Genomic DNA, 71,896 nt, shown 5'->3' on the forward strand with positions numbered 1-71,896 from the left:
CACACTTTTTTTCTTCTTTTTCTCCGTCTTCCTTCATATATCCGTGATAATTGTAGGCTGCTGGCTGTAGATGTCGCTTGCCGGGGTGTAGTACTGCTGTATTTCCTTCTTATTTAGATGTCGTGGAAGAAACATCGGACTTTGGAAAAGTACGAGGCGCCGGGATTTGAACCCGGGATCCGAACGTTTGTACTCTATGGCGCTAACCACTGCGCTGCCGTCGTCCGACACTAGTTGGTTTCGAGTGGTGAGATTTGCGTTCTCGTGTGCCGCCACGAGAGGAAATCTCAGTGTGGGTGTGCTTTCTGAACGAAGAACGCGGATTCGTTGTTCACACTTTTCGTTAGGAAAGTGAGGGTGCCCATTGATTATAGCCAACGTTAATGAACGAAGATAGGAGGAGGAAGCCTCCTACCAACGTGGCTCGTGGGTGACATTGTTTATTGGAAAAATAACTACCCGCTTTCTCCGTTATTTGTAAGAGTGCGCAATAAACCTAAGCATTGTTCTAAGGACCATCCATAAACCGAAAACACTTACAGGGTTAGAGATTCCTTCAAGCTATTAAGATTACGTCAAAGGATTCAATTTATAGTATATAGTATGTAGTAGATCAGTATATAGTATAAAGCTTCAGACGGCGCAAATAAGTAGTATAAATAATATTTGTGATAGATTTGGCATCAATTCCATGTTTCCTTTAATATTTGCCTTTAGAAAGTCCAATTCGTTTCACGATTATACAAATTACTAAAAAAATGTCTATATTAGTAATTTATTTATTTTGCATTAATCGTGACATGTTAGTTGCATTATGTTATATGTAAACTACCACAGAGAAAAAATGATAATCTTTCAGTTATTAGTTTTCTGATTTTAATGTCATTTTATGAGTACTTTAACACGAGGTACTTGTAAATGAAAACAACCAATTAGGTCTAAAAACATAAGCCTGTTACCAAGACTCTTATTAAATTGAACAAGCTTTTCAAAAATCGAACGTGTATATTAACGCGAACTTATTATTTGACTGATTTGACTGATTTGACTGACATCCGAAATTGGTGAGATCATATGAAATTTTGCTTTTCGCATCAAAGCCCCTGACAAGAGTGAAATGGGTAAACAAACAACGGAGAGGAAGATAGAGGAAGAGCGAAAGAGGAGCAGTAGCATCGAGGACGAACAGGCCGCGGTGTTCCAAGAGGAACGAGATCAGCTGCGTGCGGACGCAAAGAGACGGATTGAGGAGATCCAAATCCGAAACATGCGGGCGTATAACAGGAGACGCAAGAAGGCGACAGCATACAGGACGGGAGATCTAGTGGCAATCGAGAGGATGCAGAGGGGTCCCGGGCTAAAGCTGCATCCGAAGTTTCTTGGACCGTATCGGGTGATAAATGTCCTGCGAAATGGCCGATACATAGTGCAGCGAGAGGGGGAGCACGAAGGGCCACGTACAACTTCCACGGCAGCCGATCACATGAAATGGTGGAATGCTGACGATAGTGATGTAAGTGCGAGCGGCGCTGATGAGCACATCTGAGGGCAGATGTGATTGTCAGGAAAGGCCGATTGTAATATCGTAGAATAGCTTTGATTGGAGATCGGCTGAAAATAGAAAAACCGTGTACGTCGTGTTTCTGTGGTTCGTTTACATTTAAGAGTGCCTACGTGACTAAAGGCACGTAGTTGGTAGTTCTTACATAGGTATGAGGGAAACAATAGACAACGTTAGAAGAAGGACGGTTTCGCTATCCAAAGCGAATCGAAAAGTGTGCGTGTTGCGAGAATCAGAGTTGATCGAGACGTCGAAGCATAGAGTCGTTAGAATTGAGTTGCGAGTGTTGTCGAGTGTTAGAGTTGCTAGTGAGAGAGAGAGAGAGAGAGAGAGAGAGAGAGAGAGAGTTACCAAATAGTTGTCAAGTTATTTGTTGTAAATACGAGCGTTGCATTTAGTTTTCCTGTTAATCAAACATCGTTTCTCTGTCTAACTAATATCTGTATTTTCAATCCATTATTAATAAATTATAATTAATCGAACAAAATTACACCTTTAATATATTCCGATATTACATTACCGTGATGTAATATTTATCATGCTTATTTTGTACGTAAAACGAATCGTTGGAATATTCCCGAAGCTAACGAAGCATTTCCCAAAAGTTAAACCGAAGAGATTAACGCGAATAGTTAAGTGAAATTTTTCCATTAACTTGCTGACCAACCGGCAAATAAAAAATCATAAAAATTGTTTCAATGTGTTGAGGTCACGCATAACTTCTTTTTTCATTGACGATTACCAAACAGGTAAAATTTCGAAATTGTACGAAGGCCACGTGACCAGATCGTATTGGAATTTGAAGTGCATGGAAAAAGACAACTCGAAGTACAAACCTTGAGCTGTACTACTCGAAGTACAAACGTGAACTAATGGATGCAGAAAAGCAATTAACGCCAAACATCCGAACAGCATCTTGGAGCCCGTCATTGTTCTGAAATAAAAGAAGTGACGAATTAAAAAGACGCAGGACTAATAATAATAAAGGAAACTTAGTTCGTATTATAAATTGAATTTACATCAGAAAAGAAGCACGATCAAGCGAAACAGATCGTAGAAATGACAAATATCATCGATATACGTTTCAGTGTAATTTCACTTTTGAAAATTATTTAGTTTAATACGATCGTATTCATCGCTCCGAAACTTTCATTGTGCTGCAATTTGTGCTGCGTCTTTTTAATTTCTCTATCTTTCTGTGTTTTCGGAAAAATTACTTGAAAGATTAAGAATTGCTTGCCTTATTTTATTTTCGATTAGTTAGGATTTGATTATTCCAGGTAAGGTTTATTATTTATAACAGGTTTTATCACTTGTTTATTATTTAGGAGTTTGTTATTTTAGGATTAGTACCTTTTAGGATTTCTTATCCTTCGAGTTTCTGTTTCAGATATCTAGGTCTATTTCAAGATGTTTTATTACATTAGGATTATTTATTCGATTAAGATAATTTAAGAGTTTCACAATGTACAAAGAAATAATCGCGTGAAATTTAGATTTATGCTTTAAACGTATTAAACACGCGGTAATTTCAATGTCTATAGCCTCGAACGTGTTCTGATTAGTTGTGTCATTGTCTGTGACATTGAAATCACAAAAATCCATTGCAAGTGTGCTGTCATGCAATGTGGATGTAATTGGGTTTTTTGGATATTTCCTGTATCATCTGATTTGTACAGTACTATTTTAACGCAAGGACAGGAAAGTTATTATATATTTCCCGTCCATTATTTGAATCGTTGTGAAGTGTAACGAATTATATTCGATTCGAGGAGATGTTAATGAATTACCCATTTCATATGTAATTACATGGAAATAAAAATCATTGCAAAAATAATTGATCTAATGACAATGGAATTTCCAATATTTTTTTGTTTCGTCACGTCTTTTTCATAATATATCTTTTATAGGTACGTGATTTATTAATCGTTCGAATGGAAATAATTATTCGTATAATATTCAAATGATTCTAGCCATAAAATAAATTAAAACGATACCTGTAATGCAATCTGCGTATGACGTCAACCTCGATCTATGCTTATACAAGAAATTTTATCAATCAATGACTAGATATACAATAATCAAATATTATAAAATTTCCTGAAAACCTTTAGGTGTTAATATTAAGGTGTTAATATCTTTAATATTTGCAAGTTATTGTTTAGCGCTAAGTAGTTAGAATGTAACAAGTGGTGTACCAGAATTGAGATAATTAAGCCACACGAACAATCTTATCTAGATCTTTTTAATTTTTTAATTCTCTTTTGCCCTAATACTTCGTAAAATTAATCTTCATTAGCTACTACACTTCATAGAATAACAAGAAATAATTTTTCTTATATAACGTTTCATTCATAAAATCTATCATTAAAGTATATCTTCATAAAAATATCATTCCATACTAACGGTATATTTGGTGTCATACGAGATAACAGTTACCAGTGATGACATATGTAACTTTATAAAGATATCTCGTTTTATTATATATTAAAAGAATGTACTCATTGCTGCTATATTTCAGATGAAAAAAAGGTGGCAATGATTTTACAGTAAAATCGTTCGTTTACAACTGATTCATTTACATTTCATGATAATATTGTGCATTCTGAATATGCTATGATTTGGTTTAAAATAATAAATAGTCCATTCTTGCATACTATTGCTCCAGCTTTACTTGTATTTTCGATATTGGTATAAATAGAAAGACAATTAATGTCGTTCGAGTCTATTTTCGGATCATTTATATTACGTTTAATCCATATAGTTATTATATGAGACATAGTATCGTAAAATTTGGAAGAATAAAACGTTCGTACAGGAAGTACATTTTATAAGAACTCCAACAAATCTGCGTGTGCACCTAAAATACAAACTGATAGTGATTGTTCATAAGTTTATATACATTATCTAATGTCAATCGAAGGTATCAATTCTTTTTCTCCATAAGAGTACTTCTTCATTTATATGTGTTCAAAAATACATGTGTTCAACCGTGAAGCATATGTCACCTACAACGAAAAAGAGTTTTCCAATACTTAATATTTCCTTTATATACCTATGAAAGTCTATTCTTCGCGTAGTATGAAATTATGAATAAATCTGGAATATTGTTCAATCTGAAAAGAAAAATAACTTATTGACATCATTCATTGATACGAGATTCAGAATGTTTGTTTTGTCTTGCAGAAAAAGAAGGCAGCCCTCCCTTTCTTTTAATGTGAAATAGAAAGCGAAAATTTGAAAACAGATTTTTTGGAAATTTACTTGCAAATATCGTTTTCAATATCGTGATTTTCTTCCCAATGGTACTGTACTTTCAAATTTTCCAGTATCCCTCTAAAAACAAAAAGTCGAACCTCGTTATTATTAACGTAGGCATTACAAGGAAGAGAAGTATTAGAAAACAGCTCCTTTTTATTATGGATTTCTTTATAATCATGTAAATAAGAAATTCCGGAAATTTTTTCCTCAAGAATTTAATTCTTGTGCTTTGATTGATAATTATTACACTACATACTAACTTTTCGCATACTGTTCGCGTCTAACAATTTCCTAATAATAACTACTTCAAAATTACATATGTTCTTGCATGAATTCAAAAGTACGTATGATACAATTACAATTGATTCTAAAATAATAATTATTTAAAGATATTAAGATACTAATTAAACGTTTCACTATATTTCAAAATCTGGAACAACAAATTTTTATTTATAAAAAATGAAACTGTCTTTATATATTCTTTGTCATGATGCTATTTCTTATATAATATTTTTTACATATTATCCATCCACCGCATGATATCTCCTGAAAAATCAAAATATTAATGTTATATTATTACAATGCTTCTTAAATTTCAATTTTTGACAAATTTGAAATCCAATATATTTTGCACAATTATTATTTATCAAAAAATTCCAAGTTAGTAACTTTCTTTTCAAATGGCAAATAACATATACTTTGACTTACCTGTAAGTTTTTGTTCCTAATCATCATTTCCTCTTATAGAACATCATTATTGTTCTTATAATTACTACCAGTGTCATAGATATTGTAGTGGCTACAACTGAATTAATAGAAAATGATAAATAACTGTGTATAACACTAACACATAATTGTGTATAACAATGACAGATAACTTTTACTTACATATCTGTCGATAAGGGATTACTGTGATATCCTGTTGATGTTTCTTAAGGCACTTGATTAGGTGCGATACGGTATCATTCCTTATGGTATACTGTAGATAAGTATTTTAGAAAATAACAAGAATAAATCTAAATTATTCAGAGGTTCCAGTTTCGGCTTAGACATAAATACAGGACCATTTGCAAAGAAGAAAGGGTGCGTTTCTACAGCCTCGTTATAGTAACCATGAATACCAATCTCTGAATTACTGGTTACTAAACATAAATATCCTATAAAATTTAATATATTTCTTTAATTTTTAATACATACATGAGTTAGTAGTTCTAAATTATGAATCATCCTACCTGTGATATTACACTTTTCCTTATAATATCATCACTCAAGTGAACAACATTAAGATCATGTAAACCATGTCATCCTATCTTACTGTGAAGATACTTAGTTATGTTATCTAACATTATAAAAATATCATCAAATTCAAGTCCTTTTATTCACATCACATGGCCACGACGATCTGGTTCTTCGTTATATAATGTTCTAAAATTTGTCGTATATATAGGATGTACAAACCGTGATATCAAGGTATCAGTTCTTCCTTCCCAAGGGACAGTTTCATTAAAATTCTGATAGAATTAAAAATTAATTATTAATATTCTAACAATCATATATGTTAAATACGTTATAGTCAACGATATATACCTGAGCGAATGTAGGGGTGATTCCTTGATAATTATAAATGTCATCAGCCCACATCATTGTGCCACTTCTTTGTACTCCAGCCTCTAGATTAACAGCCTAAACAAACATACGAAATTTTATAGAAGCTGTACAAAATATAGTATATATGCGCAATATTGAAGCGTTCAAGGGGATATAAAGGTAATGTACATCACATACACGTGTACTCTCATGCAACAAAATACAATTAGATTTAATAGTATAAGCTCTTTTATTCATCATAATAGATTGGAAATTTAAGTGTCTTACGAGGGTGAGTAAAAAGTTACCCGCTCTGTCGGTGTAGAATTTATTTTAAGCAATTGTCAAAAAAGACATACATCATTTTTTGACATAATCACTCGATTTCTGTATACACTTTGTCCATTTGCCGAAGGACCTTTGTATTTTCTCATTAAAAAATGTTTTGGGCTGAGCTGCGAACCACGAATGCATCGTCGTCTTCACCTTTTCATCAGCTTTTTCGGCATCCATCTCGCACAAACTTTTTAAAATCCAAATCTGTCGTGTACTATTGCATAAGCAGAGCCGTGGCTGATTTGCAAATGATTTGCCACATTATCCACTGTCACTCGTCTATTCCATAGAGCATAAGTTCATGAGCACGTTCAATGTTGTCATCGGGGATGTGGACGGGCGTCCAGCTGTTTTTTCATAACACTTGTGCGATCTTCTTTGAACTTTTGTGCCCATTCAAACACACTTCGTGACAAAACACTTTCTCCATAATGTGCATTAAATCTTTGATAAATATAGGCATCAAACATAACCTCCGACCACAAGAAACGAATCACAGCATCCTGCACTGTTTTCCTGCAAATCACCATTGCAAAGCGCCATTACTCGCGCAACGGTCACAAACGAATTGACGTAACACAAAGAAACCTGCGCAGCAGCACTGAACAGATATTGACGTCATACGAAGAGTGCAGATGGATCAATACGGTCGACAGAAGTTTTAACTATCTGGAGTGCGGATAAATTTTTACTGAGAGTCGTATAGGAATCTATAATCTGTAAGTACACCTTTGGCTGAATGGAAATTTCTCTTACATATAGTCAAAAATGCTGAAACTGTGTATTGAATTGGAAAGTGATAAAAAATAAGTGAAGTTTCGAGGTTGCATGTGATTGCATGAGTACACAGGACGTTTTTAGCGAATAAAAAATAATTTTGAAAGACACGAGACTTATCTTGTATTTTATGCACTCTCTGTGTCCGAATTTCCAGAAGCTCTCTATCTTATGAAGTGTTTTAGATTAGCCGGAAAATTTTGTACGTACATACAAGAAGTATACGATCTAAGTGGAATATTCCATTATTCTCTTGATACAACAGAAACGAAATTTACAGAACTTCTCAGAAAGTTGGTTTATTATTACCAAATTAATAGAATTAATATACGTTTATCATCTTTACATACCTAAGTCGTGGAGGTTTATCGTGCGTAAAAAATTAGTGTCGTTTCAAAGTTACATTTCGTACATTTTAAGCCTATAATTTGTAACGTACAAAACAATGTAAATTTGAGCTGTTTCTTATCTCCACAATAAGAAAATCCAACTTTACGTTTTTTACACAATGATATTTATGGAACAGTAATATCATATTATTGCATCGCTTGGAGAATGAAGTCAAGGTACGATGTGACCCTAGTGTAAACGCTGGGATACCCAGCTGTGCCGCACTTATAAGCATAAGACACAATACCTATTAAATACGAGGTTAATTCATGTTGTATCAGCAGTGGCCCGCCACGGTCGGCCTGAAAGGATCGTTAAATTTTTAATCAAAGATACTGAAATATATCGGTCGAATTGCATTGAAATTATACTTATATACAGTAATAATCTTCTATTGATTTGTGTATTGAAATACTCCAATTTATAACGTACATGTTATATGTATTTTGAGCAAAACTAAGATTAGAAGGAAATTAGATTAAATACCATAACGAGGTGTGAGAAGTGGGCAAAACTATTAAATTGTGTTTATCTATTATTTTTAATGTTTAAGACGTCGATTTGATGTTAATTCGAATTGACGTGTCTTCAGATACCGTATAGTTTGTAGTAACTCTGTAACTTAATTACCGTACAAGAATCCTCTCCACCCTGAGCATGTTCGGCGCATATTATACCATCAGTGATATCAGGTGCATTAGGAAATTTGGAATAAGCTATTTTGCATTCGGCGTTCTCAATCACTGGCATTTGTACTTCCATTAATGCATTAGGTCGTGGTCGTCCTACGAAGAAAATGAGAAAGATATTTAAGACTGGAACTGTTTAATTTTATTATAAAATTGATATCACTTACTATATCTTAACGCTCCCCATCCAGCAACAAGGGGGTTATAGCCGACGAAGTTGCTCTTTCGTACAAATGGGATATACGTACCCTGAAAAATAAAAAAATAAATGAAAATGCAGGAAACGAATGACCAAAAGTATGAGAAAGAATTATACACGCTTTATGACACAATATATGTGTACAGTAAGAAATTTCAGGATATGATACTTCAGTAATACTCAATAGCATATATATATATATATATATATTTGAAGACTTACTCGAAAATGGCACCTCCTCCACCAATCTAAGAATGGCAATATTATGATTGTGTATGTTTTCTATTCCATCCATATGTGCACAATGTGCTGCGGTCAAAACATGCCTAGCTGATATCAGGGAACCTCCGCACTTCCATAGTGGTTTGTCTGGGTTTCGGGGATTACGAAAACCTAATGCAGCGATCCATGGCCAAGCGCCTAAAATGCAATAGTCATAGTTGTGAATATACATAATTTTTTCTCACATAACGAGTAACAACGATTATTACCTATTCGATATTCGATCATACAGCAGACGATAATTACATACGTACAAATACTCTGAAATAGAGATTTGATAAAGACAGAAATTAAATTTTTATTCCAGTGGAATACAAATTATTAAATAATTCTATATAATTTCTATTTGAACTATACTGAACTATAAAGTTCAAACGTGTAATTTCTGCCCTAACAGTTTTTGATCTCTATCCATATTATTACTCCTATATCAATTTTTTATTTCAAGCAAAAAGATACTCTTCCTAACATGAAGTAAAAGAAAGAAATAATTCAAGTTAATAAGTAAAGTTACTACCGATAAAATCATAGCATTATTATTTAGTCTAATTGAAATGTACATTGATGTGCTGTTTAATGTCTTTAAAGTTCATGCTTTGCAGTAAATGGCTTATTATTAATCGGAAAGAAAGACATAAAACGTACCAAGTTCAGCTGGTTTACCATCGACCACCCTGGTATGAGAGACGTTGCTAAAACCACAGTATGGTGGTCGCAAAGCCTTATACTTATACACAGTTTTTATTAAAATTTCTCTCTTCTCTTTGTTTGGATCGTTCGGACAGCAAACGATCGTAACATTGACCTGGTATCTGCACACTGATCGTCTATAAAAATCGGTGGCTGTACGGTACTGTATCTGCCATATTTCTTGCAGAGGTTTACATTTTCTGTAGTCAAGGCACCTGCCTTCTTGATTGTCCGGTGTGGTACATTCTGGATCAAACAATTTTAAAACATTTATACAGTTCAAAGATGCGTAAGAAAGCGACACCGATTACTCAACTTTCGAAGTAAAAAGCCGATCAAGTCCACCGGATTGCCCTACAGACACGTATTAATCCGTAAGAGTTAGTCATCATGTTGATAATAATTATCTAAAGAAACTTTTCACGTGAAAATATAAAATTTTAATTGATTAGATATTGTGTTAGCCATACTTAAGAAAGAAAATGAAAATGAATGAAATGAAAGAAAAGGACTACCTTCAACCTCATTTTTTAAATAAACACTTTGTCAGTTTTTCGGTAAATAAATTCTTAGGAATTCAGGACAGTTTTTAGTGAATCATTTTGTTTCGACCGTTCGCGGAGAGACGCGATCGCGAGATAGCACGTCAACGAGAGTTGTAAGTTCCCGTTACGATTAAATAATCGACGCCACGAACTGATCGATCCCCTTATTTCGATTATGATAATAAGGGTAGTTCATTGAAATTCCACAGAATTAACACAAATAAATTAATGTTTATTTCAACAACTTATTAACTAGAAAGATATAAATGGAACAAAAAAAATGTAACTGCGTTTTGGTTGATAAGTAATGCGCGACATACCACATGTGTTGACGGTTCGACTTCTCGAAAAGTTCTGAACGCCTTTCGATTTTTTTCGTTTTTTCTGGAAGGCGACCCCCACTACGTTCGGATCACGCCACATTCTTTTACTGCGAGGTAAAATACGGGCCACGAGTCGACGTTTCTGGAAGTCGCCCTGCTTAATGAACCATGCGCTTGCCACTACAATGTTTGTTTGCCGGGCAGACGCGACGATCCGTCTGCGACATTATAGTGCCGCGATCGATAGTTAAGAATATGACCTATGGTAAGCCGCATGGCGTAACATTCTCCCCCCGTTGAGAGGGTACCGATCAAACTAGCGAGGTGTGGTTGAAGTTCCCATCTTATTTCGGCTCGGTGGCTAGTTGTTCGGGTTTCTCGAGATCGGGTTGAATTGGCAGTGGGACAAGCCTTTTGACGCCCCGATCCAAAATGCTCTTTGCCGTCTGAACTGTAGCTGTCCGGATGACACCATCGGCGCCTGGATGAACCTTGATAACTCGGCCCAGAGGCCAATGCATGGAGGGAACGTTGTCCTCTCTGAGGATGACGATTGTGCCCTTTTGGATGCTGTGTCCACCCTTGCTCCATTTATTGCGGTTGGTTAGCTCGTTCAAATACTCCTTATGCCAGCGGTTCCAAAAATGTTGTTTAAGCTGTTGGATATGCTGCCATTTGGAGAGTCGGTTCGATGGAATGTCTCTGAAATCTCGATCACGTAAGCACATTAATGAATCGCCAATGAGGAAATGTCCGGGAGTGAGGGCTAGGAGATCATTTGGATCGGTGGAGATAGGAGTTAGCGGGCGGGAATTGAGGACTGCTTCTATTTCTATGATAAGAGTATTACGGTGTTAAGCTCATATGTTTCTGTTTCTCCACTCGCGCTGCGCCATAATATCCTTTGATATTTCCGATCCTCTGGTCGTACGAGGAATTGCCGATACATTTTCTCGATCTCGCCAGTGAGTACGTACTGATGAGCGCGGAATCTAATTAATATACAAAATAAATTGTGAATTGATTCGAGAATATAGGATTTCCCCATTTTCATGATTATCGTGATTTTTGTATAAATATATTTTTGAAGATACTAATAATTAGGTACTTATAAATTAGTATTATCAATTATTTTGCATTTATAATTCCGCCTCTAGTATAAGTGTTAATTGAAAACTAACTTTATGTTTCAAAAAGTACTAGCAAAGTCGTTGAGTAACAAGCCACTGATGCTAACACAAATAACATTGTCGTAATTAAATATTTCTAAATATTCATTTTTCATTTTGAACCTGTAGAAACAATTTATTATATATACTATTAGCTAAGTAATTGCATATTTAATTAAGTCGAAATATAAAACTTAGTTATTTTAATAATTTAAAAAATAAAAAACTGACAAACATTTCAATTTAATTTATGGTTGGAACAAAAGACATTTCATTAATTGAAATATTGCAACGCAGAGTACTTTCCAAAATACGCCGAGAGTATTCCTGATGGTGAAACGAGCGTTGCTTCATCGAACGCAGCTAAAGAAAACAACATCTATGTAGTTGGTGGTACGATGCCTGAAATAGAGGGCGATAAATTGTACAATACCTGTACTATTTGGGGTCCAGATGGAACTTTGATAGCAAAACACCGAAAGGTAAGTAATATATTCCTTTATGGCTTTGAATTTGAAAATATTGGGGCGAAGAAAGTGACTCTATCTAGGAATAATTTAGGAATATACATATGTACATACGTATACTATAACCAATTCTATAATTTACGGTTTATAAAATACGTTATGATACGGGAAACGCCCATTTTTGTTGTAATGTGTTTGTGTTGTATAAATTTTTCAAATACTTAAAATATTATTATACTTATTTTTTCTCCTTTTTAAACATTATTAAATGATAAGATTTTTTAATAAAAGAAAGTGATAAAAACGCTGTCAGTTATTAAATAAAAAATAATTAAAGTTTAGGAGTTGGTAACTTTGATATTAAATTACTAAAGTTGCAGCAATAGAATTAGCGACTACATTTTTATGTTATTAGGTACATCTATTCGACATCGACATTCCTAATAAGATTACTTTTCGAGAGAGTGATTCACTCAGTCCTGGTAACTCCCTAACGACGTTCGATGTGAAGGGCTGCAAAATAGGTATTGGCATTTGCTATGATATTAGATTCGAGGAAATGGCACGCATTTATCGGAACAAAGGTACAGTAACTTAATCGATCAATACTTAACTAGCAAAAAATTAAATATCTTTCTTAAATATATTCTATATAAAATTAATATAATCTGTAACTCTGTATAAAAAGAAGCTTAATTTAAAAAAACCAGTATATTTGCTGAAAATGAAACAAATAAAAGAATTAAAAGCACAATAAGAGGACTGTCCTCGCATATTCAGAAATGATGGAATGTGAACCGTGCAACTACGAAGTTAATTGGTATTCGGTGGCTTCATATTTCCTGCTTCTCTGGGTTAGGTTGCCAAATGCTGATATATCCAGCGGCATTCAATATGACCACTGGACCACTGCACTGGTCATTACTTCAGCGTTTCAGAGCGAATGATAATCAATTATACGTTGCCTGCATATCACCGGCTCGTGTTCCTTAAGCAAGTTACGTCGCATGGGGACATACACAGTTGACCAATCCCTGGGGAAAGATTCTTTACGATTTGGAAACTCAAGAGAATATGGCAGTCACCGATATAAAAAAAAAAAAAAAAAAAAAAAAAAAAAAAAACTGGCGAACCGTGTGTTACCACAACGAGACACGCGATGCTATTTGTCGCTTTAAATTGTGCCGCAACTCGTTTTTGAGATCTTTGCCAGGGGCGCGTTAAAACATGCTGAAAATATATTTCTGGCTTTTCTGGGGTTTAACTGAAATATGACAAATAACGTTGTAAAACATATGTACTTATGACTTACAGAGTAATTGAGTGTACAAAATATATAGTATACAAAATAGCCAGCGATTTAGGGCTTTAAAAGATCAAAAGGAAAGAAAAGAAAAGAAAAGAAAAGAAGAAAGATAATATGTTGTGGCAGTCTAAGTCGATCTAAGAAAATAGATAAAGGGAGGGAGGAGCAAAGCTAGTTAATCTGGAAAGAATCCAAGCGTCAATTTCAAGCATTTACAGAGAATCAAGCGGACTGGTTAAAGTCGTGAGTTGAGCAATTATCCCGCGTTAGGTTCAATCAGGTTAGTCCCACGCGAAATTGATCCAACCATGCGAAAACGAGTGTATTCTGATTTCTGTCGCAGATACTTCTGGCTAGTGCAGTACCTACACGGTGGTTGTTGAAATAGCCGCTTCTCATCTATTTTCCGCAGCACGGACATCATCCTTTGATCCCTTACAACTAACGAAGTTTTCGAAGATGTACGGCAGTTTGAGATTCTACTTGAAAATGATCATGAATGCGGTCTGTGTGCCGTCTGCTCTTCTTTTTGTCCTTCCGTTAAAGACTGGTAAGTTGATACTGATTAATTATGTGATCGAAACCCTATATAATGGCTACAAAAATGCCGCTAATATAATATTCCTTCTTTCTTGTATCTGTCTGCCTCTCAGGTCGTTTTACTAATTACAATAAGTAATTTCGACTTCTTTGCGCTCTCTTTTAACGCATTCGAGACCGAAAGAAATTCATATCAGTCAGTAGGCAAGGGTATAATATACATATTTTATATATAACTTATGTAGTAATGTATATATCATGATAATTTCATATTTTTTCAATATAGAATTATTATATATATATATATAAAAGAAAGATATATATACAAGATATATATACAAGAAAGAAGATACAAGAAAGAAGATACAAGAAAGAAGGAATATTATATTAGCGGCATTTTTGTAGCCATTATATATGGTTTCGATGGCATAATTAATCAGTATCAACTTACCAGTTTTTAACGGAAGGACAGAAAGAAGAGCAGACGGCACACAGACCGCAATCATGATCATTTTCAAGTAGAATCTCAAACTGCCGTACATCTTCGAAAACTTCGTTAGTCGTAAGGGATCAAAGGATGATGTCCGTGCTGCGGAAAATAGATGAGAAGCGGCTATTTCAACAACCACCGTGTAGGTACTGCACTAGCCAGAAGTATCTGCGAGAGAAATCAGAATACACTCGTTTTCGCATGGTTGGATCAATTTCGCGTGGGACTAACCTGATTGAACCTAACGCGGGATAATTGCTCAACTCACGACTTTAACCAGCCCGCTTGATTCTCTGTAAATGCTTGAAATTGACGCTTGGATTCTTTCCAGATTAACTAGCTTTGCCCCTCCCTCCCTTTATCTATTTTCTTAGATCGACTTAGACTGCCACAACATATTATCTTTCTTCTTTTCTTTTCTTTTCTTTTCTTTCCTTTTGATCTTTTAAAGCCCTAAATCGCTGGCTATTTTGTATACTATATATTTTGTACACTCAATTACTCTGTAAGTCATAAGTACATATGTTTTACAACGTTATTTGTCATATTTCAGTTAAACCCCAGAAAAGCCAGAAATATATTTTCAGCGTGTTTTAACGCGCCCTTGGCAAAGATCTCAAAAACGAGTTGCGGCACAATTTAAAGCGACAAATAGCATCGCGTGTCTCGTTGTGGTAACACACGGTTCGCCAGCTTTTTAAAAGCGCTCTCCGTCTGCTTTTTCCTCTCTTCCCTGTCTCTTCGTTTTTCCTTAACAAGCGAAACCATTTTCGCGAGGACGAGAGTACGGAAATGACGTACTGGCAATTTTGTTTTGTGATAATACAAGCAGCTCGGTTTCAGTGAATTAAACTTGACCCCAAGCTTCTACTTATCAACCTTCCTTTCCTTTATTTTCCCTTCTATATCGGTTTTGCGGTTTTCCACATTTCCATCACAATAAACCATGTTTTTTCTCGATTTTACATGTTAGACAATGATTCACGGCAAAAGCGTCGACTGTAAAAATATTTGTAGTTGCAATAGCAACAAGTATGTTTTCTCAAATAGAAAATATTGGGAGCGTACACGCTGGCAAAACAATTCATGAATAGCTCGTCCTCTGCTTGTTATTTGTTTCGATACTGTTAGCAAACAAATTCATGAAACATACTGGTATAGCGTAAAATGAACATAAAAGTTTTGCGTACACTTGAGAGCTGAACTTTGGTTGTTATACGTATATTATACATATACGCATACAGTTATGTATATGTATATATATATATATATAGAAAATTCCTTAGAACTTTGAGCTTAATAACATATTAAAATCATTAACATTAAGGAGGTGAACTTTACTTACCAATTACCAAAGTTTCTTCCGCCAAATAATACATAAAAATTGAATAAGATAATGTAACTAGTTTTAACTTTTTTTTGTGTTATAATTTGAATCACTCGATTTATCCGACTGAGGATGGTCGATCGCAATCTCAATTTATACGTATTTTCATCGCATGAAATAGATCACATGAGGGATTTTCAAAAGTCGATGGAATATTAATCGCGATTAATTATTTGTAGGTGTATTCTGTGCGGCTAAAGCAGTCACCTAATGAATTATTGAGTACCAGGAATGTTAGCGGTAAACAGGATTGCGGCTATGAATGATTCTCTAATGTCTATATTAGAGATGAATTTGATAATTTATCCTCATAATATGCAATCCGCTTTTAAGTGGAAATCATAATTAACAATTTCTGTTTGATTAAATATGAAGAGCAGATAAATCGATACGCTTAAATCAATATTAGAATTTCTTAACATTTTTATCAAATATTTTAGCACTGTAAAAGCGTCGTAGTAGAGAAATATTAGGTTGTTTTAAAAGTTTCTTTCGTTTTATAAGATAGTAATAGATGTACAACATTTTTCGTTTTATATTATTTTATTAAATTACGTGTGATCCACCTTTTTCCAATTTAATGTAAAATAATATAGAATAACATAAAACAAAATATGTTGTGCATCTGTCATTTCTTTATAAAACGAAAGAAACTTGGGACAACCTAATAGGAATTTACTTCTATTATCCATTATAAAAATGGATTGTTAATCCTCTAGGAGATACGAACAATATAATTGCAATTAATAAGGAATAAGCTAGCATAACTTAAACCAGCTTTTGCAGAAAGCTATTAGCTGAAGATGTTTATTAAACAATGACAACATGAATTTTCTTAAGTACCCCATTTGGTACTTAATCTACTTCGTAAGTACTGTGTGTCCTAGCCTTCAAAGGATGCAATTTTAACCAGAATGTTTCACATTACTTACCCGTATTATTTCCTTGTAATATAATTTATATTTACATTATCTACGTTACGTTACATTCTACGCGTTAATGTAATGTGATTTTTTTAATCAAAGTTATTCAAAATTTGTACTATCTCAATAAAAAATTAACAGCCTGCAAAAACTTCACAGAAGCATTAGTATCTTCGAAACTATTTAATTCAAATGGCTAATATTCTTTAACAATATGCACTCGACGACGTTTATCGAGAGAAGTATGTGGCGTAATAGTTAAACTTTCAATTCATATACATATATCGTTTATGAAAAAGTAGTCATTCTGCTTTTGTGATCTGTGACACACTATAAATTCTCATAAGCTAACTAACGCGTAATCTTCTGTAACGTATTAATATAATATAGGTATGTATATCTCGACTTTGAGCAACCAATTGGTGCTAAATAAGCTTTAGTACATACTTCTTACACGTAACAAAAGACCAGTTAACATCTCTGCTCTTAAAAGAAAAACGAAAGAAGCTCTGAAAAGCTGCAGAGTTCAGGTCGAATAACACCAGCTCAGATAAATGACCCTCTAACTTACCTTTGTCCTCATCGACGTCAGTGATTTTAAAGCTAGTTATAAAGTGCACTTCTCAGCCAGCGTCCACGGCAGTCAATATTATTTAACGGGTCTTAACGCGATGTAAAAAGGGAAAAAGGAGGAAAGAGGGAACAGGGAAGCAAAGAGAAGAAACGAATTTTTCATTTTCTCGAAACTGGATCAAGTTTCAGGCTGCTCGCCAAAGAGTCTGTAGCTATCGAGACAAGATTAGACAAACCACGCTTTAAAATTGCCACAGAACTATAATAATCCTCGAAATCAATACGATTCGTCGATCCATCGCCTGATTAAAAAATGAGATAGGATGAAGCTCACTAGTCGGCCTTTGAACTTTCAATAGCGCTTACGGCTCGTATACTCTAGTTTGAATGCTACAATGTAAGCCAAGTCAGCTGTAACTAGCGTTCGCGTGATTGTCGCTATCTATTATTCACGCGTTACACGTTCACCAGACAAACGCGTCTACCGGTTGACATTGTTTTCTGTCCTGAGTTTCAAAGCAATTATGTTGCTTCGTGTAATCAAATCTCGCCAAACTAACGATAAGTTCTTGTTTGATCTTACACAGTTATTAAAACTATACAAGTTAAACCAATCTAGCCTAAACAAGTAATGTCGTTATATATTCTTTTTTAAATCTATATATTGTTTAATAAATCCTGGTTAGGATATAGTAGCTGACAAAAATATTCGGACAAATATATTTGTAGAAACATTTTAGGAGTGTATTATGCATAGTGGCACTATTTAATACTGTACTGTGACTATCATGGTCGTGTTGGTATTATTCGAAACTAATCTGAAAATCTGTATGGAATTTGTAAGATATTTAGTACGAGTACTGTGCATCACTGATATGTACACAACCGAGACGAGATAACGAAGGTACTGCTCTCCATCGTTCATCGCTACGCGTTGCTAATAGCAACGTATAATGCATATATATCTCGCAAAGACCATAAAAGTACCCAATGGAACCACGTTTAATATTTGATAATAATGTCCCATTACAGTTTCGTCATTTTCAATTAATTAAACACGACCCTCTCTTTAAAAATTAGAAGATAAAATACGTAATACAAATCTACTCGAAATCTTTTAAACCTTACGGACGACCTTACGGACCTTACTTATGGTCTTTAAAAGCAGCAGGGATTAGCAGAATATTAACTGCGAATTTTTCTTGGACCGCAGCATGCAATATGAAATATGGTTATTAAAATGTACACTGAAAATTTCATATCCATAAGATACTCGTGCTTGTAGGACCTTGAAAATGAATTCTTAACCCAAATAGTCGACCGCGATACTCGAGAAATTTTGTGAAGCTGACGTCAATACCAATATGTACCGTCGTTGTGCTATTATTTCGTGATAAACCGTATTGATTGCACTTCCATTTCACGGAATTAATTTTTCCACACAAAAAGTGATAACGATAATCGAAAAAAGAAAAATATACTACCACATTTCGTATCAGCATACACAAGCGCACTCGATTTTACACGAGTATACAATTTGCAAATTCGACAGAACGATCGGATTTAATTATTTTTTCGATATTTCAGGCATCAAGTTCTATTTACATATCGAACGTTGAAATACGGCGAAATACAAAATGTACAAACCACTCTGGACATTAATTAACTTTAAACGTTATTGATTAATTAAAGAAACCAACCATTGTGTTGATTTTTACATTTTGAAAAATTGTTATCCACTTTTGCTTTGTTTAAAAATTGAAAAAAAATACTTTTATTGTAAGTCACGAGTATCTCTTTTATTTATTTAAACTTTAGATCAAATATTACAATTTATAAATATATCATTTATTTAGATATACTTGTAATATCTGTTTTATAAGTTTGTACAACCATTTATCTATTTATCTATTTTATTTGCACATAATCTTTATAGACTGATTTTGTAAAGAATAAAAAATTGTGATTCTATTTAAAAACGATCGTGTCAGACTCAAGTGATAAGCGATATATATTTCAGCGATATATATATATTCAGATTTCACCATCACATAAACGGTGCTATTGGAAACGTTTCACAATAGACGTCTTATAAGCGCCTGCGATGTCCGTCATATGTAAAGCTATACCACTGAATCACGGCCGCCATTTAGTGATTAAGGTCGATCACTTAGAGTTGTTAATCCGACATAATGGCGAGCAATACATCGAAGACATTATTGGAAACACAGTTACAGTTTAATTTCATTGAGCTTATTTGCAAATAAATGTGTACAATATATTTTAGAGGTTTTAAATATTATTGCTGACTAAACTTCGCGTCTGCGCATCATCTTTCTTTAACTTTTTTTGCATTTTCTTATCGACGCATGAAGACGAAATGCGTAAATTTTATTATTTATTTAAACATTACTATATTGTGCTCAAAGTAGCGGAATATCGTTCTATTATCAATATATGAAGAACTAAAAGAATTAAAAAAGAATTAAAAAAATATGTAGTTCAATCAATACTTCGTGTATTTTTCTATCTCCACAAGACAATATCCGGACCAGTTACGCTTACAGTATCAACAAAGATTTGTCCAGCCATACGGAATAAGTCGTACTCAGTAGTTTAAAAGTATTAACCGCACGAACTCCAGAAACACTTTTGAAGTAACTTTCGAACCAATAAATCCCCGAACTAAGAACTGTCATATTTCGTCTCTATTTATCGAATATTGTAAGAAAATGCAAAAAAAAGAAGTTAAATAGAAAAAGTACTTGGAAACTTAAAAGAAAAAATCTCGAAAAATCTCTTAATACTTTTTACTGTCGTCTTGAGACGCACCATGTGTTAAGCTTCTTCGTAGTTACAACTTTTACCGCAGGTGTAACGAACTGACAAATGCTTCGAATGGCGCGCGCGCGTCAACGCCTACACTTAAATTTTAAATAAATGTTTTTAAATAAATGTTTAAAATAATACATTAAATGTATTAACTTTCTTGCGCAATTTCATTTAATTTCTTACGATATGGAGGGTTTAATTACGTTTAAGATATCTATTTGAATCTTTTAAAGTCGAAGTTTTTTAAAAAATTACCTTAAACTTTATAAAATTAAATCGTTTTTCCACTTTGTTGTATCATAAAATAGTTATTTAAATTCAAACCTTACCGTCGTCTTGAAATATTCTATATTTTCCTCGTCTTAAAAAATCTCCCTACAGAAAGAATAAAGAAGAATAAAATCCCATACGTTAAATTTCACGTGATTGATGGAATACATAACGATAACGAGAACTAACTAGCGACAACAAGCAACCATTAGCAAGGACAACTGGCGACTATAACTGTCGTCTCTATGATGTATGGCGACTAAGGAGAACAGCCAGCAACTACGGATGACATGTAACAACCAACTGCCCCACTTCTAAAAGGCAACTAACTTGCAAACCCTTTGATGGTTTCTGTAGCGTGATATACCCCTTGAACGTGGTTAAAGAATGTGGTCGTCGCTGGACGGCGGTTTGACAGCAGAGCGATCTCGCCAATTCAAAGCTTGATATTACAAACTACCCAGAATCATTAGGCTCGTTATCGAGCATCTAGCTTTCAGAAGGTGCTTTATCATATGATATGACTTCACGATATTTTTATAGCAAGAAGAATGGCCAACCTCTAACAAAACAAATTTTTACTAAGTGCTGCATGTGAGCTGCAGGCCGGCCTACTAGGGAAATTTGACGAATGAATAAACTAAAATATATACGAATATATTCGTTATATCATAAAATGCCCGCATTATGTTCTCTAACACCATAGAGGAAACTAAATTTATATATTAAAAAATTGGAATACCTGTTATAAGAGAGTTAATTAAATTCTAACTTATCGATGACTCCATAAAAACCTTTATTTCCTAAAAATGTATATCTTCCAAATTCTCCTTAGAAAGTATCATAGAGAAAATATGAAACCTGAAAAGTACATCACGCTGATGCCTCGATCAACCCTCGTGCTTCGCAGTCCATGTGTCCGAGCGATGAATTCCCTCCAAACAAGGAAAAACCAAAGGGAGGTCTCCTTCGAAGGGCGTGAGAGGGTAAGGGAAGCAACGGGAACGATGATCACGCGATATACTGGCGGCGTACGTATAGAACGGCTGTTGCGAGAGTGTTCGCAAGAAACAAGAAGAAAAAAGGAATCGTAGGCCGACGCGACTATACGCTGTCGACGGACAAACAGCGATTGAGCCTAACTGAAACGAACTCTGTCGCAGTATGAGCACAGGCTACGTTCGCGGGAAAAAGTGGTAGGGATACATGGGAGGCAGACGTAGAGAGGACGGAGCTGCGAGCGTAATCGAAATCTCCGGAAAACTGGAGAGCCTGGGCAAGGGAGGTAACCAGAGTGCAGGACTAGTGCCTGTGAGCGCAAAACGGGTGTGGATACGGGAAGTCCTGCCTGGACAAGGAGGAGTTAAACCAAACCAACAAGTGTGAGGTTAGGACGGTGGAGCAGCCATATTAGGACGCGTGACAACAGCGCCGCTACACGGGCTACTCGAGGAACTACCCAGACGCAGCCATATTGGCGCGTGCGTCGAAGCGCGTTGCGCGGGCCACTTGAAAGTGACAGCGACTGGCAGAGTGGCAAGTGCTAACCGAGCGACATTTCCCGCCCAACGGGGAAACGGACGCATCCATGGCGAAAGAGAAGGAGGTAGAGGAAAACGCCAAGGGACGGAGGGAAACGGAACTGGCTGCGGAGCCGCCGCACGTTAGCACCAGGAGCATGACGAAGGCGATGCCGCCAAAGGAGGGACCCTCCCGCTTCACGCTGGACAAGGAGGGAATATGGACTGAGGAAGCAACAGAGGAGGAGGAAACCCCCGCCAGAGAAGCACCCCGAGCGAAGAGGAAGAAGGCCAACGAATCCCCCGAACTCCCCGCGGACCCGGCTGAAGAAATGAGATCAGCCACAACGGCGGACATAGGAGCCGAACTGATTCGCCGGGCCGCCGAGGTGGCTAGGGCTGCCGAGGCGCCCTGCGGCCACAAGGTCACGCAGGGGAAAACCCTGAAGGAGGCGGCGAGAACCATCACCGCGGGCGTGACAGAGTTAGTGAGGAGAACGGACCCTGTCACCGACGCACTCGCTATAGCGCAAGGACGCATAGCAACACTGGAGGCGGAGGTAGAGGCACTCCGAAAAGAGCCGGCCTCGCGCCCCACCGCGGATGAGAACAGCTACAGGGCGCGTCTCGCTGCAGTCGAGCACCAAGTAGAGGAGATGAGATCCTTGCTGCACCGACTGGAGGAACAACTGCAGGGAACAGAAAAAGGAGAAGGAAAGGAGGTCGTCCCTGCCGCGAACACGAGAGGGATGGAGCCTGTAGCCCCAAGCGCCCCAGCGCCCAAGGGAGGCCGAACGGCGGACACCGAATGGCAGACCGTCGGAAGGAAAAGAAGAGGAAAGAAGAAGGAGGCAGGGAGGAAGCAGCCGGCGAAGCTGATCCCCGAGACAGGGGCGGAGAGCCAGAGGAAAACTCCGTAGAGTGGATCGGCGAACACACGAAGAGGGGGAGGCAGGGGGGCCCTCCCGCGCGCACCGCGGACGTCAGCGGTAACAATCACCCTGACGGACAAATCGAGCCAATCCTACGCGGAGGTGCTGACTGCGGCCAAGGACAATGTCTCCCTGGCCGAGCTCGGCATCAACACGATGAGGATGCGGAAGACCATCACCGGAGGTGTCATCTTAGAGGACCCTGAGGACCAGGGAAGGGAGAAGGCCGCAGCGCTCGCAGCACAGCTGACGCGGGCTCTGGACCCGAACGAGGTCCGCGTGGCGACCCCCTTCCGAGCCGCGGAGGCAAGGGTGTCCCTGATAGACATAGCGGCCACCAAGGCGGAAATCCAGAACACCCTGGCAAGGGAGAGCGGCTGCAAGCCGGAGGACATCCGGCTGGGAGAAATCCGCCCCGCTCGGAACGGACTTGGCACCGTATGGATACGAGGTCCTGCCAGTGCAGTGAGGAAACTGGCCCAGGCTGGAAAGGTTGCCATAGGCTGGTCGATGGCGAAGGTCGAAGCCATCGAACGGAGACCGTTACAGTGCTACAGGTGCCTTGGGATAGGACACACGGGGATGACCTGCACCGCCAAGGAGGACAAGGGGCACCTGTGCTTCAGATGCGGCGAACCAGGGCACCAGGCGAGAGCATGCACTACTGCGAGCCCGAAATGCCTGCTCTGCGAGGCGCTTGGAACACCGTCGGTGCACAGGATGGGGGGACCGGCCTGCGCCCCCTCGAAGAAGGGAACGAAAGGAGCCGCCCGCGGATCCACGGCTGCAAGAGGCAGCGAGAAAGGCTCCCCGCCGCAAAGCGACCCTAAGCCCGCGAACAAGGAGGTAGGCACGGAGGAAGCCACGAACAAGGAAAGGCCACCAAGGAACTGAGAATGCGCATCCTCCAGACTAACCTGGGAAGGTCAAGGCGAGCACAAGACCTGCTCCACCAAACCATCCGGGAGAGCACGGTCGCCCTGGCGGTGGTGGCGGAACCATACAGAGTTCTGGATGGCCCGGAGTGGGTCGGAGACACGGACGGAATGGTTGCCGTCACCTGGACATCAACGCCCGGGGCGTTTGCCCACGGAGCCCTGCTGGAACGCGGCAACGGGTACACCGCGGTCGAGTGGGCAGGGATGATGGTGGTGGGGGTGTACGTGTCACCCAACAGCGGACGGGCAGCGTTCGAAGAATTCCTGGACGGAGTTGGCGACTGCGTCAGGCGACGACTCCCCCGACAAGTGCTCGTCCTGGGAGAGTTCAACGCGCACTCCACGGAATGGGGGAACGCCAGGACCAACGCGCGCGGCCGCACGCTATCAAACTGGGCCGCGGGACTTGGTCTTCTGCTAGTGAACAGGGGCTCGACCAGTACCTGCGTGACGTGCAGAGGGAGCTCCATTGTTGACATAACATGGGCCTCCCCCGAGGCATTCAGGCGGATCTCAGGCTGGAGAGTGGCCGAAGGGATCGAGACGCTGTCGGACCACCTCTACATGTTCATGGAGGTGGACGCACCTGGACCTGGAATGCCGACGACAAACGACGGGCGCGGCCCGCCGAGGTGGAGGCACGCGCGCCCACCACCCAGATGGAAAATAAAGGAGAGGAACGAAGACCTACTCCGGGCGGCTGCTATAGCAACAGCTTGGAGCTGGGAGGCCTCGACAGCGACGACCGAAGCAGACGTGGAAGAGGAGGCCGAGAACCTCCGCCAAGCCATGACAACAATCTGCGACGCATCCATGCCACGAGCCACACCAGGCACGGTGCGAAGCAGAGCAGTTTACTGGTGGAACCCCGGCATCGCGGAACTGAGGACGAGATGTGTCCGGGCCCGAAGACAGTACCTAAGGGCCCGCCGCTGGCGACGACGCGACGAAGAAGAAGTCTCCTTGCGCTACCGGACGTGCCGCGCGCTACGGCGCTCGCTAGAGAGGGAAATTAAAAAAGCGAAGGACCGTGCCTGGTCCGAACTGGTCGAGACAGTCGAGTCGGACCCATGGGGGAGGCCATACAGGACGGTGACACGGAAACTGCGCGCGAAGGGCCCCCTGATAACGGCGGAAATGGAACCTGCACTGCTGACGCGGATCACCGGAACGCTCTTTCCCCCACAAGAAAACAGAGCGGCGGAACGGCCACGGGAAACGACACGACCGCTGGAATGGAGGGACGACTGGGAAGTCACAGAGGAGGAGATATGGGAGGCAACCAGAAGAATGACCGCCCGCAATGTGGCACCGGGCCCGGACGGAATCCCTGGCCGGATCTGGGGGGAAGTGATGGGGGTCATGGCCCCCAGACTCCGGCACCTCTTCACAAGATGCCTGAGGGAGGGAGTCTACCCCCGGGCGTGGCGGACAGCGAGGCTGGTCCTGCTCCATAAGGAGGGCCGACCGACGACCTCGCCGTCAGCGTACCGGCCGATATGCCTACTGGACGAGGTCGGCAAACTACTCGAGAGGGTAGTCGCCGCCCGCTTGGAACGACACATAGCGGGCCAAGTGCCAGGTTTGCACGAAAGCCAGTACGGCTTCCGGAAGGGGCGCTCGACGATTGACGCGGTCAGACGCGTACGAGCGATTGCGGAGGACATGGTCTCCCGGAAAGGCGTGGCGCTGGCGATTTCCCTGGACATCGTCAACGTGTTCAACACCATGCCATGGGACAGGATAGTGACGGCCCTGGAGCACTTCGAGGTTCCCAGCTACCTCGTCCGATTGATCCGGGCCTACCTCGACGACAGGTGGGTGTGTTACGCCAGTAAGGAAGGAGAGGAAAAGCGATCCGTCGAGCGTGGCGTCCCGCAGGGCTCGGTGCTGGGCCCCATGCTATGGAACGTTGCGTACGACGAGGTACTACGATGCCCGCTACCCCCAGGCGCGGCCATAGTATGCTATGCGGACGACACCCTAATCCTGGTCGAGGGTCGTGGCTGGCACGAGACGCTGCGCATTGGCGGAATCGCAACGGCCTGTGCGATCCGTGCCGTGAACGAACTGGGCCTGAGAGTCTCCCCTGCGAAGTCGGAGACCACCTGGTTCTTTGACAGGAAGAGGCGAGGGACACCACCGCCCGGCCTATGCATAAACATGGCAGGTAAAACCGTCCGGGTGGGGTCACAGATGAAGTATCTGGGACTCACCATCGACAGCCAGTGGACGTTCGAGCCGCACTTCGACTCACTGATCCCGAAGGTGTCAGCGACTGCCAATGCCCTGTGCGGCCTACTACCGAACATCGGCGGGGCCGGAGACGCGGTGCGCCGACTCTACGAGGGCGTCGTTCGGTCACGAGTGATGTACGGGGCCCCAGTATGGGCGGACGACCTGATGGCAAGCCGTCGCAGCATCCTGCTCCTGAGAAGGCTGCACAGAGTGACCGTCATCAGAATCATTAGGGGATACCGGACGGTGTCTCACGCGTCGGCGTCCACCCTAGCCGCGTCCCCCCCGTGGGAGCTGCGGGCGCTGGCGCTCAAAAAGAGATACACCCGCCGGAGAGAATGGCACCCGGGAGAAGACCCCACCGAGCAGGCGGCTCCAAACGACACAGGAACCGCCGAGGAGGACACATGGAACCTGTGGCGATCCCAACTGATCAACGGGAGAAGCGAACACCGAGGCGCGGATGCGGTCCTACCAAACTGGGAGGCATGGAGGAGCCGCCACGGCCTCCCACTCACATTCAGGATGACACAAGTACTCCCCGGACACGGCGTGTTCGGCGAGTTCCTGAAGAGAATAAGGCGAGATACGACAGACATCTGCCACCACTGCGGAGAGGGCAGGGACACAGCGCAGCACACCCTGGAGCTCTGTCCGGCGTGGGAGCTGCCCCGCTACACCCTGCGGCACGCCATAGGAGAAACGTGGACCCCCTCAGCGATTGTGGAAGCGATGTTGAGAGGGTCACAGGAATACGAGGCCGTCCGCCTCTTCTGCGAACGAGTTATGCTCGCGAAGGAGTGAGCGGAAAGGGAGAGAAAGAAAAACTCTCAGCCCTGCAGGATAAGACGATGGAGAAGGATGGCAGACAGACGACCCAGAGCCGCCCCGCCACCACCCCAACGGACTACGACCAGAAGAAGTGACAGCACTAGGGGCAACGACCTCCCCCTAACGCCCACTCAATAGCCGGCTCGAACAAGAGAACGCGAGAAGGGGATGCAACTGAAGTTAATTCATAAGAGGTTCCTGGAACACCCCTGTCACGCGCATAAGATGGTCATCGTGGAGTTTTAGTCGGTAGGAGTCCGACACTACTCTGCTGTTACGCGATTATTGCAGCAGCGGAGTGTCCATGAGGATTTCTCCACGTACAAAAAAAAAAAAAAAAAAAAGGCTACGTTCGCGGGTCGATCGAACACGTTCTGCGCCTTTCCTCGGCACCAGCGTCAAAACCACCCTCGACGAGCGCAACGCACTGGTGCACCTGCAATATTAACCACTGGTCTTTCCTTTTTCGCGCGATATTATATCAGCACCTATGATACCATTTCAAAGACCGCAATCAAAATATTAAATACCGCATTAAAGCCATACAATAATTCGCAATATTCATTCGTAAACGTTATTGTATATGTGCTTAATTAATCGTTATTATGTTTCGAATGATTTACTATCTCATATTCCATAAGCAGATATATGGTTCATTTTCACCTCAAGTACGATATAATTTGTAACAAATATTTATAATTCACAATGTAAAATATTTATAATTCATTGGAAATATTATTCTATCACGGTATAGTGGTCAAATTTCACATAAATCACAAACATATGGTAGTCAGAAGCTATACTCACGACATGACAAATCATGATGATGTCATGAAAAATGGCGTCCGTCCATATATATTCAAACGCAACGAACAAGTTCGAACTTTTCGAGAATAAACGATTTGTTCGATAACATCTGTCGCGAGCTTCTCTTCCTTTAACGATAGCAATTGACAACTAAAGCTCGAGAGGCTCGTAAGGATGAACAGCGACGAGTATCTAGAAGCTATGTACTCACCTGGGCAAGGAGACTCCAACACCAAGGACGTTGGAAGTTTCGAGAAGCGAAGATGGAAACTGAAGTAGCACGTCAGGTCAACTCTGGCAAAAACTGCTAAAGAAAGAAAAGTCCAACTAATTTGTTTCCAACAATAAAATGAAATTAATTTGTTTCACAAATTATTAACTGGATATTATTCAAAAATTATTCAAAATTCGCTTGATTGATTCACGGCCCGGGACACTTGGGTCATACCATTTTGGTAATGGACGAAAATGGCAGAAGGAAGAACGACCGTTTTTTTCATATTTCTCTTTCCCCGGGAAACGAAAGAATACCCGAGCACCTTGTTTCATTTCTTCTCGACATCAATTTCAATCTTTTTAAACGAAATATAATCTGAACGATGAAAAGTTCATTCAAATAATGCTCCGCGCCAGACACTCACGAAAATTAAGAAGAAACACGGAAAATTCGCGAATAAAACGGATTTCTTTGTCCCAGTGAGATAATAAATCTCGTACACGTATTGGTTTTTAAAATCAATATATCCACCAATGTGCACTCGTTTAACAAGGGTGATGGAACGTGCCAAAAATCTCTCAAGAGGGTCTTGGCAACGGAAGAGTCGAAAATGTCACAATTATGAATGAAAAATTCGAATAGTTGCTGATTTTACAGTCGAAACCGATAAAGAACTCCAGATATTCCCCCAATTAATTTACAATAAATTCGCGAAAATGATCGATTGCTGACGTCATTGTATTCTAGAAAGATTGTAAAACGATAAGAATTTATTGAAAAAACTTATATTCGATGATAACACTTCTAATAAGAGTACTAAGAGGAGCGATTCTGTACTCACCTTCCTGCCTCGAAGTACCGAACGCAATTAACCGTCCGCCCAGGATGGAACCGTTCGGAACTTTTGTAAGTCACTGCACGGCCGCTGCTTATGGTGGAAATGTAATAGATATAAGTACAGAGCTCGTGAGCGAACTAAAAACGCGATAGAGAAGTAGAGAGAGGATGTTCCGTCCTTGTCTAATGACGCGCACTTGTACAGGAAATATGTAACAGCGGTATACGAGCAGCGTCAGTGTCCACTAGTGTGCATGCCTGATTAAACAAGGACAGGAAGTATCTATACATGGTGTTCTCTTTCTATTTCCATGTTGCATCCATCTTACTATACAGTACACACACTCAGCTATTCTATCATTATATTTGTGCGTTGCTTATGTGTGAACCAAACATTTCCATGACAACAAATCGTTTGTCTCTTGTTTGATGCTCGGTTTTCAACAGAGTTGAAAGAATTTTTTAAGAGAAACGCAATGGACGGGTTGTTTTTAAAGCAATAAACGGAAATTCTCGTATGCATTGAGAAACGATAGGCGATTTGAAAGTGTCACTATGAACGGTGATTTATCGATGCAAGGTAGTATGAATAAGATATTTTATAATCTGCGAAAAAAGGTAAGGAATATTCTAGATTTTAGATTTTAGAATTTCCACGTCACAGACGAGTGTGTTTTGTTATTTGATTTGTAATATTGCTGCAGTTCTCTTAATAGCTGTTCGTTTCATGCGATACTCGCACATAGTATCTATGACTTTTGCTTCTAACAATTTTTATAATTAGGCTGTATCAAATATTTTTAACGTTCGTGTTTCATGAAAAATCATGTGTAACTCGTTGAATTCGCAAATGTAACAAAAAATTACATGAAAAACCTTATATTATTGTAATGAAAAAATAATTATATTAGGAGGAGAGTCGTATTTCGGAACGTCATCGGAACATATTACACCTTGTATGTGATTATTTGGAACACAATGGGTGAGTATATTATAATTAAAATATATTCCTAGTTCCAATTCTTTTGAATAGTGTCAGTGACCAATCGAAATAGAAATCAGTGGACATCATGGAGAGAGAAGGCGAAACCAAATTTGAAAATTCGACATCGGTAATTCAGTAGTTAAGAATAACTCAATCGATTATGTAGATTAACTAGTTATAAACAAATATATGAAGTATAAATTCAAATTATTCTTATCCATCTAAAAATTGGAAATTAAAAAGCAGAAGACAAGAAATTATCTTCGAGGATTTATATAGTAAATACATTCTTTTGCCTGTCTTACCTAGAGATAAAACAGTTGTTTGATGGTTATCTTATAGTGTTCAGTCATTGCGAAAAATATTTTTAATTAGTTAAAAACTATAATTAATTAAAAACTACATTTTTTTATGTATATAGACGTTAGCGATGTATTATTCCGGGAAGCTCGTCTATCTCCCGAACATCGGGTTTGCGACAACATCGATTTGGAAATTATCGTTGCAGAGTATGAAAATTATTACAAGATGAAATTTCAAAAATATCCCATATTGTGTAAGAAAATAACTGGAAGGGAAATGACGAGGGAAGTGACAAATGCAAGCAAAACGTAAGAATTTAAATTATTTAACGATATTAAACGGTATTCAACGTATTCAACGTATCGTATTACAATATGATCCAGTGTTTGTAGAAGTATTGAGACAAAAGCCAAATCTGTTAGTAAACAAGCGAGAAGTGAGCCTGTGAAAGAGACGAATCTACAGCAGAAGATAACTGATGACAATACGAATCATATTAATCTCGCAATGACAGTGACGTCAATATTCCCCAATGAGAGTGATGGACGTTCATCAGAAGAGCTATTTAACGTTCCAATGGAACAATCCATGCAATCGAAGATATTGAAATGCATTGAAAAGCTTTATTCAGATAATCCGGAATTACGAAAGATTGCTGAGGACATCTCATGCGTAAGTTATTTTCGATTAATATACGTATCGTAAAGCTTTTAAACGATAAAATTCCCGTCGATAAACCGTCCAACGTATATCGACGATGACGTGATTTCAGTAACGCTTCAAATATCAAATTACGTAACACTTACTTAATATAGAGAAGACGCCATTTTATCTTTGTATCGTCACAGGAGATCATAGTAAACAAATTAAATGTACATTGGGATGACGTTATAGGCCTAGAGGAATGTAAAACCGCTGTTAAGGAGGCCGTTGTGTATCCCCTTAAGTATCCTATCTTTTTTGATGGCCCGTTTTCCCCCTGGAAAGGTATTTTGCTGTAAGGCCCACCTGGTACAGGTAAGATACTCGTATTCTTTTCATTTCTGTACGTGTTTACAAGAAATATACAAAACAGGGAAAACGAAGTTAGCGAAGGTAGTCGCGACAGAATGCCATTGCACCTTTTTTAACATAAATGCCAGCTCATTGGTCAGCAAATGGAGAGGCGATTCCGAGAAGTATATACGTGTAAGTTGCTTTGTCTATGTAAGTTTCTTTGTTCCTTTGTCTATGAAGGAGAGATTCTAGGTATAAAAAGATTTGATTTTATTTTTCGTCATTTATATATAAATAGAATAGTTGTTTGGAAAACGAAATGATATCATATTCGTGATGAGGCAATGAATTTAAGGAATTTCGAATATAATATTTAATGAATAATACATTTGTTAAACTGAACAGGTTTTATTTGAACTTGCCTATAGTCATTCGCCTACAATTATTTTTATCGACGAGATTGACTGGATCGCCACAAATAAAGGAGACTGTATATTGTCTGAACCTGCAAAGAGATTCAGATCAGAACTTCTTTCTAGATTGGATGGATTAGTGTCTAATGAGAATTCTAATGTAGTTCTTCTGGCTACAACTAATTCCCCTTGGTACGTATATCACGTTATTTCAATGTTTTCTAAGTAGAAAATATCGTAATATTTCTCCAAATTCCAAATATGTTATTGTGTTGTTTGAAGTATTCCTTCATTATTATTAGTATAATAGAACGATAATATTTATTGTAAATATGTTATTAGGATTTGATTGATTGGCATTGATGCAGCTTTACTCAGGCATCTCGAAAAGCAAATATACGTATCATTACCCAATGAAGTTGCTCGACTTGGTATATTCAAATTATACCTTAGCAACCACTTATTAGAAAATACAGATATTGTAAACCACATAGTAAAATGTACTGAAAGATATTCTTGTGCAGATATAAAATTGCTTTGTAAGCAAGCGTGGCTACTAGAAATAAGCCCGATATGGAGGAGACTTGAAAAGAAAGAAACACCTGTTACCACTTTGAAATATGAATTAAAAAGTTATGAAATATTAGCAAAATTGTTAAAAAAAATGTCACCTACAGTTATGCAAATAGATAAATATGATACGTGGAACAAATAAATACGCAATCGTAAGGACAGATATTGAAAAATATAAATAAATGGATTATCGTTCGAGAAATCATTCGCATGTGTGTGCATGTGTGTTCGCGCACGCGCTATAGGCTAAGTTTAAAATGTTCGGTTGTATTATATCCTTGTATTATATATGTCGGTGATGAAAGGAAAACCGGAGCCTTCCCTTTGCAATTTTGAGGAAGCCTTCTAATGCTTTAGCCTAGATTTTATCATAACTGTAATTAAGCAATTGTTATTTGTAATTGTTTGATATTTGTGAAAGCGAAAGTGGGTTCGAGGTGACAACTGGTCGCCGAACGTAGCCACGGTCACGGGATAAACGTTTTGCCTGACGAAGGTGTGGATCGGTTGTATTGTTCTCCCTAGAAATCACATAGAATTGTACTTTAGAGATGTCGATATAATGGGACACACGTTGTATTAGGAATCAATCTCCAGACAGAAACTGCCTAGTAACGGCGTTTGAATCTTTCTCGATGTTTCCAAAGAGTATACAACAAACTTTTGACAGAAATTGCCTAGCAACAACGATTGGAACCTTCTCGATGTTTCCAGCGAGCATATAACAAACAAATGCAGTCGTATAGCGAAAAAGATTTTCATCAGATATTCATTCGTGTGATCGCCTTGGAAAGTGATACATCGAGCAATTTACCGAGTGTCTTAGCAATCGTATTTTTTTGTGTTTAAAATTATTCTACGCATAGTAAAAAGTTATCCCGTTGACCGTGGATTCGTTTGAACCCAGGAACATTGTTAATAGCGTTAATTAAATTCATTATTCGTTAAATTTATTATTCGTAAAACATATTATTCGTTACTCTTATTATTCGTTAAACTTATTATTCTTTAATCTAATCATTAGTTAAACTTATCATTTGTTAATCTTATCATTCATTAAACTCAATATTCATAATATTTTGCAAAATCTTGTATATTCGCGTAAATATAATCTCTGTTTCGTAAAACAATGGCTAATTATTCGTTCCTCTTATTGTTCGTTAAACTTATTAATCTTTAATCTAATTATTAGTTAAACTTATCGTTTGTTAATCTTATTATTTATTAAACTCATTATTCATAATATTTTGTAAAATCTTGTTTATTCGCGTAAATATATTCTCTGTTTCATAAAACAATGGCTAATTCAAACGAAGGATCATTACGCGCCTTAAATCCTAATGATAACCCGACATATATATGTGAGTGTATTTTATCAAAAATATGTTTTTTATGTTTTCTTATCTTAGTAATTATTTTTAAAAAAGTCTTAAAGTCTTATATGAAAATAAAGCTGTTCTTTATTTCAAATAATTGAAGTAAATAAATACAATGAGTTTTATATTTTATTATATCTTATATTATTGTTATATTGTTATTGAAAAAATTGATATAATCAACAGTTCTTCCTGTTCTCTTGATTGTTTCTTGCTTGTTTCAAACCATGATAATAACCTACAAAAGAAATAACATAGTCCATTGAAAATTTAATATACAATAAAATACTTATATGAAATAATTACCTGTGTAATATACCATGTAACCACTAATATACCATGACATCAACATACTTGAAAGTGCGTCTGTATCATTATCTGGTAATCTAGTACATTTTATTAAAATTTCGTATTTTTTTTCCAAATAAAATGTTAAACTTATTCCAAATTACTTATTAATATTAGAAGTATTCAGCATTCCATTAGAATTTTTAAATTGTACTTACTTGGCCATTAATTGTGGTGGTAAAGGAGGTGCAGGTGGCATTATATCAGTCATCGAATTGAAAGATGGTCCCGGTATGAAGTGATGTTTATACGCATTTGCTTCTTCAGAGTCACAATCCATTTTTTCTACATTATATTTTTTCGAATTTACATTTGTAGAAAAATTAGTCTCACAAGTCTCATCGTTCTCTTCATTGAATTTATCTTCCAAAGCTTTCTTTTGTTGTGCTATTTGACTTTGCAAACCTTCTGATTCTAAAAGAGAACTCAACTCGACTTTCTCTGTATTACCATAGCCTAAACACAGAGTAAAAGAAATTTTTGTCATTTAATAGAATGACTGAGTGCCATTCGGTTACTGTCCTTACAGGCAATGTATTAGAATTTCCCGTGCATAAATGTATATGTATAAATGTTTGCCTTGATATATGTAGTAATAATCACTCGTCTAATGAGGAGAATTATATTCCAAGCAGCTCATAATGAACAATAAGTAACATGCATGTTTATGGTTCATGACCCTATATCCCACGGGTCTCCCCATAGACATTGACAGGTACTCCTGCCCAGTTAAGGACCTGCTGAATGACACTGTGATAGACTATGCGAAAGCCTTTACTTCATATATATATGTATTTTTAGTACATTTCTTAATTGACATAACCATTATGCTAAAGGTATTACCTACAAATTTTACAACACACGTGCTGTTGAGGTTATTCGGTGTGTAAACAGAGAAAACACGTGGATAAATTGTAAGGTAGAAAATATATTTAAATAGAAGTGTAATAAGTAAAAATACAATTTGAGCTGGTCCAGATCCGCACGCTAGCTGTGTTACCTAATAACTGAAAAACCCCGAAGCCAACGTCGCCTGTCTACTGTTTATGGCCTGACTTCGTCGCAGTCTTTTGTCTACACGCTGTCGATGGCTTCAGTGCTTGAGAAAACTAAAAAAGACCAGATGTAGAGTTTTCTTAGAAGTGAACTTCAACACCCTCCCTAAAACTCTACATCCCTACAAACAATTATCTCAAATTTACAAATTATCTCTTAATATTTTCTAACTCTTGTCGTAAATATCTGAAAATTAATTTGTCAATGCCTTCTCAAGTACATTTGCCAGCCGCCTTTCTCTTTTCCATACAAATTAATTTATTACACAAAAAAAAAAAAAAAACTAGAAGACTAAACAGATCATGTAGAGTTTTTCCTCTTTTTGTTTGAGAAGTAATAATCACTTCGACACCCTCCCTAAAAACTCTACATGTTTACAAACAATTACATCTTAATATCTTTTTTACTTTTCAAACCTAACTTTTTCCTTAAATATTCAAATCTCGGTTTTGGCAATGCCTTTGTACATATATCCGCCAATTGCTCTTCGCTTGTTACATACGTTATATCAATTTCGCCTCTATTGTATAAATCTCGCAAGAAATGATATCTTACGTCAATATGCTTACTTCTTTGATGGAATTCTGGATTCTTAATTAATTTCACGGCACTAGTATTGTCTACACATAGCATATACTTAAGGATCTCTAATTTACATTCAAGAAATATTTTCTTTAGCCACATAATTTCTTTCGCTCCTGAGGCTGCACTGACATATTCAGCTTCGGTCGTAGATAAAGCTATACATTGTTGTCGCTTACATTGCCATGTGATGGCCGCATTCGCATACTTACATACAACGCCTGATGTCGACTTTTTTTGTTCCTTTGTCGCCTGCATAGTCAGCGTCGCTAAAGGTTTCGAGACTGCCTGCTTTTGTATATAAGAGTCCCATGTCTGCGGTCCCTTTTATGTAGCGCAAAATTCGTTTGACTAATTTCCATTGATACTGGTTTGGATTCTCTAAGTGTCTCGCCGCTATATTTATTGCAAAACTAATATCTGGCCTACTTACGGTTTGTAAAAACATTAAGTTCCCTACGGCTTCTCTGTATGGTGCGTTACAATCATTATCGCCTATGTTACTTTCGTTCCAATTAGTCTCGATAGGTGTAGAAACACTGTTTGCCTCATTCATATTAAATTTTTCCAATATGTTTTCGATATACCTACTCTGATGAATGAATATTGAACCATCTTCTAATCTATTAATTTCAAGTCCAAGAAAACTCTTTACTTCTTTCGAACTCGTAATTTTGAATTCTTTATTTAAATCATCGAAGAATTTATCAATTAAAGATTCGTCTGAAGCTGCTACCAGTCCATCGTCTACGTATATGGTCATCAACATTAATTTGTCGTCTTCTGTATAAATATAAAAACAAGGATCTGCGTTACTCTGATAAAATTTTAAGTTCGAGATAAATTTTGTGAAACGTTCCGTCCAACATCTTGGAGACTGCTTTAAGCCATATAGGCTTTTTAGCAATTTACAAACCCGATTTGTACCATCATCATAACCTTTAGGTTGTTTCATATAAATATCTTCTTTCAGACTTCCATATAAGAATGCGGTTTTAATGTCGAACTGTCCGAGGTGTAAATTATTTTTGGCTGCAATACTGAGCATTAATCTAATTGTGTCAAACCGAGCAACGGGACTATATGTTTCCTTATAATCTATGCCTTCTTTCTGTGAACACCCTCTTATTACAAGTCGCGCTTTGTATCGTTCCGAGTTGTCCGGATTTAGCTTTATCGTTAAAACCCACCTATTGCTAAGTACCTTCTGATCTTTAGGTTTTTCTACAAGTATCCACGTCTTATTTTCATGGTGCGATTTCATTTCATCATTCATAGCTGTTTCCCATAACTCTTTCTTTTCGGATCTCATCGCTTCGTTAAAATCCACCGGTAATTTTTCCGCCACGTACGTTACTGGGTTACCATAAAAATCGGTTCGTTTGATCTTATCTCTATCTCTCAATTGTCTCACATTGTCGCTAGTTCCATGAGGTTGTTTTTCATGTTCACTCTCTGCACTTTCATACGTACATGCTCTATCGCTCTGCGCACTCACATCTTCGCGCTCGACAATTTTCGGTAAACTTAATTTTACGAATTTCGCATTTTCTAGTTCAGGCTTAAATATTACGTCACGGCTTAATATTACATTTTTTACTGTTGGCACGTACACTCGATACCCTCGTCCGTCATCTAAATAGCCTACCAAATATCCTTTGTTAGCCTTTTTGTCAAGTTTTGTCCTTTTCTCCGCAGGTATGTGAGCAAAGCACTCAGTACCGAAAACCCTAAACTTTTCTAAATTCGGCGGTTTCCCGTACCACAGTTCATATGGTGTTTTCTTATCTTGTCTTGTCGGCCCCGTCTTATTTATGACATGTACTGCTGTGTTCATGGCTTCGGCCCATAAGAACAGCGGTAGATTTGGTTTCGAATATAGCATCGACCGACCTGCCTCTACTATTGTTCTATTTTCCCTTTCTGCGACACCATTCTGTTCAGGAGTGTATGGGACGTTAATCGTGTGCCTAATTCCCTGACTTCTTAAAAATTCTTTGACTTCTTTATTTTGGAATTCTTTCCCTCCATCACTATGAATTTCTTTAATTTTATCCTTAAATTGATTTTCAACTTCTAGGCAAAAGGTTTTTAGTTTTTCAATTACTTCTGACTTACGTCGTAAGAAGTAAATCTTTGTGAATTTTGAAAAATCATCTTTAAATGTCAGAAAATACAGTTTCTTGCCTAATGACTCGACTTCCATAGGTCCACATACATCCATATAAATAATTTCGCGAGGTTTAGTCGCCCGATTGATTTTCTCGTGAAAACTCGATCTATGCTGTTTCCCGTACGCGCAACCTTCACAGAAAAAGTTATTATCCTCTACAACTTTCATATTTGAATTCTTTAAGAATTCTTTAACATGTCTGATGTTCTGATGACATAGCCGTTCGTGCCATAACTGCAATGTGTCCGCGTTTGACTCCGCTCTATTGCTAAAATTACAAACTGACGGTATGATAACTCGCATATCTACTTTATACAAATTTCCGATAACAGAACCTCTTGCTATTATTTTCTGATTTTGTAAAAATATGCAATTGGTTCCTTCCTTTGAAATACAAAAATCTATGCCCCTTCTTGCGACAGATCTAATCGAAAACAAATTTCTTTTCATACCTGGTACGTATAGAACATCGTTCATTGTACATGTTACCCATTTGCCGTCCACAAAAGTCTCTACTCTGATTTTTCCTTTGCCGCACGCATCCATGAACGGACCATCGCCGATCTCTATCTTCACCGTGTTATCGAATTCTTCGAAAACGCTGAACCATTCCCGTCGTCCTGTCATGTGATCCGTAGCTCCTGAGTCGATTATCCAAACATCAGCGTTTGCCGTTTGTATCGCTGAGGTACTTCCTAATAGACCAATTCCGCTGTGATCCCGATTTTGGTTTCTAGGTTCCTGGTTGTCTCTATTGTTGCTTCTTTTGTTATTTTTAAAACAGTTTTTGCTGGTGTGGCCTTTCCTTTTGCATATAAAGCATCTAAAGCAATCCTTCTTTAGATGACCAACTTTTCCACAGTTAAAGCAACTTGGTCCTTGTTTCTCGTATTCACGTTTACTTGACTGCTTCTGCTGTTCCCTTTTATAATTATTACCTTTTGTTACCAGTGCCACCGATGTTTCCTGGTCGTCTTTCTTCCATCTAATTTCTTCCGTCATCAGCCTGGTACTAAGCCTGTCTAAGGTCTTCTTTTCTTCTTCCACGGAATCCCACGCACTGTGAAAATGATCGAATTTGTTTGGTAACACCGATAAAATGCGTGTTATCAGCATTTTCTCGCCAATTTCACTCCCAAGGACTTTCATCTTCGCCGCTATGAGTTCCAACTTTGATAGGTTGTAAGAGACATTTTCAGATTCTTCCCATTTAAAATCGAAGAACTGCTTCTGGACCATATTTAAATTCTCATCCGACTTCATGTCATATACTGTATTCAGCTTTTTCCACATTTCATGTGCTGTCGTGCAACATAAAAGAAGATCCAACGGTTTCTTTCCTACTGAGGTCACGATTAATTTTCTCGCTAATCGATCTGCTTTCAAAAATCTTCCACGAGCGATTTCTTTCTCCGCGCTGTTACCTGGATGACACAAATTCTCTTCACACACGTTGATCAGGTCGTCATCTTCCTCCAAAAGTGTACGCATAACAAAACGCCACTGGAGCCAATTTTCTTCGCCGCGTAACATCTCGACCTTCGCACTTGCTGATTCCATTTTAGCACTATCCCTTATTTTACTAAGCACAACACTTTAACAATTTATTCATTTCACGTTGCTACCTTGCAATTTACAGCCCTGGGCCCATAACCTGTTGAGGTTATTCGGTGTGTAAACAGAGAAAACACGTGGATAAATTGTAAGGTAGAAAATATATTTAAATAGAAGTGTAATAAGTAAAAATACAATTTGAGCTGGTCCAGATCCGCACGCTAGCTGTGTTACCTAATAACTGAAAAACCCCGAAGCCAACGTCGCCTGTCTACTGTTTATGGCCTGACTTCGTCGCAGTCTTTTGTCTACACGCTGTCGATGGCTTCAGTGCTTGAGAAAACTAAAAAAGACCAGATGTAGAGTTTTCTTAGAAGTGGTAACCACTTCAACACGTGCCATTGTTTTCGTAAATTTTTGATATTATAGCTTCATAAGTTTCTCCATCCTCTGAGTATATTGCACGATAAGATGCTCCTATGATCCATTTCTATAGAGAGAAGATGTGTATACAAATAAATATAAGTAAATAGCAAAATAAAATAATTTGCTTCTTAATCAATATATTTAATAATATTCTGTATCAAATTTGTAATATTCTATCAAAATCACAACCTTGTGTAATTTACTTGCGTGTTTAGGCTGCTTAAGATTTTGTAGGTTTTCTTTCGGTTGAGAATTTCCAACATCCATTCCCATTCGCTTGATAACTTCTTCTTTTGCTAAATATATTGCTTTGTCATATGCTTCTATTAATGCACTATCATCTCAAACATTATCATTGGCTGTGTCTGTATCCTTTTGAGATAGCAAATTATACGTTATTAATATTGATACAAGTATTTTATTATCAAACTATTGCAAATTATCATATATGTCATTTTTCAAAAATTGACTAAAAGGTAGTGGATACTGTTAATTACTATTATGCTAAGATCTTGTACTAAAATAATGTTAAAACCATTACGTTTCCATTACCATACATACGTTTCCATTTCCTCGTATAAAAAGAACATTCATATCATCTGCCATTTTAAAATAACATCATTTAAATATTGAATTTGCTTCTGAAATATTAATTTGTCTCATTTCTTTAACTCTAACACATTGTAAACAATGATGACATTATACCAACTATAATACTAAAAATCTATTCCCCATTCATTCGAAAGATTGTTTTTTGAAGCAAGGTTAACATTGAATGTTCCCAAACTTCAATAACTGTATTTTACTTTCTTTACAATATCTAACAATATATTAGAATACTATAAAAAAATATTGTATGCACAAGAAACTGTTTATAGCGAAATAGCAAAAGAATTAATCACATATTATAACTAAAACGAGATTGTTAAGTAGATTATATTATACTGCATATGCGTTAGTGTTTCAGCTGGTAAATATAGTTTTTATATCTGAAGATAAATAAGATTTAATTCTATAAAATTGCATAATGAATTATACATATATCTATTACTATTCGTATTTCCCCTTAGTTGTATGTTGTCAATAGCATCAATCACGAACATATAAATAAATATAGAAGAAATCGTTCGGAAATGGAAAGGGAAAAATGAACATGGAAGACAAGAAAGTTTTCTTCATGTTTAGCGTATGCGTGATACGCTTTGAATGTCTCAGATAAAGATAAAGATACTCTGCTCATTTCTATTTGTTCCGCAGAACGAGAAATTTGTTGTCTTTCATATTGGTTTTTACGATTCAATTTTTGGGCAGTTTTCCCTAGCGAGTGTCGGTCCCTGTTTGATATAACCAGACCGTAATTTATACAGATATGTATTATAGATATATATTTGTAAAACTGAAATCAGATGAAATAAATGTTGCCTGAGGTTTTAAACGTTTAATAAAAACAATATTTCATTTGGAAAAAATGTAAGATATGTAAAATTACACATTGATCATTTTGCTGGTCTTGTATCATAAAACGTGTGGCCCGAAGAGCACGTGTCCGGTAGAGATACGTCACTTGTGTTAGGAATCGTTTTATAACCTATCACAGTAAAGGAACGTCCCAGTATAGCAGCCGAAGAATGCCGTGGAAGTTTTTGTACAAAGTACAATTGATCTACAATTGATATTTTCCGCAATACTTATCTGGTGTTCGGTCAGGGTGTCCCATACTCATGATATTTATAACAGTGGAATGGCGTTAGTAAATCAATTACAAAAATTTTCGAGATCAATTCTCGGTATTGCATCAAATTATTCAAAATATACAAGCAACACAACGTTGCCCTTTTTGCAGGCAACAAGAGGAATATCGACCACGCAACCACTTTCAGAAAAACAAGAGTAAGTGATACAAATTTTCTTGTGCTTTCCTTCTTTTTTTAATAGAATTTCAGTACTTGCCTTCCAATATAAAATTGGTGTCAAAATAATAATGCTAATAATAATGTCTAAGAAATTTTTCTCTTTGTAGGAGTATAACATCTAGAAAAATAACATAGTATTAATAGAATAGTATTAATAAGAACAACATTGACAGTGAACAACTAAAAATATAACACTGTTATAAATATATGATATACGAATTTTATTTATGTATTATTAAGACAAGTATATCTTATTTTTAAATTATTTCTATTATCATAAGTGATACATATAATTAAGGTATAATTAAGAGAAGATTAATTGAAGAAACACAAAAAATAAAGAAAATAATTATATTGAAATAATTTTTATCTTTCATAAATATTATTTTCAGAGTAAATATAACGTTTGTTAAAGCAAGTGGAGAGAGAATCAAAGCAAAAGGGAAAGTAGGAGATACTATATTAGACATAGTAGTAAATAATGAAATTGATTTAGGTGGATATGGTATGTTTTAAAGAAGCATAATTTACTTAATTTAAAATAAATAATTTTGAGGTAGAAAATATTTGAAAATTTTCATTTTTATCAAGTTTAATATTCTTATTATTTTTAACTTTTGGTACTTTATTATATAAGTATGTTGTAATCTTAAAATATAATTGATATAGGTGCTTGTGAAGGAACATTAACTTGTAGTACGTGCCGTTTAATATTTTCGAAAGAAGTTTATGATGCACTTCCTGACAAACCAACAGATGAAGAATTAGACATGTTGGATTTAGCATATGAATTAACAGATACGTTATAATCAGTAATATTAATAATCAGTATCAAATCATTCACATTATTAATTCTATTACCTTTTAATATTTTATAAAGTGAATTTTTCTATTTAAATTTATGTAAAAACAGGTTAGTATTGGGTATTTCGAAATCTGCATCTCAATGTAGAATTTCAAATCGCTATCTCTGAATACTACGAAACTGAAATTATAATAAATTTTCATAGTTTTTTATTTATGACCCTATAATCATTACAAATCTATGTTGGAATTAGCATATTTACAATGTTGATTTTCAAATGGATAAATAGAAATCTTATTGTGTATTAGTATTAATTTGTATAGCAATAAATATATTTATTGACATATTCAGTTATATAATATTTAATCTCAGGTCACGGCTAGGCTGTCAAATAGTAATGTCTAAGGAACTAGATGGAATTGAGGTAAGAGTTCCATCAACAATTAATGATGCAAGAGCATAACTGAAATTATCTATAGGTTTTTGAAAATTTGTATACAATGTTATACATCTCTTGTTAAAAAACCCTTGTTATAATTATTAAAATATTGGTATTAAAAAAATATAATAAAGAATCTTGTGTTTAAATGTGAAGCTTATATATATACATATGTTATAGTATAATTGCAATTTTGATATTTGTACATTGCCATTGTAAAAGGCCTATCCAATTATGAAGAAAATATATCTTTTATTTTTAATATACAGGGTGTTAATTTTAAAACGTTCATCTAAATTATTTTCGTTACTATTAAAGATAAGAAGAAATTACTAAGGAAGACTTAAATGGTTTTAAGATGTGTACTTGGTTATGATAAAAAAGACTCTTGTGGAATAAATTTTGCAACTTCTGAAGGATTAGATAAAAGCTTAGAACCTAAAAAATAATTTGAAATTAATTTCGTTTAGATATACTGTTTGATTTCTTAGCTATGGGCAAGTTTAAAAGATCATCAAACTCATGGTCAACAAAACAACAGAAATGTACATGCAATGCTTTTTCGTTTCACAACAAGTTATCTGACACTATCATCATTTTCGTGGCACATGCAACATTATCGATTCAGTATAGTAATGTTTTGGATTAAAACAAATGTCTCGACATTGGAGCAAAATATTTCAACCTTTAAGGACTAAAATTAAAACTTATGAGTTTGTTTATAATTTTAATAGATTTTATTAATATTGTGTTTACTGGTTTATTAATTACAAGAAAGTTTGTAAAAGACTGAAGTTTTACGTAAAAAGTGCAAATATTCTTTCAACAAAATTAGTCAAATCACATCATTATTTATACATATTGTATATAAATAAAATATGCGGAGATATTACTTTACCCTAGAATTAAAATTCAATAATATTGAAGAATCTTATTTATTCAGATTTTGTACATTATCGCTTCTAACCTCGGATAATAGAACAACAAATTAAATATTTTTAAACAAAAAACTTTGTTCCTTTGTTTGATTTCCCTTGCTCGCGTTTCTTAACTACTTAGATATAAAATACTTACGTTTTCGAAAATTCATACTTCACAAGCTACTAAACGCTTTATCTGTTCAGAATAATTTATTGTTTTCTTAACTAGGTACATACCAAATACATCTATTAAGTTGGTATTTCTCATAATTACCAGTACATAAAGCTAAAACACTTTTGTACTATGCTTGTTATACATGGATCTAACAAATAATTTAACTTGTGTATTGTCGTTTGTATATTTTGTTACGTGTAAAATATTCTATTTCTACACTACTTACAAGTTCGATAAAGTGTACATTACACATCGTGAAATTTACATATTTTCACTTGGTTACCCTGCCCAATTCGAATATAATTCAGAACGTATGTGCTATATTTATATATTCTGCATTTGTTTTGTATATTATGTACACTGATCTGATCTTTGTAAACGCGAGTTTTACGATATTAATGAGAAATTTGCCAATTTAATGGAAGTTGTTAATTTTTTCTGGCACGTTTCACGTTAGCAGACATGTTTCTTAAGTTACAGTCGAAAAGTGTTTTTATGTAAAAGAATAGGAATGATCAAGTTATTTTAAGATGACAAGATATTTCACGTCTTCTATTTAAATATAGCGTTAAATTTTAATTCCGTCAATTCGTATATACTCATACATCGAATTTCCTTTTCTCATGTCATTTCTTTTCTTTCATTTCACATTTAATTACAAAGATAAAGTGTAAGTACGTTCCTCATAAAATTAATATCAAATGTTGCAAAATATACAAAAGTAAACTAAGAAGAGGGGTACATATTATTACACAAACTGTCGTTCATATTGCATATGTACATATGCAGTATAAAAACAATACTTTTTAGTTTTTAATCTCTTGTTTAAATAATCCTAATATCTAAATTTGTATCGGTCATTGATTCGATATAACTGCGTTTATTGGAAGTAATTAAGCTATAGCCTGCGCACAAGAGAAGAAGGAACAAACACCTATAGTATACACGCTTAAATAACAAAATTAAGTCAGTTTACGTTCAATGTGAACTTGATCAAAGTTCCAGTCTCGAATTATAGAGTTTCTTACTATCAGTTTACAAAATTCGATATTACGATTATGTACCGTATTTGAAAAACATAAAATACTTTGTTCAATTTTAAATAAAACTAATATTTACCAAAGCGAATACGAAAAAAATGTTATCATCAAACTCAATTTTCAATTATCAAACTTAATCCAGCACAAATACAAATGTTATTCGTGCTTTTTTACTTTTACTACTTTTCAACTCTCTATAGTTCGAGATTTGAGTTCCGCTAACTTTGTTTCTACTGCGCATGCGCAACAGGAAAACTTGAATTACACGTAATAGTCAAAAATTCGAAAATCTTATCCTTTCGTGGCAGCGAAAGTAACCTAGGACTAGAGGTTCCATAACATTAATAATAATAAGGCAATAATATTAATATTAATAATAATGTAATCGAGTACTACTAACAATATTAATAATAATAATAATAGTATGGTAATGGCAAGATACACGCGGGTATAAATTAATCATGCCTTTCGTAATATCTACGACGTCTTCGGGATATTCTTTAGAAATTACTTTATTTCTGGTCAATATTCATTAACGAGCAACTTTTCTCTCTGTTTCTTATCACGATTTTTTTCACTTCATCACAATTGTACCGTTAGAAATTATTCAAAACATTGTTAAAATGTCCATGAAATATATGCAATTGCCGTATTGAATAAGCGAGTAATGAAGTTGCTGTTTCACTGAATAAAAGTGAAATCTCCAATGCGTGTGCTCAAGTATATAAGTTACAAAAAGATTGGTACATCAATGCCTATTATTCTTAATCAATATTCATCATTTAACAATTAGGACCGAATTTTTACAAACCAACTCTAAACCACGACCCAATTTACAAATAAAAAGATCGATGTGTAAATTAACTATCAACTATTAATCTCCAATCCTATGTGAAGATATAATGTTCGGACCAAATTTCTAAACTAACGTGGACAATTCATGCGGACTATTGGTGGTTGCTGCGCTACTTAGATCCAATGTGGCAGCCGGAAGACCAGGACTGACGCTGCCGGTTGCTTCCCGTGGCAAATGCTGCGATCTATTTAGCTTATTTCCAGGACTCGGTGGCGATCTATCTGCTGGTGTATCCGGTGGCGTAACCACGTTTCTGTGTCCGCTCACGTTCAGATGATTGTGCGTCGCCGCGATCGGAGCTGGCGATGAGAGCAACAAGGGCGGTGGAGACATTGACACGTGTCGATGATGATGATGGTGATGATAGTGTTGGTACTGTGCAGCTCGGCCGTGCGTTGCGTGGCTGGTATTTAGTTGGTTCGTCACGGGCCCGACTTTCGTTGGGCAGCCAGCATGGTGGATGGTTAACGGGCCACGTAGTTGTTGTTGCTGTTGTAGCTGGTGTTGGTTCTGGTGCTGTTGCAGCTGCTGCTGACGCTGCAGCTGTACCGCCGCTTCGCACTGTTCGCGCGCTAACGCCTTCACGGCATTCGTCTTCTCCTACGAAATAAGAATGATAGGTTAGGTTGTAGTCAGGGGCCATAACAGATTAAAAAAGTTATAATATAAGAATTTACATTTTAGTTGAAATGATTCTAGTTACGAATAAGTATTAAAGACGATTCAAATCTTTTTCGTTACCGATAACCATGGTGAAAACTCTTTTGGATTATTTTCAGCCATTGTCAATCTTATTGTCAATACTACATGCTTGAAGTAGAAGGAGGGGTACAGAGAAAAAGACTTTTTCTCAGCAAATATAATCGTTACTCAATTATTTTGTTCAACAGTTTTACAAATCTCCCAAAAATAAACGAGAATACGAAAATACACTGAATATCGTGTGTATGGTTATTTATAAAATCCCCTTGAAATAGTTGCGATCGCGGATCACATAAACAAACGAACCTGTCATTCTACAGAGTATCTTTTTTGGTGAAATTATGCAAACGTAAATGTAACTTCGGTAGAACTCCTCGAGAACTTGTAAGCTTATATCACTCTGACCCAACCAGTCCACTCTAAAGTGTATAATTTATAAAAGGGGATTATATTAATACGCGGAGGATGTGGTAGGTGGTAAGTTTTGCATATGAATGTTTGTTGATACAACGAATGGTTAAATGGAGGTTTTCATGAATGTGATAAGGACTAAATCGAATGTTTTAACACTTATAACTAGAATGCGTATTTTTATACAAGTTTGTAGTTTTACGAACATAATCAAAGAAATAAAATTTTAATCGAGATTTATTTTCTTATATACGTATATTTTAGCGCATTTTATGCATTTTGCGCCATTTGCGTACTTTTCAATTTCGCACGAATAAAATAAAGATCAGCAATATAATTATAACGCTTCTTAAAAATGTGAAAAATCCTGGTTTCCTAAAAGCTTGCAATTGATTTCAGAAAAATTTTTATGAACTCTACCAGATAAATTATGGTAACTCTGAAAACAAAATTTCACGATAAAATGATTTCCGAGTAAAATACACATAAAAGATGATTTAGACGTGTTTGAACGTGTTCGTTTTCTTTTTTAATAGCGATATGTTCTTACCCTCTGCCACACGAAGACGTTATGGACCATTGCGCATCCACAAAACACGATGCCAAGGCCTATGAAAACCGACGTAACGATTGCCGGTGTGACACCAATTACCTCTCAGAGAAAAGACATCGACTCCCGACTGTCGGACGCCAACGCCGCGACGCATCTTAGTCCCCATCAGAGATAAGGCCCCAACTCCGACTTTCGGACTCCTTGGAATCCACACCAAACCCCCCAACATCCCCAAGCCAGGGTGTATATAAGCCATCCAGCCTTCATCCAGCCCGGGGAGTTCTCGTTCTAGTTGCTGTTCTTGTACAACACCCCTTTCTCTGTTCAACGTTATTCTACTGTAAGTGCCAAAGTCATAATAAAGTTCGATAAAAGAGAATTAATAGTTGGGCTGCGACTCAGCTTTCTTTTCTCTCGCAACCCAAGTATCCATTTTACGTGACACCGGCGTCGAATGAAACTGGATGAATGTATACAATATCATACCTGAAAGCATTGTTAAAGGATCATTATAACACGTATGCCATAACAAGCGGGACAAAGAATCAGCGCAAATACATATTCTCAATACATATAATTCTCGAAGCGTAAACTATATACATATGCTTTTCATTGAAATTTTCAATACTAGTCGCAAATTATTTTTCAATTAATTTATTATTTAAGTCTTTATATATCAATTCTCGACGAATAAATTACTTAAATTATAGAGAATCTATCTTCAGACAATAGAGAATTCAATATTTTTGGTCGTTAAGTAATTTACAAATTTCTAAAACGATTACGTTCGAAGTTTTGGACAGTATTTGAAGTTTCTAACATGACATTAAAAAAAAAATAAATAAATTTTATGATATAATTAAAAAAACGTTGTAGTCTATCATAATTTCTATTCCGTCAAATTTATTAAAACGCAGTTTTCTTCTGAACAGAGTCAAAATGTCCGTCTTGAATCGAGTTCAACAGCTTAACGATCGATCGAGCGAATGATAGCTGTGTAAACTAGCATGACACAACGTAAACTTTAGATTAGATCTCGGTCCATCCACCAGCCGTATTCATGCATGACATGAATATTCTGTTTCAGCTCTTTATAAATTAATCTGTTAAAACTTCCCTAAAAGACGATCATTTTTATTTTTCTAAGAAAAATAATGACTATTCGGCGTTAAAATTAACTTTATTTCCATTGGATTTCTAAACTGATTTCATACACTCAGAGATAGTTCACAGTATCTTTTAGATTCATGCCTGAATTCAAGAAAAATTAAACATATAACTTATGTACTAGTATCTTTCAAAAGGTTAAAGTTGACAGAATTGAAGGAATTGGTTCTTACCAGTTAGAAAGACGGGAATGCTAATGAAAAACCCTCCGACAGCACATATCCGGCTGATGGATGATTTTTGCAGGTACTTGTTACTCCTGAAACAGACAAAATTTGAAGTGAAAGTCAGTTTCACGATTCTATGATAATTGAGCGAAATATAAAGGAACCAGTTTTTTGTTTAACAGCCAAGAATCTTTCAAAAATTCTACTGTAATTGATACTTCAAATATATTTAGTCAGACAAAGGATAATCATAATCGCAACGTTAATCTTAACTTTAATTCAAGGATCAAACAGTATCATTATACATATAAAAGTAAACATAAAGTCTATCCACATTATTGTTATTATTATTATTATTTTTATTATTATTATTATTATATGTTATTCTATAATTGATTTTTATTTCTTTATTATCAATATTATTCTATTTTCTATAATGATTCAATTATAGATCTTATTTTTTGTCAATCATATTTCACTGAAAAGATCACTTTGAAAATAATCTAATGGTAAAAAATGAAAAATAATCTTTTTCTACCTTGTCTTCATTTTTTACAAACTCTGTCCACCGCCGTAAACCTATTAAATGCATGAAACGACAAAGCAAAGCTGCTTCACATAATTCCCCGCTCACGCAGTGTCAATCAGCTCACGACCGCAAACGATACTGCCAATTTCCAGCGACCACGAACGATTTCACCGTAATTGCCGGTGTGAAATTTACCAATACGTGCTCGAATTGGTCAATAATGGATAGAGCGCTCTTGCACACACTAATCTACCAACAAATAATATTGACTCAATTGAACAACAGCGCCTAGATTAACGGACAAACCGCATGTTCCAAACAGATTTACAATCACGGCAGAAAATACATGCCGTTATAGATGTTTCCTGGTCAAGACTAATTTCCACGCGTTAAGAACATTGTAACCGGAATCTAGGAAGAACTAGCACTTCCTGGAATAATACTATTGTGTCCTCGATTAATCTTTTCCCACTCATTTTCATCTCTAATTTCTCATGAGGCTAAGATTCCTGCATCTTTTATCATAATAATTTATTAATACTATTAATAAATTGAGACAATTTTACACGTCGTATTTTGCGTTATAAGATGACTTGTAATTTGTAAAATTTACCTGTAAAATTTCTTTGTTTGTTTTACCAAAGCAATAGTTGGCATTTCTATACGACAATAAGAATTTGTTAATACTAATAATTTGTAAGGTTATCAGGTTATCATTCTTCTAATGGATAGTATATTATTGAAACTTTTTTAATATTGAAACGCGATATTTTTTTGGAGAAGAAGTGCATAGTAGTAAAGAGTTGAATTCTACGGACGTAAAAAGTGGACATAACATTTTCTGTACATGGAGTCGCCTGGCCTAAACATTTTATGATTTCCGGGCAAAATACAGACGAATCCAGCGCTGATTTTAAAGCAGCTTCATCCAAATAAGCCACAATAAGAAATTCCCACGAAACAGTTGCGTTCATCCCCTTTCGAGGTCGCCGACCTCTTTGAATGCGTTTCAAGAGCGTCGTACCAATGAAACTTCGAGTTCTAAACTAATTTCTCAGCCTTTTGCGTTAAATTTAACCTTCCGCGTTAGTGTATTTCGGTCGAGTTCCTATTTTACGCTTTCGTCGACTTCACCAACGTAACATGCAGCATCCGCAAGTAAAACTGTCTCTTAAATTTGATGTGACACCAATACACGACGAGAAGAATCACAATGCCATTTTTATTCCACTTCGTTAATTTTTCGTCGTAAGGTTTAGCTGTAAATAGGATTAAAAAAATTTAGATTAACGAGGAATTTAAAATTGATCTGTTAAATCAACAATTTCCATTAGTTGTCAATAGATTTTATAAGCTTCAGATTACTGAGAAATTATACACATTGCAAAATATTTACCATTGGTTACCCACGCTACACGTAAATTTGATCAATCTACCAATGCACTAACACTGCAATAAATTTCTATTGCAACATTCCACGCTCCTTTGCCGCACCTTAAACTCCTCGCTAGATTTATTCCACCTTAAAGTGTCACATAACTCCTACGACACCGATATCAAATCTTAAACTCCATCAAATTCCAGAGAAACTTGATTTCGTCGAAAGTAAGAGATTAAACTTAAAAAGCAATTTATTTCATCTTTAAACTATCCCAAACTTCTTAAATATAATTTATATATGTCGGAGATAAGAGGACACCGGTGCCTTCCCTCTGAAACCTCGGGAAAATCCATAAAAACATTGTAATTAAAATCTACAGTTGTAACTAAACGATTTGCCGTCATTCTAACCAATTGTATTTGTTTGAGACTTGTGACAATGAGCTTGGGCTCAAGGCGACAATTAGTCGCCGAACGTAGCCGCGATCAACGGTACGAACTCTCCATCTAACAAAGGCATTGAGTAATCCTATAGCTCTCATTAAAAGAAAGATTTGTAGCGGCACGTGGCAGTAAACATTCCAACGGTTTCTGTCCCGTAGCTTGCCACACGCAGATCCTATTCTCCGGGCAGGATGTTTACCAGATTTCGACGCGTCTCCACAGTACGTGATCGGCTAGCCCGAGGACCGTCATAAACACTAATATCTAGTTACCTAAAATCCTTCAACAGATACACAGTCTTTGTCCCAGTTACAGGAAGACAGGAGAGACCTATTTTTCCACGAACGACGTCTCCCACTAGCAACCCTCCCTCAAGGGCAGCTAGCATCCTTTTCTAACTACCGATATGGAGATTGGCCAATTAGCAGCAACGTCAATTTCTCTTACTTTCCGAACGTAGGATGTCCCCGACGAATCCGATGATCTCGTGTCCTTAGACACACCCCGTCATAGTTTTCCTCTGGGGTATCACCGGGTCGGAAAGTCATTCTCCCTTGCGGTCTCATCGACAAAAAAAGAGATTAACGCCAGCGACTATTAACACAGAATCCGACTTAGATCTTTGCGAGTGCGTACGGCTACCGTCCCGTTGTCCGCGGGTTCGTTATTGAACCTAGGATCATTGTCATTAGTTTCTCGAGTATCTAATTACCACGGTTACTTGTCCGGTTCTATGGTAATCGTATTTGCACTAGCCAATGTCTTCTCTATTGCATAACGACGACGTGTAATCCAAACGAAGATTCGCTTTACGCCCCTAACCCTAATTCTAATGTAAACCCGACATATATATATGTCGGAGATGAAAGAACACCAGAGCCTTTGGAATTTTGGATAATCCCGCAACATTGTAACCTAGAATCTACTATAGCTGTAATTGAACAATTGTAGTTATTCAACCCGATTGTAATTGTTCGAGAGTCGTGATAATGAGCTTGGGCTCGAGGCGACAGTCAGTCGCCGAACGTAGCCGCGGTCACGGGATGAACGCTTTGTCTAACAAAGGTATGGAGTAATTCTATAGCTCTCCTTAAAAGAAATATTCGTGGCGACACGCGACAGTAAACATTCCAACGGTTTCTGTTCCGTGGCTCGCCACACGCAGACCCTATTCTTCGAGTAAGATGATTGCCAGATGTCGACGCGTCTCCGCAGTACATGTTCGGCTAGCCCGAGGGCCCGTTATAAATCTTAAGGTTTAGTTAACTAAAGTCCTTCAAACAGACAAACAGTCTCTGTCCCAACTACGGGAAGATAGGGGAGACATATTTTTCAACGAGCGGCGTCTCCCACTAGCAACTTTCCCTCGAGGGCGGCTAGCAACTTTCCCTCGAGGGCGGCTAGCATCTTTTTCTAACCACCAATATGGAGATTGACCAATTAGCAGCAACGCCAATTTCCCTTACTTTCTGAACGAAGGCTTTTCTCGACGAATCCGATGATCTCGTATCCTTAGACACACCCCATTATAGTTTTCCTCTGTGGCATCATCGGGACGGGAAAGGCATTCTCGCTCGCGATCTCATCGATAAAAGAGTAACGTCTTCGCGATCAGTGGTTATTTCACGTTTTAACCAGACTTAGACTTTGTGAGTACGTTCTGTTGTCATCCCGTTGGCCGCGGATTCGTTATTGAGCCCGAGAGCATCGTCACTCGTGTCGCGAGTGCCGAACCGCCGTGATCAATTGTCGAGACTGTACTAATTCTATCATTGCAATAAACTACACCTGTGTGTACCGTATCAATGGCTAATCCTCGAGAAGATTCCTTTGACGCTCACAACCCCACTCCCAATGCCAATCCGACATCAGAAGTGGGATCAGAACGGCTTCGAGCGCTGGAAGGGCAGGTCGCTGTCATGAACAACCTAATTCATACGCTAATGCAAAGGCCAAATACGGGAACCACCAAATTACCACATTTTAACCCAGAAGTCGCAGGCGCCGACCCAGCCGCGTGGTGCGCGGCTGTTAGTAGGGCCATGAAGAACAACCCCCTACGAGATGACGCGCTATACTCTGCCTTAAGTGACTCTCTACAGGGATCTGCAGCACATTGGCTGGCACGAATGACGGGAGACGGAGAGGTTACTTGGTCTACCGTTAAGGAACGATTCCTTATACATTTCGGTGGCCGAGAGACGACGTCCTCATCGTTAATCAAGGTATCCAGGGAACCGCGGGGAGTGGGCGAATCCACGGGGGCGTTTGCCGGCCGTGTCCGTTCCCTCCTGCAGACGCGGTGGCAACATTCTACGCTAGACGAAATACTTAACGCTGTCACTCTCTACATATTAATTCCACACGACCAACGTCTTAAACGATTGGCCCTCACGAGCGATATCAGAACGGAGGACCAATTTCTGAGCGAAATGCGACCCTTTTGTTACGAAGAAGAGTCGACATTTTCGCCGAGAGATGCACCGGCGGAACCCGAAGCTAAGCGACGCAAGTTATCGGGCCACCAGACGAGGTGTCATTACTGTGGTACTCTCGGACACAGAATAAAGGACTGCCGCAAGAGGATGCAGAACGAACAGCATAGGGATGCACGACGCCAGGAAGGAAGCCGACCGGCCGCACCGTCCAAGGCGGTTTGCTACAGGTGTCATGCGGAAGGCCATATCACACCTAACTGCCCGGCACGACGGGACGGTAGACCAAGCCCCAAGGATGAGCGTAAAGTCAACTCCTGCGTGGTGGAGTCCCCAGCCGGTAGTTTAAGTCATCTGGGTGAGTCGTTCCCATTTTACTTCGATTCCGGAGCCGAGTGCTCATTAATTAGAGAATCTGTCGCTCCGAAATTCTCCGGTAGGAGAACGACAGATATAGTAGTTATGCGAGGAATAGGAAACACCTGCGTTAAGAGTACATCCCAGATCTTATCTACGGTACGCATTAACTGTTTTACATTGGAGATAACCTTTCACGTTCTGGCCGATAGTCACTTGCATTATGATATCATGATTGGCCGCGAGATCTTAAGCCAGGGTTTTGATGTAACTATTACACGAAATAGTGTCGATATTTGTAAAACGAAGACTATTAATGCCTGTAGTAAAACCTCCAAAAACGAGATCAATATCAATGCGGTTGACACTGACGTGGTTGGTAACGATAAAAGTCGGTTAATTTCTGTTCTCGAGAAATTCAAAAATTCATTCATTACGGGCTTCCCACGTACTCGCGTAAGCACGGGCCAGTTAGAAATACGGTTAATCGATCCTAATGTCACCGTGCAAAGAAGTCCTTACCGACTTAGCGAAGAAGAGCGTAGGATAGTGCGTGAGAGAATAGACGAGTTAATTAGAGCAAAAATCGTGAGGCCGAGCAACTCACCGTTCGCGAGCCCTATCTTACTTGTAAAGAAGAAAGACGGCTCAGACAGACTGTGCGTAGATTTTCGGGCATTAAATAAAAATACGGTCGCGAACCGGTATTCCCTATCCCTCATCGCGGATCAAATCGCGAGATTGCAGAAGGCGAGATACTTCATTAGCCTGGACATGGCCAGCGGATTCCACCAAATTCCCATTCATCCTAATTCGACGGAATATACGGCGTTCGTTACACTCGACGGGCAATACGAGTACGTGACTATGCCGTTCGGATTGAAAAATGCACCATCCGTTTTCCAGAGGGCCATTCTCAACGCCTTAGGCGACCTCGCGTATTCGTTCGTTGTTGTTTACTTGGACGACGTCCTAATTATTGCCGACTCAGTAGATCAAGCCCTAGAAAGGTTGAGCACCGTATTAGATACCCTCGTGAAAGCCGGATTCTCCTTTAACTTTTCAAAATGCTCCTCTTTAAAGACATCGGTACTCTACTTGGGATATGTAATTCGTAACGGAGAAGTCCGTCCAAACCCGGGTAAAATACAAGCCTTGAGTTCTTTACCTGCACCGTCGACCGTCACACAACTTAGGCAATTCATAGGTTTGGCCTCTTATTTCCGAAACTTCATTCCCAAATTTTCACAAGTAATGAAACCCCTGTATGCACTTACCTCGAATAACAAGAATATACCTTGGACGGATAGGCACGAACAGATAAGACAAAAGGTAATTTCCGTCCTGACTGATGCGCCGGTGCTAATGATATTTGACCCCAATTACCCCATAGAACTACATACGGACGCTAGCTCGGAAGGATATGGAGCCATTTTAATGCACAGGGTCGAAGGTAAAAATCGAGTAGTGGAATATTACAGCAAAAGAACTGGCCCTGCGGAGTCTAGGTATCATTCCTACGAATTGGAAACGTTAGCAGTTGTAAACGTCGTCAAGCACTTCCGTCATTACTTACACGGACGAGAATTTCTCGTTGTCACCGATTGCAACTCCCTGAAAGCATCCAGTAATAAGGTACACTTGAACGACAGGGTTTACAGATGGTGGGCTTACCTGCAAACTTTTACCTTTGACATTATGTACCGGGAAGGTAAACGAATGGCCCACGTAGATTTCTTTTCGCGAAATCCCGTAGACTTGGATCGCAGTACGTTCAGCAAAATTGTAGAGAAAGAAATTAACCTAACCGAAATCTTCGACGATTGGCTACTAGCGGAACAACGTCGCGACCCACAAATTTCTGAGATCGTCGATAAATTACAGAACGAAGAGCTCGCTGAAGACGTCGCGAATACGTATGAGTTACGGTCCGGCACCCTTCATCGTAAAATACAGAGAAAAGGTAGAACTCTCTGCCTGCCCATCGTTTCGAGAGGGTTTAGGTGGTCTGTTATTAACCATGTGCACCAGTCGATTATGCACTTAGGTTGGGATAAAACGCTTGAGAAACTGTACGAGTATTACTGGTTCGAAGGAATGGCGAAGTATGTTCGCAAATTCGTAGAGAACTGTCATGCTTGTCGAGTTTCAAAGGCAAGTTCGGGTAGAGTACAAGCCGAATTACACCCCATACATAAGACCAGTATACATTGGCATACGGTTCATATGGACATAACGGGCAAATTAAGCGGTAAAAACGATTCGAAGGAATACGTCATTGTGTTGGTCGACGCCTTTACTAAGTTCGTATACTTGCACTATACCCGTAAGATAGACTCCGTTAACACCATTAAAGCGCTTAAGTCCGCTATATTTTTGTTCGGCACTCCCTGCCGGATAATAGCGGATCAGGGAAGATGTTTTACGGGCAAAGAATTTCGAGACTTTTGGCAAGATAAATACATTAAACTCCATTTAATTGCGACCGGAGCTAGTAGGGCCAACGGACAGGTGGAGCGTATTATGAGTACGCTAAAAAACACAACAATAGAAACCACTGGCAAGACGCGATCGGGGAAATACAACTGGCCCTAAATTGTACCACCAACCGCGTGACTAAGTCAAGCCCGTTGGAACTACTAATCGGTAAAACAGCGAGACCCTACGGCTTATCCCTACGCGACAATATCGAAGAAAGAGAAGTAAATATCTCCCATGTAAGACAGCAGGCGATAAAGAATATAGAAGCAAGCGCCAAATACGATAAGGACAGGTTCGACGAAAACAAAGCTAAAATAGTTAGGTTCAACCTTGGCGATTTCGTATTACGTTCTAACGTCATACCATATAACGTAATACGTTATAACGCCATACCATATAACGTAATACGTTATACCGTCATCCCATATAACGTAATACGTTCTAACGTCATACCATATAACGTAATACGTTATAACGTTATACCATATAACGTAATACGTTATAACGTCATACCATTTAACATAATACGTTATAACGGCATACCATATGAGGTATTACGATATAACGTCATCCCATATAACGTAATACTTTATAACGTCATACCATATAACGTATTACGTTATAACGTTATAACATATAACGTAATACGTTATAACGTTATGCCATATAACGTAATACGTTATAAAGTCGTCCCATATAACGTAATACGTTATAACGTCATACCATATAACGTATTACGTTATAAAGTTATAGCATATAACGTATGACGTTATAACGTTATAAAATATAACGTGATACGTTATAACGTTATACCATATAACGTAGTACGTCATAACATCGTCCCATATAACGTAACACGTTATAACGTCATACCATATAACGTAATACGTTATAACGTCATACCATATATCGTAATACGTTATAACGTCATACCATATAACATAATACGTTATATCGTCATACCATATAACGTAATACGTTATAACGTCATACCACATAACGTATTACGTTATAAAGTTATAGCATATAACGATATACGTTATAAAGTTATAGCATATAACGTTATACGTTATAACGTCATAGCATACAACGTATGACGTTGTAACGTTATTGAATATAACGTAATACGTTATAACGTCATCCCATATAACGTAATACGTTCTAACGTTATACCATATAACGTATTACGTTATAAAGTTATAGCATATAACGTATTACGTTATAACGTTATAACGTTATAAGATATAACGTGATACGTTATAACGTTATATCATAAAACGTAATACGTCATAACGTCGTCCCATATAACGTAATACGTTATAACGTCATACCATAAAACGTAATACGTTATAAAGTTATATCATGTAAAGTAATACGTTATAACGTTATACCATATATCGTTACATACATCGACACTCTGTGTTACCACAGATTTTATACGAAGTAGTGAAATTGGAAATTGAATACTGTATTCAGAGTTAAAATATAATGCTATATGGAAATGAAATAGCACTTCAAAGACTTGATAGATTTCGTTAATAAAATAAAGCAAAATAAATCTTTAATTCACTCACTACGAATTTATGGTATTGATTAAAATCAATGAATGTAGAGTTACTTCCGATTAAGGGTACAACTGTTATAAATTAAGAGCATAATTACATTGAATTAATGGGAAAATGTTGTTATAAATTATTGGTATAACTGTTAAAAATTAATGATGTAATTGTTTTAGATTAATGGCTTAAATGTTATAAATTAATGGCTTAGAAGGTATAAATGAATAGCTTAAATGTTATAAATTAATAGTTTAAATGTATAAAATAACAGTTTAAATGTTGTACATTATTGGCTTAGATGTTGAAAATTAATAGCTTAAATGTTATAAATTAATGGCTTAAATGTTATAAATTAATAGTTTAAATGTTATAAATTAATGGCTTAAATGTATAAAATAATAGTTCAAATATTGTAAATTAATGGCTAAGATGTTGTAAATTAATAGCCTAAATGTTATAAATTAATAACTTACATGTATAAAATGACAGTTCAAATGTTGTAAATTAATGGCTTAGATGTTGTAAATTAATAGCTTAAATGTTATAAATTAATAGCACAAATGTTTTTGACAATTGTGGATCTTTGAAGCCGAAATAATGTTATAAGAACACTAAATTTATACTGAGGATTAATATTAAAATAGTAATCTATTTATTTCATGGACGATTTCTTATATATTCATCGATACACACTTGCGCGCGTCTCAGCACTTTCTTCTATACCCGACTGTTAAACGACTGAACAGTTTACATTCATCTGTTTTCGAGACGCCGCGCACACACATACATCCACACGCTGATATTCACATACAAGTATCTCTACTACACACTTAACCCAGTCCAACACAGAAAATTATACATATCTCAACAAATGTTATAAATTAATAGTTTAGACGTTATAAATTAATTGCTTATATGTTATATATTAATGGCTTAAATGTTATAAATTAATAGCTTAAATATTATAAATTAATTTCTCAAGTATTGTAAATTAATGACTTAGACGTTATAAATTACTAGTTACAATGTTGTTATTTGATATTTTTTTTTATTTACCTTATATTTAAATTCTTCTTGGATGTTCACTGTCCGGAATTTCAGGCACGAAAGAGCTCGCGCGCGACTTCTCGCGTTCCTTATATATCTTGACAAGGTGTCGAGATGTCAATCAAACGTTAACGATCTCTTGACATAGCAAAGGACGGGTTTTCCATTATAACAAAATCAAATTGAACAATTTCTTAATTTTTATCGTAAATTGGCGCCTTCGACGATTTAATACGGTATCCATTTTTATCATTTTAATAGTTTCTACAAACTAAGACTAAATTCACACCTCCTTGATACTAGTTTTCGACTATCAATTAGTTTGAACAAAAAGGGAAAAGAGCCTAACGGCAGTCGATGACGTTACTGTGAAATATGTTATGGTATTTAAATAATCAGCCAGATAAAATTCATATTAATCATTATATTATATTATCGATATTCGTTCATTTACTCGTGCTAATTACAAAATAAAATGTTCTCTTTTCTTGAATAACACCTACATCACCGTCTGCGATATTTAAATTTCTTATTTAATGCTTATTTAAAAGTCAGGTACCTTTTTAATTCCTCTCAAGTTAAACGAGTAAATTTACTCGTTATAGTTGTAACGTAAAATGGCTATTTTCTTCAATACCACTTGCATCGCTGTACGTGATACAAATATTAATTATGTATCGAATAATATGTACCAATTGGCTGTAATCGCGGTTAGGTATTTCTTCGTTTGATCTATCAAGAGATCTATTAGGCTATTAGCGAAACACTTATTGATTCCTCAAAGATGTATCTTAACTTAAATCTTAAAGATTAACTAAATGATTATATTTGATTAGTATTCGACAGTGTCTATCACATTCAGCCATCTTCTTTTATAATTGATACTGCTCGGATCAATTATTTTATAATAAATTGCAGATTATGCCACGGTATATTATAAGATATTTGTCTATAGCTCTTTTTTTCTAATTCATTGATTTTATTATTAGTCTCGTTGGTTTTTCCTGTGAGTATCTGCTGTACGTACATTTCCATTATGCTCAGATTTTTAACATCGTTGTACGAATATGTGCGTGTTCTAGTAGTAAACATTGGTTTCGTTAAAATGAATGTAAGTAAACTTGGAATTATAATTGTAATTGACAACGATAACGATTAAGAGCGTGGTTACACTTAATCGTGTGCATGATATTATCAGAAATTGTGATTGTAATTAACAATAATTCAAACAAAATTCAAAGAATTGAAATTGTTAGGGAAGAAATACATTTACACTGTACATGAGAGTGTGTGTGTAAGGGTTAGAGGGCGTCAAGGTCTTAGTGGAGACAAAAGACTGTTGCCAGATGTTAGAAGAATCTAGGATAGTCGGTTGGCGACCAGCGTGCGTGCAAGACGTTTTTCAGAGTGGAATATAGATGTAAAACTGTTGTGTGGAAAATATAGTCAATTATTTGTATTCCCAAATCCTCGAATTTCCTTAACATGGTAGCAGAGCGTGGTTACTAGTTTTGCAAGATATTTAGTGCGTGGTTACGATCTTGCGAGTGAGTTTTCAGTAAAGAAAAAAAAACTGTCAGAGGAAAAAATATACTTCGAGCACGTAGGAACGCTTGAGTAAGAAAAGAAAAAAAAGAAGAATCAATTAAAATGGAGAGATCGGAAATCATGATACTTATATTCGATGGTGAGGATTATGGAATGTGGAAGCAAAGAATCACGATGTTTCTCGAATATAAGGAATGCGAGGTTGTTACAACTAGAATGAAGAACGAAAGAGACGATGAAGACTGGGACAAAAAGGACTTGAAGGCAATTAATATAATTTATAGTGCAATATCGAACAGACAATTGGAGTATGTTAGGGAAGGAAAAACGGCGTATGATATAATAAAAAGGTTCGATGAAATGTACTTGAAAGAGTCGACGGCACTGCAGATCGTATGCAGAAGGAGATTGGAAAACATAAGACTGGAGAACTACAGTGATTCAGCATCATTCTTTAACGATTTCGAAAAATTAATAAATGAATTAAAAAGTGCGGACGCACAAGTAAGTGAGAGGGAAAAGCTGAATTACATGCTGAATACGTTACCCGAAGAATACAGCTACATGGCGGACATAATAGACGCATTGAAAGAAGAGAATCAAACGGTAGCGTATGTGAAAAATAAAATAGAAATAGCAGAGAAGAAAAATAAATCCAATCGAGGAGAAAGGCAAACCAACGCCTTTTCTGCAAAAAAGGAAGGATGCTTCAGATGTGGAAGATTAGGACACTTTGCGAGAGAGTGTCAAAATGGCGTCCAAGCGGGAAGCAGTAACGGCTATTGGCATGGGCCAACACGTGGTCGAAACAGAGGAAGAGAGAACAAAGGCAATACGAGCAGAGGACGTGGAAACTTTCATCGTCAATCAAGAACCGGCACGGGCGAGCATGGAAACTCAAGAGCAGGCATATGGACAGCAACGGCGCACGCAGCAAACAGCAGTGAGACGAATGAAATAAGTAAGAACGAAATAGTGTGGCTATTAGATAGCGGTTGTAGCGATCACATAATTAATAATATAAATTATTTCGATAAATCTATCGACCTAAAAGAACCGGTAAATATATATTTAGGCGATAATAGACCGATAAAAGCGACAAAAGTTGGGAATGTTATAAGTTATTTTGAAGCATTCGGAAAACAAAATGAAATAAATATGAGGAAAGTATTTTACGCGAAAGAAATGTCCGCAAATTTGATTAGTTTAGGTAAACTAACAGACAATAAGAATACGGTTATTTCCAAAGGAAATATTGCGAAAGTAATAGATGAGGATAATAAACTTACAGCTGATGAGGATAATAAACTTGTAGCGTTCAAAGAGAATGGGACATATAGAATAAAAAGTATATTGAAAGGGAAGAAGCACTTAGTAAACAGCGCCGAACGTAGTGGTATGAGTAAAAAGGAAAGATGGCATAGGATGCTAGGATACGTAAATTTTAAATATTTAGAGATTTTGGGTAAAGAGCAGCTAGTGACTGGCATACCGAATGAATTTGAAAAGGAACTTTTGAAATGTAGGGTGTGTATAGAAAGCAAAATGCATAACTTACCTTTCAAAAATAATCGAACTAAGGCTAGGGAAATAATGGAAATTATTCATACGGACGTATGTGGTCCCTTTAAGACCACCGGATTCAATGGAGAAAAATATTTCATTTCATTTATCGATGATTATAGTAAAATAGCTAGGATCTATTGTATAAAATCAAAAGATGAGGTCTTTGATTCTTTCGTACAGTTCGTAAATGAAGCCGAAAATTTAACGGGCAAGAGGTTAAAAATATTAAGATGCGATAATGGTAAAGAATATTTAAATAATCGAATTTATAAATTTGCTAGGGATAAAGGTATAAGAATAAATAATTGTCCAACATACGTACATGAATTAAACGGGACAGCGGAAAGGTATAATAGAACTGTGATGGACATGGCGCGTTGCTTGTTAGCGGAAGCGAAAGTACATAAAAGGTACTGGCCGGAAATAGTTTGTACAGCGGCATACTTGAAAAATCGAATATTAGCGAATACTATAGAAAGAAAGACACCTTTTGAAATATTCTTCGGGAAAAAACCAAGTGTTAAAAATCTACATCTATATGGAAGTAAAGTTTTTGTAAGAAGGCCAGAACAAAAAAGAGTTTCCAAATGGGACAAGAAGGCAGATATGGGAATTCTATTAGGATATAGTGAAGTAGGATACAGAGTCTTATTAGGTGGGAAAATAACAATAGCTAGACATGTAGAGGTCATAGAGACAGACACTAAATGTATCGGTTTTGAGGAAAATTCATTAGAGGCAGATAGAAATGATAGCGAAGATAACTATTCATTGGATGGTATGGATATGGAAGAGTTAGAAGGTAGGAAAGATGAAAATAATAGTAGTATTGAAAGCTCAAACACTCCTAGGAGATCTACACGTATTAAGAAAACTCCAGTAAGGTATCCAGAAAAGGAAAATATTTGTGAGATTCATGCAAATTATTGTAAAGTAGATATCCCTCGTACATTTGAGGAGGCGATTGGTTGCGAAAATAATGAAGTTTGGAAACAGGCTATGGATAAGGAAATAGAATGTCTCTATAAGAATAAAACTTGGAAATTGGTAGAAAGGGTAAAAGGCAAAGAAGTATTAGATGTAAAATGGGTTTACACGAAAAAAATCAGAGGACAGGTATAAGGCTAGATTAGTGGTAAGGGGATTTCAACAAAGAAACGTAGCCGATGACATATATTCTCGAGTGGCGAGTAATCAGACCTTTAAGATATTGCTATCATATTGTTGTCAAAATGGATTAATAATTGAGCAAATGGATGTAGAAACTGCCTTTTTAAATGGTGAAGTAAGCTCGGAGGTATATGTAAATCAACCAAAGGGATATGCGGACGGAACGAATAGAGTTTGTAAATTATCGAAAGCGCTTTATGGGTTAAAAGAAAGTCCGAGGGACTGGTATGAGTGTTTTGATAAGTATGTGACGAGATTAGGTTTTAAGAAGAACAATATAGAGCTGTGCCTATATACTTATGGAGAGGGAGAAAATGTTGTTTATTTGTTAATATACGTAGACGATTTGTTGATTTGTAGTAAAAACAAAGGGAAGATACAAAGTGTAAAAAAATTATTAACTGATAAATTTGAAATGAAAGATTTAGGTGAAGTAAAAGAATATCTTGGAATAAATATAGAGTATGATTATTTAAAAAATGAAATGAGATTAAGCCAAAAGAAATACATAGAATCATTAGCAAACAAATATAAATTACATAACAGCAAATTGTACTGTACACCTATGGAGACCAACTTAAAAATTGAAAAAGCTGAGATAAATAGAGAGGACATTGGATACAAGAATTTAATTGGCGCATTGCTGTATATTAGTGTAAATACCAGACCCGATATAAGTTATAGTGTGAATTATCTGAGTAGATTTCAAGATTGTTGTAACGAGACACATTTTAAATATGCCTTGCGAATATTGAAATATTTGTACCGGACTAGAGATTTAGGGCTACATTATAAAAGAAATGAAAAGTGCGAAACGATAGATTGTTATGTGGACGCTGATTGGGCAGGAGATCATATAGATAGGAAATCGACTTCTGGGTATGTAATTAGATTGTATGGAAATGTAATTGGATGGAAGTCTAAAAAACAAAAGTGTGTGACAAAAGCCTCGACGTATGCAGAGTATGTTGCTCTATCGGAAGCGGTGAGCGAAGTAATGACTATCAGAGAACTAATGAAAATCTTCGATGTAAATGTAGACGATAACCCTGTAAAAATCTATGAGGATAACTCTGGAGTAATGAGTATAGCAAAATACGGAACTTTTACAAAAAATTCTAAACACATCGAAGTTCATTACCACTACATTCACGAGTACGTAAAGGAAAATAAGATAAACATAATAAAAGTAAGTACAGAAGAAAACACTGCGGATATTTTTACGAAGGCACTGTGTAGAGAGAAATTTGAAAGGTTTAGGTCATGGATGAATGTAAAATAAGAGAAATGTAAATAAAGCGATAAATGTTAAATATTTTGTTAATTCGACAAGTATGTAAATAAAATTAAGTGTACAGTATAAATGTAAGGAGGCGTGTTAGGGAAGTGATACATTTACACTGTACATGAGAGTGTGTGTGTAAGGGTTAGAGGGCGTCAAGGTCTTAGTGGAGACAAAAGACTGTTGCCAGATGTTAGAAGAATCTAGGATAGTCGGTTGGCGACAAGCGTGCGTGCAAGACGTTCTTCAGAGTGTAATATAGATGTATAACTGTTGCGTGGGAAATATAGTCAATTATTTGTATTCCCAAATCCTCGAATTTCCTAAACAGTTGTTCAACCTGAACTATTCACACCAAATGTACAGAAAACAGCACAACTAAATAATTAGATAACGACTCGACTTTCACAAAATGCAATCAACACTCTCTCGGCAACGCCACTCGCAAACTCTGTTTGTTGATTCCTTTTCTCCCGTCCCTTGGCAACCGCTCGTGGCCAAGATCACGTAGGTCTCCTCTTTCCAAAACTACGCGATCAAAAACAAACGCCTCGGCTCTCGCGACATTCCACGCGGTTCACCCGCCAACTCCCAGGCCTCTCACTCACGATACTACATATATACATTAACTATTTTTATATGTGTGTACAGAACTGATGGCGAACTCATCAACCATTTTCTGAACGGATGGAACAACATGAATAGCAATTCACACAGTGGAACTGTAAAGTATTTGTACGAAACCAAATACTGATGCTATCCACCTGTAAACAAACAATATTTATAACTATGCATATAATTTTCACTTATGTTCACCACTATGTATATATACTCGAAGACAAGGTACATTTGTGATATTTATTCCTATTGATGATATATACTTATATATTTATAACAATAAAACAAATCTCATTTATACTACTTACCAATACGTACGCATATATGTATGTCGGATCACGATTCGAATTTTGGGCGCGCGACGACTCTTCGTGTGGACTAGCCATCGTTTCACAAAGCCGAGATTTTATTTACACGTATATACAGGTCTATCACTAAGCTTAACAAATAATAAGTACAACTAATAATAAGTCTAACAAACACTAAGCCTAATGAATAATACGATCTACGAATAGTTAAATTAAATAATACTATTAGCAATGTTTGAGTTCAAACGAATCCACGGTCACCGGGATAACTCCTTACTAAGCGAAACTAACTTAGACGCAAATGCGATCGTCGAAAATGCTCGATATATCACTCTCCAAGGCAATCGCAAGAATGCCAGCCTCGTGGTGATTTTTCTCCCTGTACGATTGCATTTTGTTTTCTATACCCGTTTGGAAGCATCGAGAAGGTTCCAAACGCCGTTGCTAGGCACACTCGTTGGAAGCATCGAGAAAGTTCCAAACGCCGTTGCTAGGCAGTTTCTGCCTGGAGTTTTGATTACTAATACAATGTATGTCCCATTGCATCGGCACCTCCGAGGCAACATCACACGTGGCTAGGCCCGCTCTCGAGGCCGCATGCCGCCACAACCACATTTCTCGGAAAACACATACAACCACTCCAGACCTCCGTTAGATAAAACATCCATCCCGTGACCGTGGCTACGTTCAGCGACCGATTGTCACCTCGAACCCAATCTCGCTTATTACAAATCTTAAGCAATTACAACTATAATAAAATCTAGGCTAAGGTACTAGAGGATGTTCCCAAAATTTCCAAGGAAAGGCTTCGGCTTTCCTTTCATCTCCGACATGTATATAATTACAAGCCAAGTAGTATTCATAATATTTATTTTCACTGATAACAAGTACGTAAAACCTAAAATAAATCAAAGGTTTTAACAATAAAAAAAACAAAAAAAAAGAAAGAAAAAGGGGAAGAAGAAAAATAAAGAAGAAAAAAAAGGAAAGAAAAAAAATATAATATTGTTAGGGAAGTGATACATTTACACTGTACATGAGAGTGTGTGTGTAAGGGCCAGAGGGCGTCAAGGCTTAGTGGAGACAAAAGACTGTTGCCAGATGTTAGCAGAATCTAGGATAGTCGGTTGGCGACCAGCGTGCGTGCAAGACGTTCTTCAGAGAGTAATATAGATGTATAACTGTTGTGTGGGAAATATAGGCAATAATTTGTATTCCCAAATCCTCGAATTTCCTTAACAAATATATATAAATATAAAATTTTCTTTTTCTATAAAAGGTTATTACTATTTCTGATAAACTCGAGAAATGAAAACATTATACCATGATACACTGACACAAAGATACACCACACAGAAGAAACTAACAGAGAACGCTTTAAGCTTGGCAAACTTACCGCCCGACGAATTTGCATACACCATAACCAAAACCCAGGACACATGGCTCTGATCGCAGGAGAAGCGATCCATATAGTCAAATGCATTCCGGTACAAGTAAAGGTACGACATACAACAAAATGCTACTCGGAACTACCCGTTTGGCAAAGGAATCGCACCACAGGAACTCCACCCGGACGTGCGCCAAACGTGGCGATATTCAGCACCATCGTCGTTGGCCACGAGCGGAAGCCACGTCATGTTCCCGGCAGAAAATCTGCAGTCTCGAACGCATTGGCGAGAGGAGCAACAGGAAAAACAATCGTCCCTGGAACAGTAAACATCCTGGGAATGATGGACAAAACACATTAACGACAATAGCGAAAAATACCGTATCAAGCTTATGGACTGGTTTTATGGAATTTGGAACTGTCAGTGCAGCAATATTTGGAATACTCGCAATATTTAAACTAATCAAAACAATAATAGATATAGCCGCACACGGATACCAGTTACGTGAAACTTACGAATGTGGAATCGCCCTATTAGGAGCAATATGCGGCTCAGTCACCCACCCGCTACGATACCTCAAAAGAAGACGAAATATCGATGATCAAACAGCACAACCTCAAGGGATATCGATAACACCGGTAGTCACTCAACTACCAACGACATCTACGTCCGCCTTGAGCGAACTCAGAGATACCATCAGTCAAATTTCCTTTGGAAATTTGAACTTCAAGGGCGGGGGTGTCACGTCCCGCGCTCCGCACACGCCGTAACAAGAACAAGAAAACCATTCTATACAAAACACGCGAATAAGGATTTGAATGCACAAACGAACACACGGCACTACGAAACGAAAGGAAGGATTAACAAAACGAGGGCGATTAACGGATCCAACCAATAAACAAAATACATATACACACAATTCTAAATAAACCAGGAAATAAGAATAACTACAAAAGGGGAAAATAATTGAAACGCCAGGAATATATATATATATATATATATATATATATATATATATATATATATATATATATATATATATATAAATATATATATATTTCAATCAATCAATTTGGAGAGTTACATATAAGTATAAACATATATGCCGAACATGTAATAACCTAGTAAATATTAGAGACAGTGCTTCCAATACTATGCAATAAATACAATATTATCAATTTATGAAATAAAAGTATACATGAAGTCAAAAACTAATAGTTTAACGAATACATAAAACATACAATATTGTATTATTAAAGAAATGAAGGTTACATTGTCAGAAACATATATATATATATATATATATATATATGTGTGCGCATTCTATCAAATTGATAATCTAAGATACATACTTAAAACTAGCCTACATTCCGATAAAGAATTATAAAATAAGAACTATATTACGGAACATGCATGTCTATATATAAATATATAAATTATATTCTAAACTAAACTACTATTAATGTATGCGCATTCTACATTATTGATTCAAATCGATAATCTAAGATACATACTTATAACTAGCATACATTCCGGTAAAGGATTAATAAGTAATTGACATTTCATTTCGTATGAATACTACACTGCCAGGAGAAATATGCATATGAATACGTATATATATATATATATACATATATATATATATATATATATATATATGTATGTATGTATGTATGTATGTATGTATGTATGTATGTATGTATGTATGTATGTATGTATGTGTGCGCGTATGTTTTATATTATCGAATACTCTATAAAATAAACTACTCAAAACAATAAATAACGCAATCGAAGAATTACAAAACATTATATATATATATATATATATATATATATATATATACGTATTCATATGCATATTTCTCTTGGCAGTGTAGTATTCATACGAAATGAAATGTCAATTATTTATTTATCCTTTACCGGAATGTAGGCTAGTTTTAAGTATGTATCTTAGATTATCGATTTGATAGAATTCGCACACATATATATATTTCTGACAATGTAACCTTCATTTCTTTAATAATACAATATTGTATGTTTTATGTATTCGTTAAACTATTAGTTTTTGACTTCATGTATACTTTTATTTCATAAATTGATAATATTGTATTTATTGCATAGTATTGGAAGCACTGTCTCTAATATTTACTAGGTTATTACATGTTCGGCATATATGTTTATACTTATATGTAACTGTCCAAATTGATTGATTGAAATATATTTATATATATATATATATGAGTCTAAAAAATTTATTGTAGCTGTGTATGTGGACGACATCCTCGTGTTTGGGACGAATGAGTGGATTGAGATATTCAAAACTAGGATTAAGGACAAATTAGATGTTAGAATGCTAGGCGTAGACACTCAATTTCTGTCCATCCACCTGAGTAAGCCAAACAGCACCACTGTAGTATTCGATCAATCTGTACAGATAGGTCAAATGCTGGATCTGTTTGACATTACTCGTGAGGTTGGGGTGGTGGGAGTGTCGACACCGCTAGCTAGAGAATGCGAGGCTGGTTTTGATATTGAACGTGATGAGCCTCTCGACAGTAAATTATATGAACAAGCTGTGGGGCACATAATGTATGTAGCTACTGTAAGTCGTCCTGATGTTGCGTGTGCAATAGGGAAACTAAGCCAAAGATGCGCGAATCCGACTGTATCCGATTGGAAAGCAGCGAAGCGGGTATTCAGATATTTACTAAAGACCAAAGACTTGAAGTTAGTATACCAAAGGACCGGGCAACCTCTGAAGGTGTTTTGCGACTCGGATTTTGCGGGTTGTACGGTAGACAGGAAATCCAGGAGCGGGTATATGTTCATACTCGCTGGTGGTGCGATATCCTGGCTATCCAAAAAACAACCGATTATAGCTCAATCGACGTGCGAAGCGGAATTTGTGGCAATGCTGGAAGCAGCAAGGGAAACAGTGTGGATTTCTTTACTGTTAAAGGAATTGGGTCAACTGTCATATTGCCATCGCCCCTGCAAGATATTCTGCGATAATATCGGAGCTATTTCATGGTCAAAGGACGAAATAGTTGCTGAGAGTTCTAAGCACGTCCAAGTGCGCTACTTTTACGTTAAGAACTGCGTATCGAGGGGGATACTAGATTATACTTATGTACCTAGTCCTGAGAATGTGGCTGACATTCTCACCAAAGGCCTAACTAGGATTAAGACCCAGCAATTTACCAAAGCTATGGGGCTTGTAGAAACTAGCGATCAAAGGGGAGTGTTGAGAAATGTTAAGTTGGTATGATCGCTGCTTACTACAAGCTAAGTTGGTACGACTTCTAACGACGCTCTTTTGTCTTAGAAGTCGACCACGTTGTTCTATTGACTTGGAGATTCCTGTGTGGTAAGACGTGTTATAAGACTGAAATATATTGGAGAAAACGAATCTAAGTGAATCGTTATTTTATAAACCCAAAACCTTATTAAATAACAATCAAAGCCATGTGTCCTGGGTTTTGGTTATGGTGTATGCAAATTCGTCGGGCGGTAAGTTTGCCAAGCTTAAAGCGTTCTCTATTAGTTTCTTCTGTGTGGTGTATCTTTGTGTCAGTGTATCATGGTATAATGTTTTCGTTTCTCGAGTTTATCAGAAATAGGAATAACCTTTTATAGAAAAAGAAAATTTTATATTTATATATATTATATTTTTTTTCTTTCCTTTTTTTTTCTTCTTTTTTTTTCTTCTTCCCCCTTTTTTTTGTTTTTTTTTTTATTGTTAAAACCTTTGTTTTATTTTAGGTTTTACGTACTTGTTATCAGTGAAAATAAATATTATGAATACTACTTGGATTGTAACTATATACATATATGCGTACAAAATCCACTTCTACATGTTAGATATAATAATATAACAATACTAGGTAGATTAATACACAATAAAATATCCTTTTACTCCGGTTATATTTATTACTAACTCTCAATTAATCTATCTTAATTATTTTCTAACCACTTTCTATATTTATCAGCTATTTTATTTCTTTTTGTTAATCTGCGAAATCCATGCATGTACACTTCCTTGTATGGTGATTGATTGTTCACGAGGTAAGTTGCACTTTCACTGTTTTCGTTATTCGTTGAACTAACACGTTTTACATTCAAACAGTAATTGGAACACTCGTAATAAACTTCTTTTCTTTTTCCAAGTTTCCGCTATCTGTGTCATTCGACGAACACTGCCACGCCTCCACAGCACCGTTATAACATTTAGCGATGCTGCTCTTTGCATTAAGGCAATTGAAGTTAATTCGTTCGTTTATTTTCAGCTGGTACATGGTGTCCCGCAAGCAGGGAGCCATATCATATTTTGCATGTAGACCTTCTTGTTTGATGATTACTTGTTTACAAGGTAACTTTCACTTCCCCTCTTTTAATTATTTATTGAATCGACACGTTGTATATTCAAACAATAATTGGAGTACACATAATAATTTTCCCTTTTTCTTTTTAGGTTTTCGCTATCTGTATTATTCGACGGACAGTGTTACACCTCCTTTTGATTTATCCATAATATAGTTATAACATTTAGTAACCTTGTATTTTGCACTGAGACAATTGAAACTAATTTATTCACTTATTTTAGGTAGCTGTCATACATTGTGTTCCACGAACAACGATCCATAACCTATACTTGCACGTACACTTTCTTGTATGTTGATCACTTGTTCACAAGGTAACTTTTACTTTCACTAGTTAATTGTTCATTAAGTTAACACGTTTTATATTTAAGCAATAATTGAAACACGTATAATAATTTTCCTTTTTCCTTTTAGGTGTTCGATATCTGTATTATTCGACGAACAGCACTATAACATATACTACCGCACTACGTTGCCCACTGAAATCGCTTTATTCATTGCTTATTTCGATTATGCGCTAGTTTTAACTTGTTTAAATGCACCGTTCGCGGAATC

At 37.0% G+C, this 71,896-nt stretch overlaps 7 protein-coding genes and 2 long non-coding RNA genes across 13 annotated transcripts; 4 read left to right on the plus strand and 5 right to left on the minus strand.

Annotated features, from left to right (window-relative positions):
* Positions 1-5,277: 5,277 nt before the first annotated feature.
* On the minus strand, positions 5,278-6,827 carry LOC126876459 (uncharacterized). Of its 2 annotated transcripts, none has more exons than XR_007694203.1 (6): positions 6,718-6,827; positions 6,410-6,505; positions 6,055-6,333; positions 5,711-5,979; positions 5,531-5,627; positions 5,278-5,368 (listed from the first exon to the last, which is right to left on the minus strand). It is a non-coding gene; the product is annotated as an uncharacterized LOC126876459 (long non-coding RNA). The 2 variants fall into 2 exon arrangements; XR_007694204.1 differs by lacking the exon at positions 6,718-6,827 and adding an exon at positions 6,698-6,712.
* Positions 6,828-7,428: 601 nt separating this feature from the next.
* LOC126876457 (uncharacterized) lies at positions 7,429-8,809 on the minus strand. The gene is made up of 3 exons (XM_050639314.1): positions 8,769-8,809; positions 8,543-8,697; positions 7,429-8,159 (listed from the first exon to the last, which is right to left on the minus strand). Exons 2-3 carry the CDS (start codon positions 8,672-8,674, stop codon positions 7,944-7,946), a joined length of 348 nt encoding a protein of 115 aa, XP_050495271.1. The 5' UTR covers positions 8,675-8,697; positions 8,769-8,809; the 3' UTR covers positions 7,429-7,943.
* A 3,303-nt stretch (positions 8,810-12,112) lies between these two features.
* LOC126876458 (omega-amidase NIT2-A-like) lies at positions 12,113-16,402 on the plus strand. Its single transcript, XM_050639315.1, has 3 exons — positions 12,113-12,291; positions 12,692-12,860; positions 16,179-16,402. Exons 1-3 carry the CDS (start codon positions 12,208-12,210, stop codon positions 16,208-16,210), a joined length of 285 nt encoding a protein of 94 aa, XP_050495272.1. The 5' UTR covers positions 12,113-12,207; the 3' UTR covers positions 16,211-16,402.
* A 6,803-nt stretch (positions 16,403-23,205) lies between these two features.
* LOC126876437 (uncharacterized) lies at positions 23,206-23,943 on the plus strand. The gene has a single exon (XM_050639292.1). The coding sequence runs from the start codon at positions 23,206-23,208 to the stop codon at positions 23,941-23,943; it is 738 nt and encodes a 245-aa protein (XP_050495249.1).
* Positions 23,944-28,003: 4,060 nt separating this feature from the next.
* On the plus strand, positions 28,004-33,705 carry LOC126876450 (katanin p60 ATPase-containing subunit A-like 2). Its single transcript, XM_050639306.1, has 5 exons — positions 28,004-29,899; positions 30,324-30,513; positions 30,589-30,877; positions 31,021-31,393; positions 31,607-33,705. The coding sequence occupies exons 1-4, from the start codon at positions 29,896-29,898 to the stop codon at positions 31,204-31,206; spliced, it is 669 nt and encodes a 222-aa protein (XP_050495263.1). The 5' UTR covers positions 28,004-29,895; the 3' UTR covers positions 31,207-31,393; positions 31,607-33,705.
* A 37-nt stretch (positions 33,706-33,742) lies between these two features.
* Positions 33,743-34,737, minus strand: LOC126876438 (survival motor neuron protein-like). Its single transcript, XM_050639293.1, has 5 exons — positions 34,716-34,737; positions 34,245-34,367; positions 34,070-34,169; positions 33,870-33,949; positions 33,743-33,801 (listed from the first exon to the last, which is right to left on the minus strand). The coding sequence occupies exons 1-5, from the start codon at positions 34,735-34,737 to the stop codon at positions 33,743-33,745; spliced, it is 384 nt and encodes a 127-aa protein (XP_050495250.1).
* A 6,095-nt stretch (positions 34,738-40,832) lies between these two features.
* LOC126876455 (adrenodoxin-like protein 2, mitochondrial) lies at positions 40,833-43,125 on the plus strand. 4 transcript variants are annotated; one of them, XR_007694201.1, is made up of 5 exons: positions 40,833-41,592; positions 41,723-41,913; positions 42,008-42,120; positions 42,285-42,528; positions 42,793-43,125. XR_007694201.1 is itself a non-coding variant. In XM_050639312.1 (4 exons), the coding sequence occupies exons 1-4, from the start codon at positions 41,444-41,446 to the stop codon at positions 42,881-42,883; spliced, it is 486 nt and encodes a 161-aa protein (XP_050495269.1). In that variant the 5' UTR covers positions 40,843-41,443; the 3' UTR covers positions 42,884-43,125. The 4 variants fall into 4 exon arrangements, 1 of the variants encoding a protein (XP_050495269.1); XR_007694202.1 differs by having other exon boundaries at positions 41,723-41,859; XR_007694200.1 differs by lacking the exon at positions 41,723-41,913 and having other exon boundaries at positions 40,842-41,592.
* A 2,090-nt stretch (positions 43,126-45,215) lies between these two features.
* On the minus strand, positions 45,216-47,764 carry LOC126876453 (dual specificity tyrosine-phosphorylation-regulated kinase 1A-like). The gene is made up of 2 exons (XM_050639309.1): positions 47,514-47,764; positions 45,216-46,450 (listed from the first exon to the last, which is right to left on the minus strand). The coding sequence occupies exons 1-2, from the start codon at positions 47,541-47,543 to the stop codon at positions 45,914-45,916; spliced, it is 567 nt and encodes a 188-aa protein (XP_050495266.1). The 5' UTR covers positions 47,544-47,764; the 3' UTR covers positions 45,216-45,913.
* A 23-nt stretch (positions 47,765-47,787) lies between these two features.
* On the minus strand, positions 47,788-49,992 carry LOC126876465 (uncharacterized). The gene is made up of 3 exons (XR_007694211.1): positions 49,389-49,992; positions 48,857-48,942; positions 47,788-48,002 (listed from the first exon to the last, which is right to left on the minus strand). It is a non-coding gene; the product is annotated as an uncharacterized LOC126876465 (long non-coding RNA).
* Positions 49,993-71,896: the final 21,904 nt, after the last annotated feature.

Source organism: Bombus huntii, unplaced genomic scaffold (genome assembly GCF_024542735.1).
Source record: "Bombus huntii isolate Logan2020A unplaced genomic scaffold, iyBomHunt1.1 ctg00000075.1, whole genome shotgun sequence".
NCBI classification, from domain to species: domain Eukaryota; kingdom Metazoa; phylum Arthropoda; class Insecta; order Hymenoptera; family Apidae; genus Bombus; species Bombus huntii.

Bases quoted from the DNA above. Each gene is read 5' to 3' on its own strand.
- LOC126876458 (XM_050639315.1), top strand. From the start codon at position 12,208: ATGCCTGAAATAGAGGGCGATAAATTGTACAATACCTGTACTATTTGG. The intron at 12,292-12,691 runs GTAAGTAATATA...TTATGTTATTAG, and splicing joins TGATAGCAAAACACCGAAAG to GTACATCTATTCGACATCGA. The intron at 12,861-16,178 runs GTACAGTAACTT...AATTATTTGTAG, and splicing joins ACGCATTTATCGGAACAAAG to GTGTATTCTGTGCGGCTAAA.
- LOC126876457 (XM_050639314.1), bottom strand. From the start codon at position 8,674: ATGGAAGTACAAATGCCAGTGATTGAGAACGCCGAATGCAAAATAGCT. The intron at 8,160-8,542 runs GTAATTAAGTTA...CGTATTTAATAG, and splicing joins GTGGAGAGGATTCTTGTACG to GTATTGTGTCTTATGCTTAT.
- LOC126876437 (XM_050639292.1), top strand. From the start codon at position 23,206: ATGAGGATGCGGAAGACCATCACCGGAGGTGTCATCTTAGAGGACCCT.
- LOC126876453 (XM_050639309.1), bottom strand. From the start codon at position 47,543: ATGGTCCATAACGTCTTCGTGTGGCAGAGG. The intron at 46,451-47,513 runs GTAAGAACATAT...CTTATTTCGTAG, and splicing joins ACGTCTTCGTGTGGCAGAGG to GAGAAGACGAATGCCGTGAA.
- LOC126876455 (XM_050639312.1), top strand. From the start codon at position 41,444: ATGGCGTTAGTAAATCAATTACAAAAATTTTCGAGATCAATTCTCGGT. The intron at 41,593-42,007 runs GTAAGTGATACA...TATTATTTTCAG, and splicing joins CCACTTTCAGAAAAACAAGA to AGTAAATATAACGTTTGTTA. The intron at 42,418-42,792 runs GTTATAATCAGT...ATTTAATCTCAG, and splicing joins GCATATGAATTAACAGATAC to GTCACGGCTAGGCTGTCAAA.
- LOC126876438 (XM_050639293.1), bottom strand. From the start codon at position 34,737: ATGGTTATGTCAATTAAGAAAT. The intron at 33,950-34,069 runs GTAAGTACAATT...AAAATGTACTAG, and splicing joins CCACCACAATTAATGGCCAA to ATTACCAGATAATGATACAG. The intron at 33,802-33,869 runs GTAATTATTTCA...TTTCTTTTGTAG, and splicing joins TTACATGGTATATTACACAG to GTTATTATCATGGTTTGAAA.
- LOC126876450 (XM_050639306.1), top strand. The intron at 30,514-30,588 runs GTAAGAATTTAA...AATATGATCCAG, and splicing joins GTGACAAATGCAAGCAAAAC to TGTTTGTAGAAGTATTGAGA. The intron at 30,878-31,020 runs GTAAGTTATTTT...TACTTAATATAG, and splicing joins TTGCTGAGGACATCTCATGC to AGAAGACGCCATTTTATCTT.